At 31.0% G+C, this 72,089-nt stretch overlaps 4 protein-coding genes, 1 long non-coding RNA gene and 2 pseudogenes across 7 annotated transcripts; 1 reads left to right on the top strand and 6 right to left on the bottom strand.

The window, feature by feature from the left end:
• Positions 1-13,914: 13,914 nt before the first annotated feature.
• Positions 13,915-14,961, bottom strand: LOC137816150 (uncharacterized). The gene is made up of 3 exons (XR_011081771.2): positions 14,879-14,961; positions 14,255-14,324; positions 13,915-14,157 (listed from the first exon to the last, which is right to left on the bottom strand). It is a non-coding gene; the product is annotated as an uncharacterized LOC137816150 (long non-coding RNA).
• Positions 14,962-23,943: 8,982 nt separating this feature from the next.
• On the bottom strand, positions 23,944-26,465 carry LOC137813937 (MAEBL domain protein). Its single transcript, XM_068616429.2, has 2 exons — positions 26,140-26,465; positions 23,944-25,174 (listed from the first exon to the last, which is right to left on the bottom strand). The coding sequence occupies exon 2, from the start codon at positions 25,114-25,116 to the stop codon at positions 24,139-24,141; it is 978 nt and encodes a 325-aa protein (XP_068472530.2). The 5' UTR covers positions 25,117-25,174; positions 26,140-26,465; the 3' UTR covers positions 23,944-24,138.
• A 553-nt stretch (positions 26,466-27,018) lies between these two features.
• LOC137815887 (putative glycosyltransferase At5g03795) lies at positions 27,019-34,897 on the bottom strand (annotated as a pseudogene). Its single transcript, XR_016516167.1, has 4 exons — positions 34,432-34,897; positions 32,856-33,477; positions 31,650-31,996; positions 27,019-27,224 (listed from the first exon to the last, which is right to left on the bottom strand). The product of XR_016516167.1 is annotated as a putative glycosyltransferase At5g03795 (transcript).
• Positions 34,898-40,409: 5,512 nt separating this feature from the next.
• LOC137806837 (uncharacterized) lies at positions 40,410-47,936 on the bottom strand. The gene is made up of 11 exons (XM_090301696.1): positions 47,859-47,936; positions 46,714-46,776; positions 42,753-42,854; positions 42,371-42,640; positions 42,046-42,287; positions 41,757-41,963; positions 41,591-41,683; positions 41,418-41,519; positions 41,128-41,337; positions 40,874-41,038; positions 40,410-40,794 (listed from the first exon to the last, which is right to left on the bottom strand). Exons 6-11 carry the CDS (start codon positions 41,826-41,828, stop codon positions 40,762-40,764), a joined length of 675 nt encoding a protein of 224 aa, XP_090157822.1. The 5' UTR covers positions 41,829-41,963; positions 42,046-42,287; positions 42,371-42,640; positions 42,753-42,854; positions 46,714-46,776; positions 47,859-47,936; the 3' UTR covers positions 40,410-40,761.
• Positions 43,447-44,885, bottom strand: LOC150029589 (uncharacterized). 2 transcript variants are annotated; one of them, XM_090301693.1, is made up of 2 exons: positions 43,879-44,885; positions 43,447-43,612 (listed from the first exon to the last, which is right to left on the bottom strand). In XM_090301693.1, exons 1-2 carry the CDS (start codon positions 44,775-44,777, stop codon positions 43,597-43,599), a joined length of 915 nt encoding a protein of 304 aa, XP_090157819.1. In that variant the 5' UTR covers positions 44,778-44,885; the 3' UTR covers positions 43,447-43,596. The 2 variants fall into 2 exon arrangements, with proteins under 2 accessions (XP_090157819.1, XP_090157817.1); XM_090301691.1 differs by having other exon boundaries at positions 43,447-43,788; positions 43,879-44,875.
• Positions 44,978-46,471, bottom strand: LOC137815888 (uncharacterized; annotated as a pseudogene).
• A 6,164-nt stretch (positions 47,937-54,100) lies between the features above and the next one.
• LOC137813934 (uncharacterized) lies at positions 54,101-65,001 on the top strand. The gene is made up of 20 exons (XM_068616425.2): positions 54,101-55,639; positions 56,192-56,395; positions 57,148-57,252; positions 58,026-58,091; positions 58,176-58,340; positions 58,476-58,550; positions 58,660-58,811; positions 59,858-59,993; positions 60,070-60,139; positions 60,233-60,360; positions 60,447-60,503; positions 61,769-61,954; positions 62,050-62,142; positions 62,683-62,768; positions 62,911-62,977; positions 63,062-63,128; positions 63,214-63,350; positions 64,036-64,127; positions 64,260-64,326; positions 64,424-65,001. Exons 1-20 carry the CDS (start codon positions 54,404-54,406, stop codon positions 64,586-64,588), a joined length of 3,354 nt encoding a protein of 1,117 aa, XP_068472526.1. The 5' UTR covers positions 54,101-54,403; the 3' UTR covers positions 64,589-65,001.
• Positions 65,002-72,089: the final 7,088 nt, after the last annotated feature.

The following is a 72,089-nucleotide window of genomic DNA, read 5'->3' as shown; positions in this document are numbered from 1 at the left end:
ATTTACGAAGAAAATGAAGTATGTTCACCAACTTCATGCTAAGTTAATATGCACAAATCTCTCAGACTAATTATTGCAATTAAAAAATTAATTCATTATATTATACCAAGTACTGATATAGTAAAAGTAATAAAAATTGTGTATTTCTTCCAGAAACATATTGTAGGCGAAAATCATATTAAATTATGAAGTCACATTTAGTCATATAAATTAATACTTCTGTACATAAATATTTATTGTCAAGTTATATAATTCTTTATTATATAATATATAGATACGTGTCCCTCTGACTCTGTTTCCTCGTGTCAATTTTATGCTACATAGATTAGTAGTTCATAAATTAATTATAAATAAAATTGAATGCATAAATTTTTGCCTTAACAAATACATTACAATAGAAAAAAATAATTTGAACAAATTTACATTATATAAATAATTATATAATAGTTTGTTCCCATAAGATATTTACGAAGAAAATGAAGTACTGTTCACCAACTTCATGCTAAGTTAATATGCAAAAATCTCTTAGAATAATTATTGCAATTAAAAAATTAATTCATTATATTATACCAATTAAAGTTATAATAAAAGTAATAAAAAAAGTGTGTTTCTTCCATAAACATATTGTAGGGGAAAATCATATTAAATTATGAAGTCACATTTTGTCATATAAATTAATACTTGTGCACATAAATCTTTATTGTCATGTTATATAATTCATAATTATATAATATATAGATTTGGGTCCCCGTGTCCCCGTGTCCCGTGTTCCCGTGTCAGTGTCTATGCTACATAGATTAGTAGTGCAAAAATTAATTATAAATAAAAAGGAATGAATAAATTTTTGTCATAAAAAATACATTACAATAGAAAAAAATAATTTGAAAAAATTTACATTATATAAATAATTATATAATATTATATTCCCATAAGATATTTACGAAGAAAATGAAACATTGTTCACCAACTTCATGCTAAGTTAATATGCAAATATCTCTCAGAATAATTATTGCAATTAAAAAATTAATTCATTATATTATACCAAGTACAGTTATAGCAAAAGTAATAAAAAAAATGTGTGTTTCTTCCAGAAACATATTGTAGGCGAAAATCATATTAAATTATGAAGTCACATTTTGTCATATAAATTAATACTTGTGTACATAAATCTTTATTGTCAATTTCTATAATTCATAATTATTTAATATATAGATCTGTGTCCACGTGTCCCCTTGTCCCCGTGTCCACATGTCCCGTGTCCCCGTGTCATTGTCTATGCTACATAGATTAGTAGTCCACAAATTAATTATAAATAAAAATGAATGAATAAATTTTTGCCTTAACAAATACATTACAATAGAAAAAAATAATTTGAACAAATTTACATTATATAAATAATTATCTAATATTATGTTCCTAGAAAATATTTACGAAAAAAATGAACTACTGTTCACCAAATTTATGCTAAGTTAATACACAAAAATATCTCAGAATAATTATTGCAATTAAAAAATTAATTCATTATATTATATCAATTAAAGTTATAATAAAAGAAATAAAAAATGTCTGTTTCTTCCATAAACATATTGTAGGCAAAAATCATATTAAATTATGAAGTCACATTTCGTCATATAAATTAATACTTGTGCACATAAATATTTATTGTCAATTTATATAATTCATAATTATATAATATAAAGATATGTGTCCCCGTGTCTATGCTACATAAATTAGTAGTGCACAAATTAATAATAAATAAAAAGGAATGAATAAATTTTTGTCATAACAAATATATTACAATAGAAAAAAATAATTTGAACAAATTTACGTTATATAAATAATTATCTAATATTATGTTCCCATAAGATATTTACGTAGAAAAGGAAGTACTGTTCCCCAACTTCATGTTAACTTAATATGCAAAAACCTCTCCAAATAATTATTGCAATTAAAAAATTAATTCATTATATTATACCAAGTAGTGTTATAGTAAAAGTAATAAAATATGTGTATTTATTCCAGATACATATTGTAGGCGAGAATCATATTAAATTAAGAAGTGACATTTAGTCATATAAATTAATACTTGTGCACATAAATCTTTATTGTTAAGTTATATAATTTATAATTATATAATATATAGATCTGTGTCCCGGTCTCCCTGTTTCCACGTGTCCCGTGTCCCCGTGTCAATGCTACATAGATTAGTAGTCCATAAATTAATTATAAATAAAAATGAATGCATAAATTTTTGCCTTAACAAATACATTACAATAGAAAAAAATAATTTGAACAAATTTAAATTATTTAAAGAATTATCTAATATTATGTTCTCATAAGATATTTAGGAAGAAAATGGAGTTCTATTCACTAACTTCATTCTAAATTATTATGCAATAATCTCTCAGAATAATTATTGCAATTAAAAAATTAGTTGATTATATTATACCAATTACAGTTATAATAAAAGTAATAAAAAATGTGTGTTTCTTCCAGAAACATCTTGTAGGGGAAAATGATATTAAATTATGAAGTCACATTTTGTCATATAAATTAATACTTGTGAACATAAATCTTTATTGTCAATTTATATAATTCATAATTATATAATATATAGATTCGTGTCCCAGTGTCCCGTTCCCCCTGTCAATGTCTATGCTACATAGATTAGTAGTCTACAAATTAATTATAAATAAAAAGGAATGAATAAGTTTTTGCCATAACAAATACATTACAATAAAAAAAATAATTTGAACAAATTACATTATATAAATAATTATCTAATATTATGTTCCCATAAGATATTTATGAAGGAAATGAAGTATTGTTCACCAACTTCATGCTAAGTTAGTATGCAAATGTCTCTGATAATAATTATTGCAATTAAAAAATTAATTCATTATATTATACCAAGTACAGTTATAGCAAAAGTAATAAATAATGTGTGTTTCTTCCAGAAACATATTGTAGGCGAAAATCATATTAAATTATGACGTCATATTTTGTCATATAAATTAATACTTGTGCACATAAATCTTTATTGTCAATTTCTAGAATTCATAATTATTTAATATATAGATCTGTGTCCCCGTGTCCCGTGTCCCCGTGTCACTGTCTATTCTACATAGATTAGTAGTCAACAAATTAATTATAAATAAAAAGGAAAGAATAAATTTTTGCCTTAAAAAATACATTACAATAGAAAAAAATAATTTGAACAAATTTACATTATATAAATAATTATGTAATATTATTTCCCATAAGATATTTACGAAGAGAATGAAGTACTGTTCACCAACTTCATGCTAAGTTAATTTGCAAAAATCTCTCAGAATAATTACTGAAATTAAAAAATTAATTATTTATATTATACCAAGTACTGTTATGGTAAAAATAATAAAAAATGTGTATTTCTTCCATAAACATTATAAGCGAAAATGATATTAAATTATGAAGTCACATTTTGTCATATAAATTAATACTTGTGCACATAAATCTTTATTGTCAATTTATATAATTCATAATTATATAATATATAAATCCGTGTCTCTGTGTCCCCGTGTCCTTGGTTCCCCGTGTCCCGTGTCACTGTGTCAGTGTCTATGCTGCATAGATTAGTAGTCCACAAATTAATTATAAATAAAAAGGAATGAATAAATTTTTGCAATAACAAATACATTACCACAGAAGAAAAAATAATTTGAACAAATTTACAATATATAAATAATTATCTGATATTATGTTCCCATAAGATATTTACGAAGAAAATGAAGTACTGTTCACCAACTTCATGCTAAGTTAATATGCAAGAATCTCTCAGAATAATTATTGCAATTAAAAAATTAATTAATTATAATATACCAATTACAATTATAGTAAAAGTAATAAAAAAATGTGTGTTTCTTCCAGAAACATATTGTAGGCGATAATTATATTAAATTATGAAGTCACATTTTGTCATATAAATTAATACTTGTGCACATAATTTTTTTTTGTCAATTTATATAATTCATAATTCTATAATATATAGATCCGTGTCCGTGTGTCCCCGTATCCTCGTGTCCCCATGTTCGTGTGTATGCTACATAGATTAGTAGTCCACAAATTAATTATAAATAAAAAGGAATGAATAAATTTTTGTCATAACAAATACACTACAATAGAAAAAAATAATTTGAACAAATTTACATTATATAAATAATGATCTAATATTATGTTCTCATAAGATATTTACGAAAAATATGAAGTATGTTTCACTGACTTCATGTTAAATTAATATGCAAAGATCTCTCAAAATAATTATTGCAATTAAAAAATTAATTCATTATATTATACCAAGTACAGTTATAATAAAAGTAATAAAAAATGTGTATTTTTTTCCAGAAACATATTGTAGGCGAAAATCATATCAAATTATGAAGTCACATTTTGTCATATAAATTAATATTTGTGCACATAAATCTTTATTGTCAATTTATATAATTCATAATTATTTAATATATAGATCCGTGACCTCGTGTACCTGTGTCCACATGTTCCGTATCCCCGTGTTCCGGTGTCCACGGGCATTTATATAATTCATAATTATTTAATATATAGATCCGTGACCTCGTGTACCTGTGTCCACATGTTCCGTATCCCCGTGTTCCGGTGTCCTCGTGTTCCCGTGTCCGTGGCTATGCTAAATAGATTAGTAGTGCACAAATTAATTATAAATAAAAAGGAATGAAAAAAAAAATTCCGTAACAAAATACATTACAATAGAAAAAAATAATTTTAACAAATTTACATTATATAAATAATTATCTAATAATATGTTCCCATAAGATATTTACGAAGAAAATGAAGTACTCTTCACCAACTTCATGCTAAGTTAATATGCAAAAATCCCTCAGAAAAATTATTACAATTAAAAAATTAATTCATTATATTATACAAAGTACTGTTATGGTAAAAGTAATAAAAAATGTGTATTTCTTCCAGAAACATATTATAGGCGAAAATGATATTAAATTATGAAGTCACATTTTGTCATATAAATTAATACTTGTGCACATAAATCTTTATTGTCAATTAATATAATTCGTAATTATATAATATATAAATTTGTGTCCCTGTGACTCTGTTTCCCCGTGTCAATGTTATGCTACATAGATTAGTAGTTCATAAATTAATTATAAATAAAAATGAATGCATAAATTTTTGCCTTAACAAATACATTACAATAGAAAAAAATAATTTGAACAAATTTACATTATATAAATAATTATCTAATAGTATGTTCCCATAAGATATTTACGAAGAAAATGAAGTACTGTTCACCAACTTCATGCTAAGTTAATATGCAAAAATCTCTAAGAATAATTATTACAATTAAAAAAATAATTCATTATATTATACCAATTAAAGTTATAATAAAAGTAATAAAAAATGTGTGTTTCTTCCAGAAACATGTTGCAGGCGAAAATCATATTAAATTATGAAGTCATATTTTGTCATATAAATTAATACTTGTGCACATAAATCTTTATTGTCATGTTATAAAATTCATAATTATATAATATATAGATTTGTGTTCCCGTGTCCCCGTGTTAGTGTCTATGCTACATAGATTAGTAGTGCAAAAATTAATTATATATAAAAAAGAATGAACAAATTTTTGTCATAAAAAATACATTACAATAGAAAAAAAATAATTTGAACAAATTTACATTATATAAATAATTATATAATATTATATTCCCATAAGATATTTACGAAGAAAATGAAGTATTGTTCACCAACTTCATGCTAAGTTAATATGCAAATATCTCTCATAATAATTATTGCAATTAAAAAATTAATTCATTATATTATACAAAGTACAGTTATAGTAAAAGTAATAAAAAAATGTGTGTTTCTTCCAGAAACATATTGTAGGGGAAAATCATATTAAATTATGAAGTCACATTTTGTCATATAAATTAATACTTCTGCACATAAATCTTTATTGTCAATTTCTATAATTCATAACTATTTAATATATAGATCTGTGTCCCCGTGTCCCCGTGTCACTGTCTATGCTACATAGATTAGTAGTCCACAAATTAATTATAAATAAAAAGGAATGAATAAATTTTTGCCTTAAAAAATACATTACAATAGAAAAAAATAATTTGAACAAATTTACATTATATAAATAATTATCTAATATTATGTTCCCATAAGATATTTACGAAGAAAATGAAGTACTGTTCACCAACTTCATGCTAAGTTAATTTGCAAAAATCTCTCAGAATAATTATTGCAATTAAAAAATTAATTCATTATATTATACCAAGTATTGTTATGGTAAAAGTAATAAAAAATGTGTATTTCTTCCAGAAACATATTATAGGCGAAAATGATATTAAATTATGAAGTCACGTTTTGTCATATAAATTAATACTTGTGCACATAAATCTTTATTGTCAATTTATATAATTCATAATTATATAATATATAAATCTGTGTCCCTGTGACTCTGTTTCCCCGTGCCAATGTTATGCTACATAGATTAGTAGTTCATAAATTAATTATAAATAAAAATGAATGCATAAATTTTTGCCTTAACAAATACATTACAATAGAAAAAAATAATTTGAACAAATTTACATTATATAAATAATTATTTAATAGTATGTTCCCATAAGATATTTACGAAGAAAATGAAGTACTGTTCACCAACTTCATGCTAAGTTAATATGCAAAAATATCTCAGAATAATTATTGCAATTCAAAAAAATAATTCATTATATTATACCAATTAAAGTTATAATAAAAGTAATAAAAAATGTGTGTTTATTCCATAAACATATTGTAGGCGAAAATCATATTAAATTATGAAGTCATATTTTGTCATATAAATTAATACTTGTGCACATAAATTTTTATTGTCATGTTATATAATTCATAATTATATAATATATAAATTTGTGTCCCCATGTCCCCTTGTCCCCGTGTCCCAGTGTCCCGTGTGCCCGTGTCAGTGTCTATGCTACATAGATTAGTAGTGCAAAAATTAATTATAAATAAAAAGGAATGAATAAATTTTTGTCATAAAAAATACATTACAATAGAAAAAAAATAATTTGAACAAATTTAAATTATATAACTAATTATATAATATTATGTTCCCATACGATATTTACGAAGAAAATGAAGTATTGCTCACCAACTTCATGCTAAGTTAATATGCAAATATCTCTCATAATAATTATTGCAATTAAAAAATTAATTCATTATATTATACCAAGTACAGTTATAGCAAAAGTAATAAAAAAATGTGTGTTTCTTCCATAAACATATTGTAGGGGAAAATCATATTACATTATGAAGTCACATTTTGTCATATAAATTAATACTTCTGCACATAAATCTTTATTGTCCATTTCTATAATTCATAATTATTTAATTTATAGATCTGTGTCCTCGTGTCACTGTCTATTCTACATAGATTAGTAGTCCACATATTAATTATAAATAAAAAGGAATGAATAAATTTTTGCCTTAACAAATACATTACAATAGAAAAAAATAATTTGAACAAATTTACATTATATAAATAATTATCTAATATTTTGTTCCCATAAGATATTTACGAAGAAAATGAAGTACTGTTCACCAACTTTATGCTATGTTAATTTGCAAAAATCTCTCAGAAAAATTATTGCAATTAAAAAATTAATTCATTATATTATACCAAGTACTGTTATGGTAAAAGTAATAAAAAATGTGTATTTCTTCCAGAAACATATTATAGGCGAAAATGATATTAAATTATGAAGTCACATTTTGTCATATAAATTAATACTTGTGCACATAAATCTTTATTGTCAATTTATATAATTCATAATTATATAATATATAAATCTTTGTCCCTGTGACTCTGTTTCCCCGTGTCAATGTTATGCTACATAGATTAGTAGTTCATAAATTAATTATAAATAAAAATGAATGCATAAATTTTTGCCTTAACAAATACATTACAATAGAAAAAATTAATTTGAACAAATTTACATTATATAAATAATTATCTAATAGTATGTTCCCATAAGATATTTACGAAGAAAATGAAGTACTGTTGACCAACTTCATGCTAAGTTAATATGCAAAAATCTCTCAGAATAATTATTGCAATTAAAAAAATAATTCATTATATTATACCAATTAAAGTTATAATAAAAGTAATAAAAAATGTGTGTTTCTTCCATAAACATATTGTAGGCGAAAATCATATTAAATTATGAAGTCATATTTTGTCATATAAATTAATACTTGTGCACATAAATTTTTATTGTCATGTTATATAATTCATAATTATATAATATATAGATTTGTGTCCCCATGTCCCCTTGTCCCCGTGTCCCAGTGCCCGTGTGCCCGTGTCAGTGTCTATGCTACATAGATTAGTAGTGCAAAAATTAATTATAAATAAAAAGGAATGAATCAATTTTTGTCATAAAAAATACATTACAATAGAAAAAAAATAATTTGAACAAATTTACATTATATAAATAATTATATAATAATATGTTCCTATAAGGTATTTACGAAGAAAATGAAGTATTGCTCACCAACTTCATGCTAAGTTAATATGCAAATATCTCTCATAATAATTATTGCAATTAAAAAATTAATTCATTATATTATACCAAGTACAGTTATAGCAAAAGTAATAAAAAATGTGTGTTTCTTCCAGAAACATATTGTAGGGGAAAATCATATTACATTATGAAGTCACATTTTGTCATATAAATTAATACTTCTGCACATAAATCTTTATTGTCAATTTCTATAATTCATAATTATTTAATTTATAGATATATGTCCTCGTGTCACTGTCTATGCTACATAGATTAGTAGTCCACAAATTAATTATAAATAAAAAGGAATGAATAAATTTTTGCCTTAACAAATACATTACAATAGAAAAAAATAATTTGAACAAATTTACATTATATAAATAATTATCTAATATTTTGTTCCCATAAGATATTTACGAAGAAAATGAAGTACTGTTCACCAACTTTATGTTAAGTTAATTTGCAAAAATCTCTCAGAATAATTATTGCAATTAAAAAATTAATTCATTATATTATACCAAGTATTGTTATGGTAAAAGTAATAAAAAATGTGTATTTCTTCCAGAAACATATTATAGGCGAAAATGATATTATATTATGAAGTCACATTTTGTCATATAAATTAATACTTGTGCACATAAATCTTTATTGTCAATTTATATAATTCATAATTATATAATATATAAATCTGTGTCCATGTGACTCTGTTTCCCGTGTCAATGTTATGCTACATAGATTAGTAGTTCATAAATTAATTATAAATAAAAATGAATGCATAAATTTTTGCCTTAACAAATACATTACAATAGAAAAAATTAATTTGAACAAATTTACATTATATAAATAATTATCTAATATTATGTTCCCATAAGATATTTACGAAGAAAATGAAGTACTGTTCACCAACTTCATCCTAAGTTAATATGCAAAAATCTCTCAGAATAATTATTGCAATTAAAAAAATAATTCATTATATCATACCAATTAAAGTTATAATAAAAGTAATAAAAAATGTGTGTTTCTTCCAGAAACAAATTGTAGGCGAAAATCATATTAAATTATGAAGTCATATTTTGTCATATAAATTAATACTTGTGCACATAAATCTTTATTGTCATGTTATATAATTCATAATTATATAATATATAGATTTGTGTCGCCATGTCCCCTTGTCCCCGTGTCCCCGTGTCCCGTGTCAGTGTCTATGTTACATAGATTAGTAGTGCAAAAATTAATTATAAATAAAAAGGAATGAATAAATTTTTGTCATAAAAAATACATTACAATAGAAAAAAAATAATTTGAACAAATTTACATTATATAAATAATTATATAATATTATGTTCCCATAAGATATTTACGAAGAAAATGAAGTATTGCTCACCAACTTCATGCTAAGTTAATATTCAAATACCTCTCATAATAATTATTGCAATTAAAAAATTAATTCATTATATTATACCAAGTACAGTTATAGCAAAAGTAATAAAAAAATGTGTGTTTCTTCCAGAAACATATTGTAGGGGAAAATCATATTAAATTATGAAGTCACATAAATTAATACTTCTGCACATAAATCTTTATTGTCAATTTCTATAATTCATAATTATTTAATTTATAGATCTGTGTCCCCGTGTCACTGTCTATGCTACATAGATTAGTAGTCCACAAATTAATTATAAATACAAAGGAATGAATAAATTTTTGCCTTAACAAATACATTTCAATAGTAAAAAATAATTTGAACAAATTTACATTATATAAATAATTATCTAATATTATGTTCCCATAAGATATTTACAAAGAAAATGAAGTACTCTTCACCAACTTTATGCTAAGTTAATACACAAAAATCTCTTATAATAATTATTGCAATTAAAAAATTAATTCATTATATTATACCAATTAAAGTTATAATAAAAGTAATAAAAAATGTGTGTTTCTTCCATAAACATATTGTAGGCAAAAATCATATGAAATTATGAAGTCACATTTTGTCATATAAATTAATACTTGTGCACATAAATATTTATTGTCAATTTATATAATTCATAATTATATAATATATAGATATGTGTCCTGGTGTCCCCGTGGCTATGCTACTTAAATTAGTAGTGCACAAATTAATAATAAATAAAAAGGAATGAATAAATTTTTGTCATAAGAAATACATTACAATAGAAAAAAAATAATTTGAACAAATTTACATTATATAAATAATGATCTAATATTATGTTCCCATAATATATTTACGAAGAGAATGAAGTACTGTTCCCCAACTTCATGCTAACTTAATATGCAAAAATCTCTCCGAATAATTATTGCAATTAAAAAATTAATTCATTATATTATACCAGGTAGTGTTATAGTAAAAGAAATAGAAAATGTGTATTTCTTCCAATACATATTGTAGGCGAGAATCATATTAAATTAAGAAGTCACATTTAGTCATATAAATTAATACTCGTGCACATAAATCTTTATTGTTAAGTTATATAATTCATAATTATATAATATATATATCCGTGTCCCTGTCTCCCCATGTCCCGTGTCCCCGTGTCAATTTCTATGCTACATAGATTAGTAGTCCATAAATTAATTATAAATAAAAATGAATGCATAAATTTTTGCCATAACAAATACATCACAATAGAAAAAAATAATTTGAACAAATTTAAATTATATAAAGAATTATCTAATATTATGTTCTTATAAGATATTTATGAAGAAAATGAAGTTCTATTCACAAACTTCATGCTAAGTTAATATGCAAAAATCTCTCAGAATAATTATTGAAATTAAAAAATTAGTTGATTATATTATACCAATTACAGTTATAATAAAAGTAATAAAAATGTTTGTTTCTTCCACAAACATATTGTAGGGGAAAATGATATTAAATTATGAAGTCACATTTTGTCATATAAATTAATACTTGTGCACATAAATCTTTATTGTCAATTTGTATAATTCATAATTATATAATATATAGATTTGTGTCCCAGTGTCCCGTTTCCCCGTGTCAATGTCTATGATACATAGATTAGTAGTCTACAAATTAATTATAAATAAAAAGAAATGAATAAGTTTTTGCTATAACAAATACATTACAATAAAAAAAAATTTTGAACAAATTACATTATATAAATAATTATCTAATATTATGTTGCCATAAGATATTTACGAAGAAAATAAAGTATTGTTCACCTACTTCATGCTAAGTTAATATATACAATACATGCACATAAAATGATACACAGAGATAAATAATTAAAGTATAACAAACTTACAAAATTTGTTTAGAAAATTAGTAACAATAAACAGTTATGTGTAAACAGTTATAATAATTATTATTATTTTGATATTTAGAATAATGAAAAAAAATTATTTATTTAAGTAGGACATTAAATAATTTAGGATTTTTATGTGTTTAAAATTCTTAAATTATTTAAAAATATTATTATTATAAAATTTTATCGAAGTATGACATTGAGTAATTTAAAATTTGTGTTTATTTATATTTTTAAATAATTTAAGAATTTTATGTATTATAAATTTTTATTTAAGTATGACATTCAATAATTAGAATTTGTATTTATTTCTAATTTTCAATAATTTATGTATTTTATTTATTGCAAATTTTTTATTTAAGTACTACATTTATTAATTTAAGATTTGTATTTGTTTATAATTTTAAATAATTTAGGATTTTTTTTATTTCCATTAAATTAAGTATGACATTTTTTATTTCCATTTAGGATTTTGAATAATTTAGGAATTTAATTTATTTAAAATATTAAATCATTTAGATTTTGTATTTATTTAGGATTTTAAAAACATTATAAATGTTATTTATTATTTAGGATTTGTATTCATTTAGAAATTTGAAAAACATAAAAATTTAATTAATTTAGATTTTCATTTAAGAATGACATTAAATAATTTAGAAATTTTATTGATTTTCAGTTTTTATTTAAGAATGAGATTAAATGATTTAGGAATTGTATTATTTTGAATTTTTATTTAAGAATGACATTAAATATTTTTTAGACTTATATTTATTTGATTTTGAAAAACCTATAAATTTCCTTTATTTTATTTTTTTATTTAAGTTGGAAATAAAATAATTTAATATTTTTTTATTATTGAGTATTTTGAAAACTTATAAATGTTTTATTTATTTGAGATATGTATTTATTTAGAATTTTGAATAATCTAGTAACTTTATTGATTTTCGATTTTTATTTAAGAATGACATTAAAATTGAGTGAATTTATATTTATTTAGGATGTTAAAAAACTTATAAATTTTATATTTTTATTTAAGTAGAAAATAAATAATAGGACCAGAAATAGTAAGAAAACATAATGAAAGTATTGTCAGAAAGGTAATTATTGTTGTTGAAATTTTAAAATTTTAAAATCTGAAAAATTAAATATTTGAAGATTAATAATAATAATAATAATAATAATAATAATAATAATAATAATAATAATAATAATAATAATAATCTTGGAATTGGAAATAAGTGTGCAGCAGAAGAAGTCAGAAAAAGAAGATATGAATCAGAAAAGTAATTAATGATCTTGGAATTGTAAAATTTGATAATATGAAATATTAAATATTTTTAAATTATTATTTTTAATAATAATCTTGGAATTGGAAATAAGTGTGCAGCAGAAGAAGTCAGAAAAAGAAGATATGAATCAAAAAGGTAATTAATGATATTGGAATTGTAAAATTTGAAAATATTTTAAGATTAATAATAATAATAATAATAATCTTGGAATTGGAAATAAGTGTGCAGCATAATAAGTCAGAAAAAAGAAGATATGAGTCAGAAAGGTAATTAATGATCTTGGAATTGTAAATTTTGAATATTAAATACATTAAAGTTTTGAATTTGAATTTTGAATTTGAATTTGAAATTTGAAATTTGAATTTTGAATTTGAATTTGAATTTTGAATTTTGAAGAATAATATAATGCGAATAATCTTAACGTTAAAGTTTTTCGGAGGAATACATTAATGCGAATAATAAAATTAAATACATTAAATATAATTAAATACATTAAATTGAAGAATAACTTTTTATGAAGTTTAACTTATTTATGCCAACACATTATTATAAACAAATAACACACATTTCATGTCTCTTTTCAAAGTAAACTATAAAGTAACATATTGAAATAAAAAATACAAAATAACATTCCATAATAATATTTAATATGAAATTACAAAATTTGACCATGTATCTAAACAAAACTTGATAACTAAAATAAAGTAAACAATTAATTTTCTCCGGTGGACATTACAACAATTTGCAAATTACATAACTCTATAATAGTAATGAAATCTCTATAATCAGAACATTGTCTTTGGAAAATTAAATTCAGAAGAATACAATCTTGAATTTTCCCAGCACTTACAACACCATCATATGAATCCCACTATGAAAGATCAATTTGTGGTCTTCACAAAGTGCATGGATCTGACAAAATTTCCTCCATCCTAACAAAATTTTGCCGCACATCTTTGAGAGGAAGTCAAAACCCTAAGTAGCCCAAAAATAACTTCATTAACGATTTTATCAGAAAAAAAAAATGAACAATGAAAACAACTCTGAGAAAAGAGGAAAGAAAAGATTTCACCTTGATGCTTGAAGGTACTATTGATATGAACGAAAATTCATTCCACTTCCACTACACGAAGCTGCACAAACTGAAATATAGATGAAAAAAAGGTGTAAAAAATTTGCCAAAGAAAGTTTAACAACAAAAAGGAGATCTCTTTGAGTGGAAGTCCAAATCCTAAGTAAAAAAAAACTCCATTAACGATTTTATCAGCAAAGAAACAAAGAGGTGGTAAAAGAGATGAAAAGAATAAGCAAAAACATGAAAATAATGAAACTTTGATAAGAAAAACCAAAAAAAAATATCATTTTTATGCTATGAAACGTAACAACAAAACCCAGGATCAACAATGTGAAGAACAAAGAAGCAAGAAACGGTAAAAGAGATGAACATAATCAACAGAAACATGAAAATAATGAAACTTTGATAAGAAAAACCAAAAAAAAATATCATTTTTATGTTATGAAACGTAACAACAAAACACAGGATCAACAATGTCAAGAACAAAGAAGCAAAGAAACAGTAAAAGAAATGAAAAGAATCAGCAGAGACATTGAAAAAAAAAACGAAACTTTGATAAACAAAACCCAAAAAAATATCTCTTTGAGTGGAAGTCCAAACCATGAGGACAGACAAACTTACCCTGGAAAAGATTTTACCTTGGTGCTTGAACATACAATGGATATGAACGAAAATCCATTTCACTTCCATTACTGGTTGCGGAAGAAACTGAAATGAAATGTAGATGAAAAAAAGAAACTGAAATGAAATGTAGATGAAAAAAAGAAACTGAAATGAAATGTAGATGAAAAAAAAAACAGCAGAAACATGAAAAGAACGAAACTTTGATAAGAAAAACCCAAAAAGAATAAATAATAACCTGGAGAAATAGGAGAGAACCACAGGAAACCCAGAGAAGAACCGTGCAGGAAACCCAAAAAGAAGAAATAGTAACCTAGAGAAATAGGAGAGAACCGTAGGAAACCCAGAGAAGAACCGTGCAGGAAACCCAACCTAGAGAAGAAAAAAATCATCAGAAACATGAAAAGAATGAAACTTTGATAAGAAAAACCCAAAAAGAAGAAATAATAACCTGGAGAAATAGGAGAGAACTGTAGGAAACCCAGAGAAGAACCGTGCAGGAAATCCAGAGAGAAAAAAATCATCAGAAACATGAAAAGAACGAAACTTTGATAAGAAAAACCCAAAAAGAAGAAATAATAACCCGGAGAAATAGGAGAGAACCACAGGAAACCCAGAGAAGATCCGTGCAGGAAACCCAAAGAAAAAAATCATCAGAAACATGAAAAGAATGAAACTTTGATAAGAAAAACCCAAAAAGAAGAAATAATAACATGGAGAAATAGGAGAGAACTGTAGGAAACCCGGAGAAGAACCGTGCAGGAAATCCAGAGAGAAAAAAATCATCAGAAACATGAAAAGAACGAAACTTTGATAAGAAAAACCCAAAAAGAAGAAATAATAACCTGGAGAAATAGGAGAGAACCACAGGAAACCCAGAGAAGAACCGTGCAGGAAACTCAAAGAAAAAAATCATCAGAAACATGAAAAGAATGAAACTTTGATAAGAAAAACCCAAAAAGAAGAAATAATAACATGGAGAAATAGGAGAGAACCACGGGAAATCCAGAGAAGAACTGTGCAAGAAACCAGAGAAGAGATACCGGGGAAGTTGAAAAATAGGAGAGAGAAGGAAACAAAGAGAAGAACGGTGCAGAGAACCAGATAAGAGAGATCGGGGAAGTTGAGTAATAGGAGAGAGAAACGCTGAAAGTGTGTATAAAGAAAGGGAGTATTTAAAGAAATGGGGTTTTCACACGTGTAAGTCATATAGAGTGCCACTTGTCACTCCCAGAATGAGTTTCAGCTTGCTATTTTTAGTTAAAATTTGAATTTTTTTCTTTTTGAATTTTTTTTAAAACTTACCCTGGAAGTGCCTTCTATTTGTTATATTTATAGATGTCATGCAATGGTGTCTTAAACTTGTAATGGACATTGGGCTAAACAAGAGACCACCCGTGGTTTCTTGGGATGATTTAAAAGAATGCATGCACGCTAGATTTGTGCCTCCATGTTATAGGAAAGACCTTTTGTTGAAACTCCAAAGGTTTTCATCAAGGCACGCTTAGTATAGATGCTTATTTTAAGGAACTTGAAACGCTTTAACTAATATAAACATGCATGAAAGTGAGGAGTCCAAAATGGCTCGCTTTGTAAGTGATCTTAAAAGGGAAATCCAAGATGTGGTAGAATTGCATGAATATTCTTCTTTAGAAAATTTGGTTCACCTTGCCATCAAGGTAGAATCCCAACTTTCAAAGAAAAACTCTTTTAAAAATTCTCATAATGATGCCTTTTACCATACATCCTGGACAAATAAACAAAAATTATACTTCAACTTTTCCCTCCAATTTTAAAAAGGAGTCCACTTACAAACCAAAAGATTCAAAACCCTCACCTTCAACTCCTATATCACCTACCAAGACCTTAAGTAAAAAATGTTTTAAATGTTTAGGTTTTGGTCATATAGTTGCAAATTGTCCAACAAAGAGAACCATGATGGTTAAGGAGGGTCAAGTAGTTTGTGAACATAGTGATAACTCATCTAGATCTAACTCCCCTTCCCCTTCAAAAACCCTTAGTGAATATGAGTATGAAATACCTTGTGAAGGTGACTTATTGATGATAAGGCGAATGTTGGGCACAATTCCAAAACCTTTGGATGATACCCAAAGAGAAAATATTTTTCACACCCGTTGTCTTATCACCAACAAGTTATGTTCCTTGATTATTGATGGGGTAGTTGTACTAATGTGGCTAGTACAAGAGTTGTGGAGAAGTTAGCCTTACCCACTATCTCTCATACCAAGCCCTATAAATTACAATGGCTTAGTGCCGAAGGTGAAATCATGGTTAACAAACAAGTCCACATAAACTTTTCAATAGGAAAGTATAAAGATGAGGTTTTATGTGATGTTGTGCCCATGGAAGCAACTCATGTTCTTTTAGGAAGGCCTTGGCAATATGATAGACATGTTTTACATGATGGCCTATCCAACACAATGTCTTTTTCCTTCCAAGGGCGCAAGGTTACCTTAAAACTCCTTTCTCTCTACGAGGTTCATGAGGACCAAATAAAAATGAAAACTAAAAGAGATAATGAGAAAGCAAAAGAAAGAAATGATAAATCGAGTCACAATACTTTATCAACTAAATCACTAATGTTGACTCGTGTTATGCCTTAAGTTGAACCTCCAAGGTATTCTTCTTCTTTGTCTTTTTCATTACCCAAAGTTCCTACTGCCACACCATATTGGATAAAGAATGTTAAGGATGATTTTACATACCTCCTAATGGTTTTCACCTTTTAAGAGGATTTTTTCCAAAGAATATCATCATTCCCAAACAATTTTTTCCAACATCGTTTGTTTATAGGACATATTTTTATGAACACCCAACATTTCAAAATGCTAAGTCAAGTTTGCCTATCTCTTCTTGCATTCTCTTATCTAATTGCAATCTGACTTTGTCTTATGCAGGAGTACTAAATTTGTGGTCGAATTTTCTCCAACTTGGACCAAGGATGCTACACTTGAAGGGTCATCTCAAAAAGAAAATAAAGACCTCATTAATAGGAGAAATGGACAAAACCCAAAGCATTCGAAGTTCTTCTTATTAGTCTTCTCAAAAGATGAGGTCCAAGCCAATTAATATCTTTTGTAATATTTTTAGAATAGTTTCAAGATAGAACATTAAAAGGGAAGTAGTAGGAAAAGTCACTTTTCTAGAATAAGGAAGTGACTTGAAAAGGGGTGGCATTTACCTTATCTTTTCATATGCCTATATAAAGAGGAGCCTTGCTTTTGTAAACACAAGTTGAATATTGAAATTGAAAGTGAAGTTACTCTCTTGAATTTAAGTGGTTTCTTTGTAAGACTTGCTCTCCTTCTCTTTGTCTTATCTTGTGGGTCTTGGGAATCCTCAAGTAGCGGCACTCTCACTCATCTTGGAGCCTTCCACCATCCAAGTGGCGTGATCACTCCCATTGTCTTCATCCTCATAATTTTCTTCAACTCTTCATCTTTTTCATTCATACCCATTCTATATCAAAAACTCTAAAACATGTTTTTTTTCTTTTTCTTGATTTTCAATCGGTCAAATGTTGCTATTGAATGTTTCTAATCAATAGTTTGTCATTGGTTCTTATTTTAATCGGTTGGAATTACTTGTTGATGTTCTATTCGGTTCATGTTCTTGAAATGGGTTTCCCATGGGTTTCTTGATTTGTGTTCTTGAATTGCTTGTAGAATCTTGATCCAATCCTGAAAGTGTCTATTAATGCTTCATCTCTTAATCAACTCACATCAGTTAGTGATCTACCTTCTCAAGTCAAAAAGCTTTTAAAAGAATTTGGTGATGTATTCCCTACGAAAGGACCCATTGGACTTCCACCTTTTAGGGGTATAAAACACAAAATAGATTTAGTTTCGAGGGTTAGTCTACCAAATACACTGGCTCATAGAACTAATCCTGATGAGACTAAGGAGATAGAATCACAAGTTCAGGAATTGTTGGAGAAGGGCTAGGTTCAAAAGAGTTTAAATCCTTATGTTGTACTTGTTTTGTTGGTGCCTAAAAAAGATAGCAAGTGGAGAATGTGTTGTGATTGTAGAGCCATCAATAACATCACCATCAAATATAGGCATCCAATTCCTAGACTTTATGATATGCTTGATGAATTGCATGGGTCCACTATATTTTCCAAAATTGATCATAAAAGAGGATATCACCAAATAAGAATCAAAGAGGGTGGTGAATGGAAAACTGCTTTTAAGACCAAATTTGGAATATGAGTGGTTAGTGATGCCTTTTGGACTCATTAATGCACCTAGCACTTTCATGAGGCTTATGAATCATGTCCTTAGAGATTGCATAGGTAAATATGTAGTAGTTTATTTTGATGATATATTAGTATATAGTCAAAGCCTAGAGTCCCATCTAAGTCACCTTAGGAAGGTTCTTTTAGTCCTTAGGAAAAATAATTTGTTTGCTAATGTAGATAAATGCACTTTTTGTGCAGATAGTGTAGTGTTTTTAGGTCTAATAGTCAATAAAAATGGGATACATGTTCCTAACTTCTCAAGTCTAACTTCACCACTCAATGAGTTAATGAAGAAAGAAAATCCATTTTGTTGGACGAAGAAGCAGGAACAAACATTTCAAAGGTTGAAAGCTCAACTCACCAATGTGTTCTAGCTTTACTAAACTTTTCAAAAACTTTTGAGCTAGAGTGTGATTCATCGATAGTAGGAATAGGTGTTGTGTTGTTGCAAGGTGGGCACCCAATTGCTTACTTCAGTGAAAATTTTCATGGTGCAATCCTCAATTACCCCACCTATGAAAAAGAGTTGTATGCACTTGTTAGGGGCCTATAGACTTGGGAACACTATCTAGTCTCAAAAGAATTTGTCATACATAATGATCATGAATCTTTAAAATATTTGAAGGGTCAACACAAGTTAAACAAAAGACATGCAAAGTGGATGGAATTTCTTGAGCAATTTCCATATGTTATCAAATACAAGAAGGGAAATACAAATATTGTGGTGGATGCTCTATCAAGGAGACATGCCCTCTTTTCTAAACTTGGAGCTCAAATTCTTGGATTTGAAAACATACCTGAACTTTATAAAGAAGATCAGGATTTTGCACCCACTTTTGCTAAGTGCCAACATAGAGCAGAAGGAGGTTTTTATGTTTCTGAGGGGCACTTATTTAAAGAATGAAAACTTTTCACACCTCAAGGAACACATAGAAAACTCCTTATAAAAGAATCACATGAAGGATGACTCATAGGCCATTTTGAAGTAGATAAAACTCTTGAACTTTTAAAAGGAAAATTCTTTTGGCCACATGTGAGGAGAGAAGTTCAAAGACATTGTCGTAGATGCATTTCATGTTTAAAATCTAAATCTAAGACAATGCTTCATGGACTTTACACTTTTTTACCTTTTGCAAGTGCTCCTTGGGAAGATATAAGCGTGGATTTCATATTATGACTTCCTAGGACCCAAAGAGGCTTTGATTCCATCTTTGTGGTAGTGGATAGGTTTAGCAAGATCGCTCATTTTATACCTTGCCATAAAGTGGATGATGCTAATAACATCTCTAGACTCTTCTTTAGAGAAGTGGTAAGACTACGTGGTTTGCCTAGGACAATAGGGTCGGATAGAGATCCTAAATTTGTTGGCCATTTCTGGAGAACTCTCTAGGAAAGGCTAAGAACTAAGTTGAATTTTTCAACTTTTTGTCATTCTCAAACGGATGGACAAACTGAAGTTGTAAATAGGACTCTATCTACTATGTTTAGGTCAATCATGAAGGGAAACCACAAATCTTAGTATGAGTACCTTCCTCATATTGAGTTTTCATATAATAGAGTAGTTCATAAAACTACAAATATTTCTCCATTTGAGGTTGTGTATGGATTTAATCCTCTTACTCCTTTGGATTTGTTACCTCTACCTAATCTAAAAGAATTTATGCATAAGGAAGTAATAACAAAAGCCGAATTTGTAAAGAAAATGCATGAGAGGATTAAAAAACAAATATAAAAACAAACAGAGAAATACATGAAACATAGCAATAAGGGTAAGAGAGAGATGGTTTTTGAAGAGGGAGATTGGGTTTGGCTTCACCTTAGAAAAGATAGATTCCCTAATCAGAGGAAGTCTAAACTTAGTCTCCGAGGTGATGGTCCCTTCCAAGTTCTTAAAAGAATCAATAATAATGCATATCAAATTGACCTGCCTGAAGAATATGGAGTACATACTACCTTCAATGTTATGGATCTAACACCTTTTGCAGGTAGTGAAGATGAAGAGGTAGAAGCATGTGATTTGAGGACAAATCCTCTTCAAGAGGGAGGGGATGATGGAAGAAGGTTAAGCTCAGGCCCAATCACTAGGTCCATGGCAAGGAAGATACAAGAAGACTGGAACTATGCTACTGATAGCAGAGATACTCTCTTATACATGTTCAAAAATGTCATAACCTAGTGTAGAATTTTAGAGTAGAATTTATTTTCTGCCAAAAGTAAAATATAAATTTTACTTGTAATTTTTCTTAATTATAATTAGGGTTGAATGAGGCACCTTAAAAACCAGCTTAGGTTAAATTAGGGTTATTGAAGACTCCTAATTTAACCTAGGTCGGTCACACACCTAAAAAGAGTCACATGAAGCACACCTTGGTCGTGCTTGTGACACCAAAATAGGGGCCAATTTCAAACCTATTGCTTTTGAATTTTCCCACCCATTCTTTTGTACAATGGTCAGACCTCATCACTATATATTGAGGTGCTTGGCTCATGAATTTCTAAGATCGATATATGAGTGAATTGTTGCCCAAGCTTGCAAGTTTCCTCACTCCCTTGTCTTGACTCTCTAGGATAGACACCAACCAATCACTTTCCCTACCTCTCTTGCACCTTCAAGGAAACTGTAGCTTCATTGAAGTCATCCTTGTCTGCTTCATCCATTTGCTTCTGCCATTCATCTTAAAATTCCAAGGAAATCAATCGGTCATGAAGGCAACACCATCGGTTTTCATTTGTGAGCTCAAGATTTTCATTAAAAACTTCATCTAAAGGTTTGGATTTTTTATTTTTTTAAACATTTTGAAAACTCTTTTTATTTTTAAATGTTTTATAACCATAAAAGTATTTAATATTGTTTCATAATAAGCTTGTGTAGCATAAGGAATACCATCAAAACTTATATTTTCATCAAAAATAAGTTGTATGAAATGTTTGTCATTAAACCTATGTGAGATTCTTCTTTTTAGTGTCTTGATTGAGAATAATCAAGGTCTTCTCACATGTACATAAAAATTTTCTGTTGTAAATTTGAGAGTAATATTGCATTACATTTTCCTTAAAATAAAGCAAATCAGTTGTGAACCCATTGTCTGGTCTATCGAAAGTTGAAGAAAGTTTATTCACTTTCGTTACTGCAGTTGTGAACCCATTGTCTGGTCTTTCGGTTGTTGGAGAACGCTGATCCGCTTACGTTGTTGCAGTTGTGAATGTTGCTTGGTCTTGCGAAAACTTGAGAACGTTGTTGAAGAAAATGTCAAATTGGTTGTGAAGATGCAAGAGCAAATTGATTTCTATTGTGGAGATGCAACAAATTTTCTGGTTCCTCTCCCTATATAAAGAGAGGTTCCATCCACTTCACTCACACATCTTCTTTGTCTCTTCATCTTCTGCATCTCACACTCACACTTCCTCTCACCTTCTCATCTTCCTCTCTTTCTCTCTCTTCGTTTATTCTTTTCTTTAATTAGAAATGTTTTTTTGGGTTTATTGGATTCTTACTCTTTTAAGAGTAACTTGCTAGTTCTGATCCTCGAAAATTTTTCAGAAGTTCCTATTGTATCTTTGAGAACTTGCGCGATACACCACACATAATTTCTTACAGACAGTGATCACTCACGTTTCAGGAAATCAATTTTGTTCGTGTTTTAAAGCCTTGTTTACAATATTTTCTTCTTGTAAAAATTCTTTGTGATGTCTTATTTTGTTTTTAGGGACATTCTTAATCTAGTTTCTTATCGTCATAGCATGCCACCTCTTACTTATGATCTGTATTCCTTTTCGTATTAGAAAGGAGTTATTAATTGTATGAGTCTGAATCATCTTGTGGATTGTCTACTACCTCAAGCGCCTTTGGGGTGGTCTTCTTTGGCTTCTAGACGTTGAAAGCGATGGGCTTTGCTTTACTCTTTAAATATCTCAATACAACACTTTTGTGAACTTTCAGAATTTCAATCAGATCTTCTCAAGATTCTCTGAAGCACGAAGAGTTTTTTCTTGAACTCTACGTTGAAGGAGAAGCGTGCGTAGAATCTTGTCGACAACATCATATTTCTCGATGAATCTTCCTAGTAATCGTGTCTCATTAGTAATTACTTGGAATCTGCATATCATAACTTGGATGCTCTCCTTTTCCTCCATACTGAAAAGCTCATATTAGCTGTTTAGAAGGCACGGTTTGTTGTTGTATTTTCTTTCAACCTTCATATGTCATAGCTACAGTATACAACATTTGGTTAATTAACACATTTTAGAGGATGTATACTTATAGTAATCATAGTCTTCTCCTTTTATTAAACATAGGTAGTAGATAAGAGCTTTCGCATTTTTGTCTATTACTCCATTAGGCTCTTTTCCCCTCATACACCCTTATATTTTGTTTCGCCTAATTTCCTCACATCCCCTCTTTTTACCCTTCCTTTCATACACATTAATTATGGGTCTACCAAATACTTTGAGATTTTCACAATATATAATTATATAAGCTCCACCATTTTTAACATTCACCTTAATTCTCATGTTTTACTCTTAATTTGTTTTCTTATGTTTCTCGCCTTTTGTATCGAGTCCCCCTTTTCTTCTTTTGTCATAAAATTCTTCCTACTTTTTAGCTGATTGTTCTGCAGTGTAAATTATAGTTTGGCATGCTAATATATTGTTCTTAATTTTCATGAACTGTACCGGTATGAATTTTTTCCTCAACTTATTTGTTTGTCTGTGTTATTAATGCTATATAGCGTTGGTTGCAGAATCTGGGGAATGGATACGTATTAAACGGAAACCCAATTATCATCCAGTTTGGTCGAAATCCTGCATCATGAAATGTATTTTTGTATTCTCTTGGGAACTATTCTCCCACAATAAGATGTGCAGTACACAAACGTATCATTTCTCACTCAAATGAAACAAATGAAAGGACAACAACTTTATTCCACAAAACAACTTTAAAACAGCAAACAAAGTTTGTATATTATGCAGTATAGTATAAGTGTGTCCTCCAAAGCTCCTAAACCTCTTCCTTGTTCTTCACTATATCAGCAGCCTTAGCTTCGGCTTCTTTTATCTGCCTTTCTATATCAGCTTTCTTTTCAAGGAGCGGTTCTAATTTTCCGTTAATTTTTTCAAGTTTTTGCTTCAGAGAGCTAAGATCATTGGGTTTGTCCTTTCCAGTAAGTTTTTTCTTCTCCTTCTCCTTCTTGTCTTTGTCTTCTTTTTTCTTCTTCTCTTTCACTTCCTTCCCACCGTCTTTTTCTTTGTCTTCCTTTTCACCTTCCTTTGTGATTTCTTCTATATCAATATCCCTTACAGAAACTTCAACCTTGCCATCATCTTTCCCACCCTCCTTCTTTTCCTTTTTGTGATCCTTGTCTTTCTCCTTCTTCTCCTTCTTATCCTTTTTCTTCTTTTTCTGATTTTCTTCTTCATCCTCAACTTCATCATCTTTTCCCTTTTCCTTTGATGCGTCTGTTTCTTCATCCTTGTTCTTCTTTTCCTTTTTCTTCTCCTTCTCTTTCTTTTTCTTCTTCTCTTCATCGTCATTTCCTTCGTTTTCTTTGTCCTTCTTTTCCTTTTTCTTCTTCTCCTTGTTCTTCTTTTCACCATCCTCCCCATCATCTTTTCCATCCTTATCATTTTCTACATCAATTTTGTCATCCTTTTCCTTCTTCTTTTCCTTCTTCTCTTCATCATCTTCTTTCCCCTTTTCCTTTTTCTTCTTATCTTTTTCCTTTTTCTCTTCACCATCCTTCCCTTTAGCTTTCAAATCTTTGCCTTTCTTTTCTCCTTCTTCGTCTTCCTTTTCTCCCTTTTTTTCCTTCGCTTTCTTTGATTTATCTTCATCTTTATGTTTTTTCTCTTCCTTAGATTTTGTATGCTCTTTATCAACCGATTTATTCTTCAGTTCCAGTTCTACCTTAATCTTCTGTTCATCTACATCAACCGGCTTGTCATCCTTGATATTGATGGCATCATGAGAGATTTCCATATCTATATTATCTTCACGCAGTGATGATGAAAAAACCTCAACTAGATCTGACAAGTCCCTGAAACATGCACATGTGACAGTAAAGTCAAGCCATTAATTTAAACAAATTGCTTGATACGATTACTTGCAAGACATTAGTTCAACTCCAACATACTGCTTTAACAAAATACACCTTCCTCATAAACAATGACAGAACACACAGCCCAAGCTAGGCAAACGGAAATCAACCATGTCCATATCCATACAGAATTCTCAACTAGGCTAACCAAACCAAGTGCGAAATAGAATTATGACATATATATAAAACAGATACAAATGAATTTCACTATTCTTATAAATGGAATTATAAAACGCACTAAACTCGGTAAAACCATTAAACAAATTGAACTAATTTGACTGAAACCACAAAATCAAGCAAAACACTTCCAATCAGTTTGCATTTTGTTTTTTCTTCAATTTGGTTATGTAAGCAGAAGCATACGACAATAACATAACAAACAAAACAAACTACATTAAGGGGGGAAAAAAGCAGAAGCCGGATCACTAAACTTATATACAAGATCCGAGAATATAAAAAACAGATTCAACCAAATAATTAGCAAACAAAAACTGATAACCACCCTCTCCAAGTCTCACCAGAGCGCGCAAAAGATTCCAAACCAGGGACGCATAAATATTACATTTACACATGCTAATCTGCTTAATTAAACATGCAAACCTCTGCTGTACAAACTCCAATATTATGTCTAATCACAAACATCCAAATCCGAATCAATTCCTCCTTGCCTCTTCATCGGAAACATTTTATAGTTTTTACATCTTACTAGATGAAAACAATAAAAACAAACTTACGAACGAAATCTGGGCGTGAAAAAAGAATCAACAAGATCTATCAACATTCGATTCCCGTTAACGATGCATAATTCAAATACAGCTAATTCAATTTTCCACGATGGATGGCACAGATTATGATCTGAATCGACAAAGTAAGAGGAATAGATGTACAGGTAATAGTAAACACACCTGTTGTGAAAGCTTGGGTCGGGAGAAACTGAAGAGCAGCTTCTGGAACGATGGTGACTTAGTAGAGGCCTTCGTTTGATGTATTTATAGTATTTTCCGGATCCATTCGGTGCGACATTGAATGACGTGTCGGTTGCACAGGCATTGACGCGTACACAAAGAGATACAGTTGAAGAAGCCGTTTTTCATTTCTTCAAAACAAAACCCTTTCTCTTCCCACACTTTGACGGTGCCTTTTTTTTCTCTTCTTCCCGTGTTCCAGACGCGCAATTTTCCATTGGATAAGGATTATATTTTTATACAACAATTTTATTTTATTCTTTTATTCAGTACAAATAATTAAATCCTATTCCAACTTAATTGTCTCTCATTATAATTAAACTTTATCTTCATATTTAAATCAAATTAAATGTTATAAAAGAATACTTTAATTTATATAATTTAGTGGCTGCATAAAAAAAATTTACTCCTTATGGTAATTGCTATACGTGACCGAAGCTATCTCTTAATCTTGGTAAACACTAAAGTAAAAAAAAAAGGTATCAGACACTTGTGTCTTGTAAGATTGTCCTTGTGCTGCTGCTGTGTCTCTTAGATTTTCAAAAACACAAGGAACGGATTCAGAAAAGGAGAGAATGAATGACTTTGATATGGATTCCTCTAACTCCAACTTTACTCTTTTACCAAGCAAAGTACGACCCCTTAATTCTTGAATGATGCTATTATACCTTCACAATAACTTGCATAAATCTGAGTTTAATTTACGTGTACTAAGTACAATAATTTTATACAAACTTTCAGTGAGATTTCACCATGATAAATTCCTGTTGAATGTTTGTATAAAAATATTGTACACTGAAATTGTATCTAAATTAAACTCTAAGAATTTTCCGACCAAATTTTTATAGAACTTCGTCTAAGCCATAATTCATACATAACCATGTAAAACGGATCAAAGTCTTGCGGAGGTGAATGCCATTGGAAGTGTTTCCTGACCTTCAAAACATTGTTTTGTAACCATCAGTTGTTAGTGTTACGGATTGCAGTTATTTGCATGATATATATACCTTTATAGTAGCTTTGTACTCGATTGATATATTTTTCAAAAATAATTCTTTAGTTTTCTTCTCTCTCATGGCCCACTACTCACATTAGCATGGTATCCAGAGCTTCTTATGTTTTTTCTTCTTTTTTCTTTTCTAATGTCGTCTTCTACCTCCACTCAGGGCACGTCCCCCGACTCCATGTCGCCCTCTGCTCTCATTCTACATCACTTCACCACACCAATTTCTCTCAAACTTTTAGATGATAATTTCCTATTATGGAAGCAACAGGTACTTGCAATTACTGTTGGTCTTCTGTTAACCGCATATCTTGATGGTTCTGCACTACTCTCACGCTCTCTTGTTGCTGCAGATGGATCTCCTTCTTCCTCCAATTCTGCGTATTCCTTCTACAAGTAATAAGATAGTATCATCATTGTCTGGTTGTTAGCTTCTATGATCGTGCCCTTCTTGATAAAAATGGTAGGTCTTCAATTATCATCTCAAATTTGGTTTACCCTAAATACGTATTTTCCCTCCAACACTCGTGCCCAGATTAAGAAATACAAGTTACGCCTCAAGACTTCCAAGAATGATCGGACTATAAGTGCTTATCTTTTAGAAATAAAGAAAATTGTTGATTCACTAGCAGCCATTGTCACGGTTGAAGATCACATAGAGGCTATTCTTGATGGCCTTTCTGAGGACTATGACCCTTTTGTGGCTTCTACAATGTCCAGATCTAAACTAGACACTATCAATGAAATAAAGACTCTTTTGTTAACACAAGAAGAACGGCTCGACAAACATCGTCTTCTTGATCCTCTAACATCTCCTGTTTCGGCTATTGTTGCCTCCTAGAATCCAGTAAATTCCAGAACTGCCAAATCTAAGACCAAGTTTTCCAATTATCGTGGCCACCGTGGCTCCTCTCGTTCCAATTCCTTGCATGGGGCTCGCTCCTTTAGTTTTCGACCTCCACCTATAAACTTTTGGCACTCTGTTTCAACATCCTCACGCCCCACTTGTCAAATCTACAAGAAACTTGGCATTCCGCTGAGCACTGCTGGCAATGGTACAATCCACATCCTTCCAATCAGGCTTACGCCAATTTCAGTCATTTGTCTTTCAAAGACAATGAGTCTCACGCTTCTTCTCTGTTGGGTGTTCCTTCTTCTGTAGAAGATCCTCTATGGTACCCAGACAGTGGTGCCACACATCATATTACCAACAACTCCTCTACCTACACTATCAAGAACCCCTATGATGGCATTGACACCGTGAAAATGAGTAATGGAATAGATTTGAAAATTTATGTTATTGGCTCTGCTAATCTTCGTTCTTCTACTTCCAATCATGATCTTGTTTTAACTAACCTTCTTCATGTTCCTGACATCACTGAGAACCTTATCAGTGTTTCGAAATTTTGTCATGATAATAACGTCATTTTTTAGTTTCATTCTAATGCATGTTATGTTGTTCATCAGGTCACGAAAAAATTTCTTCTTCAAGGCATTCTTAAGGATGGATTGTATATTTTTCCTGCATTAAAATTTGTTCCTAATTGTTCTGTAAATACAATATCCTTTACTGCTGACAAAATCACTGTAAACACTTGGCATGAACGCTTTGGCCACTGCAGTTTTAAAGTTCTTAAATAAATTCTTTCTCAATGTAATATATGTGCTTGCAATGATGTTCATTTTTGCTCTACCTGTGTTCGTGGGAAATGTCATCAGTTACCTTTTCATCCGTCTTTAAATACTTACACTAAACCTCTTGAATTGATTTACACTGATGTATGGGGGCCCTCTCCTGTCATGGCTTCTAGTGGTGCGTGTTATTACGTTTCCTTTTTAGATGCCTACACTAAATTCACTTGGATCTATGTCATGCATAAAATATCTCAAGTAATCAATATTTTTAAAACTTTTAAAACGTTGGTTGAAACTCAAATGAGTCATAAAATTTGTGCTCTGCAAACTGATAATGCGTGTGAATACCTCTCTCTAACCCCTTTTCTCCATCAACATGGTATACACCATAGTCTCATTTGTCCTTACACTCATGAGCAAAACGGTTCTGTTGAGCACAAGCATCGCCACATTGTTGATATGGGGCTCACATTGCTTGTTATTGCGTCTCTCCCTCTTCGTTTATGGGCTGAAGCTTTCATTGCCTTTGTTCACATTATAAATGTTCTCCCCACACAAGTTTTAAGTGGTAATAATCCTTATCATCTCTTGTTTCAACGACAACCAGATTATAACAAATTTAAAAATTTTGGTTGTGCTTGTTATCCTAGCCTAAGACCCTATAATAAACTTAAATTTTCTTTTCGTTCTTCCTGCTATTTGTTTTTGGGATATAGTATTCAACATGCAGGTTATATTTGTCTTACTCCTAAAGGCAGAACCATCATCTCGCAGCATGTGATATTCAACGAATCTGTGTTTCCCTACAATGATCACATCAACAGGTTTGAAATTGACTCTGTTGATCAAGGATGATCTTGAGCTTTGATGTTTCCAAATCCATGGTGTTTTGATGGAAGGTTGGAGTTGTTGCTTGTGTGGGTGGGTTCTAGGTAGATTAAAGTGTAATCCACTCCTTGTTTGAATTTAGAACTGATTTGAATCAAAACCTTTTTTGAAAAAGAGTGTTTTTCAAACAAGTGGAAAAACATGTTGTTTTGTCGTTTCAACTGGTTGTTTGACACTTAGTGGTTTCTGAAAAGGGTTTGAAGTTGTTTGACTTGGTTGACTTTGCTGTCAAACCAATTCAATTGGTTGTTTCGAGAATTCAACCGATTTTTTTAAAAAATCCATAACAGAATTCTGTTATGCTTTGTAAATCAACTTTTAATGTTTTCTAACTGTTTTGGCTCCTACTTTAAATGTGTTTAACAAACCTTTAGAGTATATAAAGTTTGTTTTACGCTCCTAAAGATTAGGGAAACAGTTTAGACATTTTGAGATTGAGAAAACAGATTTGAGTTTTCAAGATTTGCATCAAGCTTTTGGTTTTTCACAAAGGAGTAAATATGATTGTTATAATATTTTCTTTTTGGATATTGATTAGGTGTAATCATTTCTCTATCTCTTGTATTTCTGGAATTGTTGTGTAAGTGCAGAATCAGAGGGTGTTCTGATTTCTGTGGTGTTGTATGCCAAAGAAAGTGTGTCTTGAGGTGTTCAAGGTCACTTCTTTGGTTTGTGGTGTTATAATCTGGATTTTGATTGCATAGTAGATATACCCAGTGGTTTCTAGGGACTGGATGTAGCTATTGGGATAAGAGTGAACCAGTATAAATTGTTTGTGTGTTTTTCTCTTGCCCTGAACTCATTTACATTATGCTTTTAAGTTGTTTTAAGCTTTGCTGATAAAAACAACTGATTGAATCGCATAAACAACCGGTTGTTTTTTTTAATATCAACTTAAACAGTTTTGTGTGTTTAATTCCCTAATTCCTTTCTCTGTAATTCTGCTTTGGCATTCATTATACATTCAAAGTTTGCGAAAATATTTCATAAACAATTCATCCCCCTCTTGTTTAAGATCATATATTCTAACAGACTCTGCTTCTTCTTAGGTTTCTTCTAAACCTCTTCCCTCTATAACTGTTATGCAACCATGCTCTCTGTTGTGGGTGCGTTGCAGTATCTTCTTGTCATTCAACCAGAGTTATCATACTCTGTCAATAAAGTTGCTTAGTTCATGCATGACCCTCATGTTCATCACTGGCAAGCTGTTAAACGCATCCTTCGATATCTTGCGGGTACCCTTGATCATGGCATCACGCTTCATCCTCATTCCTCCTCATCTATTCTAGCTTTCTCAGACGCTGATTGGGCTATTGATGTCGATGACCAAAAATCCACAAGTAGCTATTGTGTCTACCTTGGTTCAAATCTCGTTTCATGGTCCACTCACAAGCAAAAAATTGTGTCTTGTAGTAGCACGGAGGCTGAGTATCGTGACATAGCTGCTGTTATGACTGAAATTCTTTGACTTCAATCCCTTCTTTGTGAGTTACACATTCTGACTTCTACTCCGCAGATTTACTCCGACAACCTTGGTGCAGTTCTCCTTAGTGCTAATCCCATTATGCACTCTAAATCAAAACACTTTGAACTTGATTTACATTTTGTTAGAGACCATATCCAACAACATGTTAAACTCCTCCACATCCCTGCTCGCTATCAAGTTGCAGATCCCTTTACAAAACCCATCTCTGGCTCTCGGTTTCCCTAGCTCAGAACTAAACTCACTGTGACTAATAAGTCACCATGAGTTTATAGGGGGTGTTAGGGATTCTGTTGTAACGTCCTCCCTTGCAGTTATCAGTTATTTGCATGGGCTCTGTATATATATACCTTTATAGTGGCTTTGTACCCGACTGAGATATTTTTCAATAATAATTCTTTAGTTTTCTTCTCTCTCTCATGGCCCACTACTCACATTAACAGTTAGGAGTGATGATATCGTTGAGGATCTTTTTCAGTAAGGGGATATCTAAGGTAAAGACAACAACTGAAAAGCTCTTCTAGTTTAACACATCAGCGAAGGGAAGGCCATAGTAGTTGGCAATGATCACGGGAATACAACCATAATATAGAGAGTCTCCAATATGAGTTGTGTTCAATTCAAAGCCCTTAACATGAAGGAAAAACTTGTTTCCTAACAATTCATCTGCATATGGTGTGTTAAGCCTTCCATGGTGCACAAAGATTTCTGAATCATTTTTCCATGTCTCAACAAGCTTTACACGTACTGAGGAATTAACTCCTCCGGCAAAGAAAGCTAGCTTTTTCCTGTGATTCAAAAACAAAAAACAGTAAAATGAGTGTACTTGATATACTGAATAAATCATTGTTGTGATGCTGCTTCAGTTATAGATCACCCTGCTTCATATGCTAATATAAAATAGAACAGAGATGAACAAAAAAACAAAAGGAAGACAAATGATATGAAAATGAATATCTATAATATTATTATGTTAAGATCAAAACAAATAGTCTGAATATATACCAGCAGTACACTCATTCTAAGTCCAACTAAAGAGAGAAATAATCAATCAAATAAATACTAGAATCATAACCGACAAAACAAAACAAAGGTTATTCACCTTTATAAAGATAAACAACTAATAATTATAAAAGTCACAATTAATATTAGGATCCTTCTATAACTTCGATATCCATATCCTTTAATATATGCAACCAGGTCACTAACTAAACGAATCCATTTATAATTTTCAACTTACTTGTCACTTTAATATCTATGGTTAAGCCAACACTTACAAGAATTTCTTGGCTTATTTGACTAACTTCATCCTAACCACCTATTGGAAAAAGTAAATAAGAACGTAAAATAAATGGAGTTTCTCCCATTAACTTACAATGCACTTTACTTTAGAAGAATATTTTCCATTTAACTTCTACAAAATATAAAGCAAGTATACCGATTTTGGTTTATGAAAGAAGAATCTCAATTCATTTTACCTTTACCTTCTCCTATAAGTGTTATGGAAAAGTTTCTCCAAATAAAACTTATGATTTTAGTTCACTAACTATTTGGTTGACAAGATAACGATTCTGATAGATTTAGAACTTCCATTTTAGAGCATGCATGATTCTGAATAATCATTAGCAGAGAAAGAAGTACTGCTACCTCTTTGATGAATCAAGGTTAGGGGGATTCCCTTTTCTTGGCCAAATTTGTGGTAGACATGTATCCTTATGAGCAATATACCCAGTAAGGAAATAACTAGATGAGCATACAACTTGAATGGCATTGTATTTCACATCAGGCGCTTTGTCCATGGCAGACCTTCCAATTGAATGACAAGCAACATAAAAGTGATCAGCACCACCTGTGCGGTTCCAATATGGATACTTATGACTGATGTTCTGAATGTAGTCTCTAATGAAGTCTTGTATACCTCCCACGCCAACTCTTCTATCATGCCGCAATCTTGCTATGGAAAAGGGCAGAAAGAAAATATCTGCTTCTGTTGGTTCAATTGTAATGAAATGGCTCTTCGTAAGTATCTTTTTCAAATAACTTTCTCTGGCATAATTGCCACCAGGTTAAGATTCCACAGGCAAAAGCACGTTTGCAAAAAGATCATCTTCCCTGTGAGGATAAACATATATCTTAAAGCTCCTATTCATTTCTATATAGTCTTCCAGAAATATCTCTCTATCATGGAAAACGTCGTTGTTATTCTCAAATTTTCCTGAACCATAAAAAAAAAAAATTCCCCTGATACTGGAGTTAAGACAGTAAGTTCATACACACTGTAGACTCATCAGCCTACCTACTGAACCCAATAACATCGAAGTATTTTTTATAATGAAGCACCTAAAGTTAATCAATGTAGTAGCCCCTTGTTAAAAAGAGGATACAACTTTAACCCTTTAAATTCTCTTACTTACATCTCTTAATATAAACAGCATCGTTATACGGAAGATGTTGACATAAACTTAGCTACTAATCATTAAATCCTGACTATAGAGTAAAACAGAACCCAGAAAGTGAGTAAAATCCCCAACAAAACAGGTGCAGGTACAAGTTTATTTGAATCAAGGGTTCTGTATTTTACAATAAAATTCTTCATAGGGTTGCATTAATATGAGTCATTTTCTACAATAAGAAGGTTGCGTACTTGACATATTCATATACTTAACATTTATTTTTCTGAAATTCAGAATTCAGTTATCTTTAGCAAATTAGTAATATACTTTTGAAATCTTCCATATTAGAATTACACATGTCCATATGTTACAGGACAGGACTTTTTAGCTAGTTACTGTTTTTCTGTTTTTATGTTGGTAGTTGAACAGTTAGTAGTTAGCTATAAATAAGGATGGTTGTGATCTGAGTTGTAATTTTGGTCAGACTCATTTTGTAACTTCTGTATCTTTCTCCTAATTCAATACATTCGGAATCCATTCATTCTTTGGTATTCCCTGTTCTTCTAATTCAGTTCTCTGTTCTCCTAGAATTGTCTACATCACCGTATCCCCGATTTCAGGTAGCATATAAAATCTACATAACCTTCTCTTGTTGACTAACAATAATAAACGTAACCAGCATCTGCATACACAATATAGAATACCCAATATCAAGCCAAAGTCAAAACAAATCCAGGTTCCCACAGCCTAGGACAGGTGTCTACAGGTCCTACTAACATTCTCAACTTTCCCTCGCACTAAAATAAACAAATGAATCATTCAACTGAGACTATTCATTCGACAATAAGAAAGCCACACACAAAAACTCTTCCCAGAAGCATATAAACCGAAAAGAAAGGTAAAAAAACGAAGCTTTTGTGTACCCTTTGGGCTGAATTGCTGTGGCAGGGGCAGACCCCGTTGGCTTTGTGGTCTGAGCCCATACCCCAGTTGGAAAGACTGAGACTTGGTGGACTCATAATCATTGTTGTGGAAGATAGGGTCGAAATGGGGTGTGGTGGAAATAGAAGGGGTAGTGGAAAAGGGAGAGGGAGGTTTGAAAAGAGAAGTGGAATGGTGGTTGTTATGGGAGAAGAGGTTGGAGGTGGAGTAAATGTAGAAGAGAATGAAAAGAGAGGTGAAGAGTGCTAAGGTTGTGGGGGATGAAGAAGAAGTCCTTGAAAGAGCCTGCAACACGGCGTTGAGAGCAGTGGTAGAGGAAGGAAGAACGAACCATGGCATGTAGAGAGAGAGAGAGAGAGAGAGAGAGAGAGAGAGAGTGGAAGGAATAGACAGAGACAAATAATTGAAGTAAGAACACAAACGTTTGATTTAATAATGCTTTGTGATTAAATAGTTTTCTCTGCATGAATCATCATCTTAGATCACAATCCATTAATGAAAACACCAAAATATGGAGAGTCTTGAGTACAAGAGCCTGAGTCTTGAAAATTAATTATTTGAGCATTCAATTGTCTCACAAATTTTATTCTAATGTTGCAAATCATGTGATAGAATCTTTCATACCACAATATTATAAATGAACTACTACATTTTCAGGTGTAAAAATAAATGAACTACTAAATTTGTTAGTTGTAAAAAATAAACTTTTATAATTATATTCTAACAACTTTACTCAACATGCATCTTTAATTTTTCAATATAATATCTAAATTATCTTCCTTATAAATTTGTTTAACAAATTTATAAATTCATTTTCCAAAGTAATAATGTAATTAAAACAATTAGTCGCATTTTTTTTTAAGAATTCATATAAAAAAAAATGGTTAAGGTATGATGAGTTTTGATATGATAAGAGACAAGTTTTATTTTAGAAATCATATCCAAAATATTTATTTTGGTGTATCTAACAATTTATACATGTCTCATATTTAATATAAAACACAAAGTTATAAGTGTTTAAATTAAGTTTTTAAATGTTGGATAAAAGGTTAGATGCATATTAAGATCAGATAAAGTTATCTAACAAAATGTGTACAAAAGATATTATGTGCATTGAAGTTTTAGAAAAATATGTGAGATAACTTTAAACATGTACTAAAAGTGATATATTATGATGAAAGAATGTTAACCAAGAATGTACTCAAAGAGTAATTTTGACACAACATACAAATCATTAAAGTTTATATGTTCAATATAGCGTTGTTAGAAGAACAAATAAGTAATACATAAAATTATGGTCTTTTATACAACACTTTGAGTAAAATAACAAAAAGTGTTAATATAAAGTCAAACATGATTCTAAGAAGGCATTAATACAATGACAATTCACAACGCACAAGCTACAAATAATCCAATTTAGGATGTTTATTGATGTGATCCTAAAATCAAAGTTTTCAAGAAAAAGAGATTTTTAAGAAGATTCCTCAAAAAGGCAAGTCAAAGAGTATAAAAGTGTAAATAGTATAGAAGAAAGTCTTTCAAATGAAAAAATACTTTGAAAATAGGTATTAGACTAGTTTGTTTGGATATTAGAATATGGTTAACCTAAGTTAGAATAGTTAACCTTAGGTGCTTATATGTAAAATTGAGTCTCACGTCTCCATTTAGAGTAAATATAACATAGCTCATAGTTCTATAAAAGGAAATCACACTGTATTGTAAAAACACATATTTTAGACTAAAATTCATTTGAGCTTTTGAAAGTCTTGAAGTTCTTTTAGTGAGAGTGTTGTTTACTTAATCAACTTGTTTTAAGTAGCATCACATTTCTCTTACCTTCTTGGAGCCTCCAAGAAGTATGTCAAGAGTCTGCCAAGGGTTTTAGCCAACTTCCATGGTTGTGTACATTCGAAGAAGTAATGACCCTATCCCTTTCCATTCATCATATGTGCATACTTTCAAAATGTTTCCATTTCATGCTTTCTTTCTTTGTGAGTACTTACTAACATTTCATCCATTGCATCTACACCACCTCAAGTTTACAAATAACCAATAAAAAACCTAAAGAGATACTTATGGCCTCACCCTGCTCACGCCACCTTTCACCTAAGTTTTCTTCTAGAAAACCAAGAAACCTTCCATTGAACCATCACCACATAACTCTCGACAATTTAGTCTTTTACTACCCAAACCATATCCAAAATTCACAAAACCAAGTTTTATCTCTTCCTTAGACAATTCGCAACAAAACCTTGAAAAGAGTTCTCCAAAAAGATCAAGAAAAACCACAAAGAATCACCACCTACATCATCCTTAGCTCTCGCAAACTTTCCTTCTTATTCTTCTAAGATTCACCACAAAACTCATCCTAACCTTTCCAAGAACCTTCCTAAGCCAACCTATATTTATCCCCTATCCATCTTACGGTTAGTTGAGACTTAACCAAGTCCAAGGGAATCTAGAAAGCATCCAAGAAACTCTTTCTTGGAAGTTTGAATTGTCTTTGCTTTGAAACTTCAAAGAAAGGTCCTCCCTTTTCAAGAAACATCCAACTAGGTTTCTATCATTTATAAAAGAATTTTTTGCCATGCAAATAATGTTAGTGAGCAAGTGAACATCTACATCTTATTAAAATGTTGCATGCAAAATATTTTCACAAGCTTCTAAGTGCCATAATTCAGTGAGAATTTATGAAAAAAGTTAGGCACTTATCGATTTTAATTGTTAATAAAGTTATAGTTCAACCTTAAATTTAGGAATTTGAATCTTATAACATATTTTGGATTATGAAATGAATAAGAACTATTTATTCTCGATTTTGTGCAAATTTCAGGAATTTAAAGAAAGATGGAGACAAAGGGTTAAAGGAGGAATATAAAAGTTAGAGGTGAGGAGAAAAGACAAAGTTGGGGCATCCGAGACTCACTTAGAGCTCAACCAAGCTTCAAACGCGGTGAAGGACTTGCTCAGGTGAACCAATCTCGCTCAAGCGAGATCACTCTAGAGGCAAACTTGTTCTTTGGACCAAACTTGCCTAAAACTCGCTCAGACTCGCCCAAGCGAGATCACTCCAGAGGCAAATTTGCTCTTTGGACCTAACTTGCCAAGGCCTCGTCCAAGACTTGCCCAGGCTCTCTTAAGTGATTTTGTTCCAATGAGGTTGGTTTTTATTTTCTTGAAACTTGCTTGAGTAAGCACTATCTCGCTTGAATGGGATATCATTTAACCTACGTTCAATTAGGTTAAATAAAGGCGTGAGGTAGAGGAAAAGAGGGAGAAGAGAGGAAAATTATAGATAGGAAACCCTAAAGGTGATAACCCTCAAGGAGAAACACTCTGAATCTTCTTTTCTTGCTTTCAATGCTTGTAATGGCCACCATGAGTGGTTAAGTCTTCCCTTTGGGATTGAGAGTAATTTGTTCAAACTCTTATGTATTGAAGTGATATTTATTTATAATATTTTGTTCTTGATTGATATTGGTATTATTATTTTATTCTCAAAGCTTGAATCTTTATTCATGATTTTGATCCTTATATTTGACTGAAAAGTACTTATGAGTATCTGACCTATATGATAATGCTTGACATATTCAAATGCTAAGAATATATTTTTATAACATATGTTCTTAATGATAAGAATATTTTTATAAATATGTGAGGAATCAATATTTAGGAGACAATCTTAATAATTTGATATGCGAGGAATCGATATAATTAATTTTTATACGTGCATCAATATCAATCAAGTTAGAATGTTTGATGTTTTTTATCCATTAAAATAAGACGGGTGAAAAGGATTATTCTAGTCTCAATTTTCTTAATTGAATTATCTTAATCATTTACTTTGTTTTCATTTAAATTCTCATGTAGATTTATGATATCAATGACCTTTCAATCAAACTTTCACACATCTTTTGATATTTAGTGAATATTGTACATTGAGATTTTAAAAGAATGATTCCTTGTGGGTTTGATATTCGTTCTTAAGGACAATTTATTATTTATGATTTGGTATACTTGTCGAAATAAGTCATCACTAATTATTTTATATAGTAGTGTGTTTGATAGGTGACTAAAGTATACTTGATTTGTAAATCGTTCATTTTGTGAAAGTTAAACTGTAGTAAGGAGTAATCTCTTGCATATCCTATCATAGGTAGTTTTCATTGTGTTGTCTTAAACAAGTTTTGTGTACAATGATGAGTAGTCTTATTTCTTAGTTAAGAATAACATTGTAAACTCGTGCTCAATCTTAAAAATTAATAGATAATCAAGAGTGACTTTATGTATTTATTGGACAACGATAATATTTTTAATCAAGATTAATTAATATAACTCATTGTTGTTAACAAATAAGAACTCGATGTAATTTAGATTGATGTAGACCAATATAAACTAACATGTTCATTATTAGCGAGTCAACTAATATTGGTCATCATTTAAACCTTTTTATTATACTACTAACTTTTTTTGAAAACTATCAAAAACATAAAAGTTTCCCAAAGTGTTTGTAGCTCTATTAAACCATCTCTTTCTAAAACTCACTTTTTCTCTTAAAAATATTTGTAATAGAAAAATTGTTTTGAAATTTTATCAATTATCTTTTATAATAAAAAAATATATTTTATAAATTTCGTTATAAAACTTGTAAGAGAAAGTATTTTTCTATTAATAAGTATTACGCAAAGAAAAAGGAATATGATGATTTTTCTTTAAAGGTTTATTTAAAATGTTGATTATTTCTTTCTCTAGTTTAAAAATTTCTTTTTACAATTTTGAATGTCTCTTTTAGAGAATAACTCTTTTCTCTAGTTTCCCAAATTAAAAAGAAAATTCTTTGATCGTATTTATAATGCATCAAGCTAATGAAATAGAATCAACACTACAAGAAAAAATGGTTTTAACGAGGATTTATTTTTACATTATCTAGGGTTAAAACCTCCATTAAGTCATTTACCCAGGGTTGTAGTTTCCCCCGCTAAACCATCTTTGGGGAATGTGTTCCCCAGGGTTTTTTTAAACCTCAGGAAAAACCTTTCAAAATACCATGGGTTTCAAAATCTCCGTAAAATACCATGGGTTTCAAAACCTCCGTAAAATACCATGGGTTTCAAAACCTCTGTAAAATACCATGGGTTTCAAAACCTCCGTAAAATACCATGGGTTTCAAAACCTCCGTAAAATACCATGGGTTTCAAAACCTCCGTAAAATACCATGGGTTTCAAAACCTCCGTAAAATACAATAGGTTTCAAAACCCCCGTAAAATACCATGGGTTTCAAAACGTCCATAAAATGTTTTAGAACCTCCTTAAAAAATACCATAGGTTTCAAAATTATGAAATTTGTTTTTTTTATTCATTTACCTGGACAAAGAATCTTTAACAATTTAAACTAGCTTTGCTGAAAAAAAAAAAAAAAGAGGTTACACATATGGTGGGACTACCCAAGTTAGCTAGCTGGCTCAGCACAATAGATCTTAGCCTTTTATGCACATCCAAAGTAAATAAATCTCAACTTTGTATCAATTTAATGACTTATAACCATGACATATCATGTACATAACCAACACATCTGACAGTACCTATGGAAAATGTGGTCATAAATCTATAACCATTTGAAATTGATGAAATTTCTTGACCGGTTAGGATTTGGACTCAAACTTAATCAAAATCAAGGTGCACGGCATGAAGAATATTAACCATATAGAACGCTCCAAATCTAATGTTTGGAGAAAAAAAATGTGGCTTAAAGACAACATTAATAAAGTAGTTTTTCATCACACCACACAAACATTAATTAGTTTTTCATCCATTCTTAATCATTTTCATACACTACTCAAAAGAAAGATCCAAAAACCTTGTCAAAACTAGCCAACACAAAAACAAGGAAAACACCTAAACATAACACTACCAAGCTTTCAAATCCAACAAAAAAAACTAAAAAAGACTATAAATCAACATCAAACACATCAACGGATCAAGACACCAATTAAAAAAAAAACAAGTTAAAGCAAAATAAGAAGTAACCCAGCAAAATTTTCATTTTTTTCCACAAAATTTAAACTCATTAATACCAGTTTAAACTCATTAATGAACAAGATAAAACCAATATATGACTGCAGAATCGGTTTCGATCACGTTCTAATCCCACATGAATTCTTTATTTGTTGAATGAGTGTGTTTGGTGCATTATTATTATGGTTTTGGTTTTGCCTTCCTAATTTTTTGGCACACTTCCTTGATCAGACACCTACAATATAAACATATATCACAATTAGAAATGTAAATCTGAAAAATAAAACAAGTTATTTGAATTTTTTAAACATTACCGATGAACGATTGAACATAGTCAACTCAGGAGGCAATTGACCTTGATAACTTTGAAAGAAAAAATTCATCATTATCTCAAATCTTTTTTCATGTTCTTCATATCTTTTTTCACGTTCTTCATATCTTTTATTTTGTTCATCCAATTGTGACTTTAATGCAATAACCTATATTAAAACACAATTTATCATGAAAAAGAGTGAGAAAACCATACACATTAAAAAATTGCTACATAAGAAAATGCATGTTCAAAAACCTGATTCTCCAATTCTCTATAAGTAGTTGAAGACATCCCAGTGCGAGAATTTCTAGTATATCCAAACACATGAGAAGGGCAAGGTCCCAATCCCATCCCTCGAACACGACCACAATGTTCTTCACTTCCAAAGGCATGAGCTAGTGAATCATCAATTGATATATCATGTGAGAGGGAAGATGTATTTGACTCATATGCTTTAATCTTTTCCTACAAATAATGAAAAAAGTTATAAATGAAGCTCACATCCAATTTGGTTGAGTTTTCATCTTTACAAAAATGATACTTACCCCAATCTCTCTTGCCCCATCATTCACAAATTCTCCGTTAGCATGTTTATGTGTTGTTACCCATACTTCTCCCCTACTAACTTTGCGACCAAGCTCTTTCTCCTATAAAATGTAATAAAAGTATATGAATCATGATATATGATATAATAAAAATTATAGGAGAATCAAGTTACCATCTCATCTTTCTTCCGTGCAATGCTCTTGGATCCACCAGTATGAGGAACTGTTTGCTTCTTTCTATTATCCTTGTTCTTTTTGGCAATTTCCTAAGCATACATGTAGTAAAAGAACTAAATATAAATAAATCAACACTTTAAAGAATAAAGTAGTTTTTATTACCTTTGTCCTTGAATTTAAACGGTAGTCAACAAAAGAAGCCCAATGGTCTTTATTCATTACTTCTGGACACATTGCAATAATTTCATCTCTATTGTGTGTTCCATCATTTCTTTGTTGCCATAGTTGTTGCCTATACTCAGTCCACTTTGTGTTAAGTGATTTGAAGATATATCTTACATGAGCATCAGATTCAACTTCAAACTTGGCCTTCAAAATTATTACACAAGTAAATTTAAGATAATTTCAATATAATATCAATTAAAACACAGAAAAATCTAAAAATAATTACTTGAATGGTTTTCTTAAGTATATCTTCTTTGTAATCTTTGGGAATCTTCCTTCAACTTTGATAGCTAATAGGAAATGCATTAACATTTCTTGCAACATGACCTAAAAACCTATTCAACAATGCTCCACTGTCATCAACTGGTTGGTTCTCGTTATTCCAGTTAACAAGAATCCTCTCACCAACAGATAAAAACCAGACATCATTTGCTGTTAATTGTTTCCTAACCTTTTTGCCTTCACTATCTGTCAAAATTATTGTTAGTTTAAGAGGACGGACATAAAAAACAAATACAATGTGAGTTTGCAATGTATTGATTCAAGCTTACCAATGACATCAACAAGCCATGATCTTTTACGTGATACATGCTTTGATTGTTCAGTTTGCATCTCAATACCCACATTTTCTTCCCTTTCTTCATCAGATTGTAACCTTGGTGTAGGTTCAGATGTAGATTCATGGACAGATTCATTTGTATTATCAAATTGAAATTCAGGTGCAGAATTGTTCTTAGTAATAGAAATCAACCTATGAGGTGCATGTGGGGGAGGAGGCTTCTTCTTATTATTCTCTATAGGATGAGAATTCACATGAGGTGCTGCATAATAATTAAATGAATACATGTGAAAAATAATATATTTTTAAAGAGAATGCCAAATTAAAATATAAGTACAAACATCTCACTAAATGGAAGTTGTGTATGAACTTACTTGAGTTATTAAGGGCTGCAAGTTGGTCAAAAGTGTTATTGAGAGTATCATGTTATGTTGCTCTAGTCTTCTTGATGGACAATTTCTTCATCTTCAGGTATTCTTGAAATAATAACATTAATACAAGTCAAAATAGAAATTCAATAAATCATAATATAATGCATGTATAAACAATAATGTATAAGTAATAAGGATGATAATTTAAACAAAAATAATATACAAGTGTTCAATTAAAAATAGGACCTTGCTAACGATATACTCCCTTCTCCATTGACAAATAAAGTTTCAAAATTGTTTTGTACAAATGCTTCACATTCATGAAAAGTGACATCATTATCTTCTCCCATGTCATATAAGTCTCGTGGCTTTAGATGCACAGGAATGCTCCAATCTTTAGCTAATTCATCCACTACATAATAAACCATTTGTGCTTCTTTAGCTTGGATGTATGGTTCATCATCATCATTATCACCAATGTGTATCAAACGTGCAAAGTTTACTAGTGTAAATCCAAGATCATCTGTCATAATCCCTCTAGAAGTAGTTGTATTAGCCCACATACATTTGAACAAAGTAACAGAAAATCGACCATTATAGTTTATCTCAATTATGTCTACCAATTTTCCATAATAAGGCACACCCCCAAATTGCATTTGATTGTCGATGCTACTTGCATAACTCCTTGTCCCAAAAGTACCAAATATCCCACTGTTTTGTGTTTTAAGTCCTTCATCTCTCTCCAATGTACGGAACTTGAAGCCATTTACATTGTAAGCATTGTAACGTTTTGCACAATCAATTGGCCCCATAGCTAAGAACTTTAAATCATCTGAGTGAGGTCCATTCAACTCATTTCTAATCTAAAAAAGAGGAAAATATGATCAAAACAATTCTATATATTCAATATAATCAAAAGTCAACAATATAAATTATGCATACACGACGAGAAAACCATTCTGCAAATTCTCTATGAACCCTCTTATCTATCACAGAGGATGACCGTGTACGACTTCTTAATTGTCTTCGTATAATGTCTCTAAATTCTCTAAATTAAATAAATAATAATTACATGGTTAGTGTTCAATTGCAGATGAATCATAATAAGTTATAAAGTCAAAGTACTTACTGAAGGAAAGGGTCAACTTGGGCACAATTAGTCAATATATGACGATGTGCTTGTAACTTTTCCTTTGCTGATAAAGAGAAGTAAGTAAAAGACCCAATTGGTTTTCCAACAGGTGGAAACAAAGTGCTTGCACTAGATGATATAGTGTCTGGTTCATCATCAACACGCCTTATTCGATTAAATACAGTCTCAATTTCATTTAAATATCTTGAACAAAAGGTTAAAGACTCTTCAGCCATGTAGCCTTTAGCTATTGAGCCTTCTGGTTGTGCCTTGTTACGCACATAAGATTTCAACTTTCCTAAATATCTCTCAATGGGATACATCCATCTATACTGGACAGGTCCTCCAAGCTTGGCATCTTCCACCAAATGCACAATCAAATGAACCATGACTTTAAAAAATGCAGGAGGAAATAATATCTCCATGTGACATAATGTGAGAACAACTCTATTTTGCAGTTGGTTAAGTTCATCCACTTTTAAAACTTTACTGCATAAGTTTCTAAAAAATGAACACAAATCAATCAAAACATAGCACACTTCCTTAGGGAGTGTCTTTCTCATTGCTAAAGGTAGAAGTTGCTCCATCAAAACATGTGAATCATGACTTTTCAATCCTCCAAGCTTACATTGTTTGACATCAACACATCTACTAATGTTACTTGAGTAGCCATCTGGAACAGTGATGTTCTTTAGTGTTGTCAGAAATGTATGCTTATTTTCTTTTGTCAATGTATATATAGCAGGAAGATATTTATTATTTTCATCAGGCCAAAGATCAGGTCTGACACCCCAATCTTTTAAGTCCTTTCGTGCCTTTAGGTTATCTTTTGATTTTTTTCCTTGGTTCAATAATGTATACACCACATTATCACATACATTTTTTTCAATGTGCATAACATCTAGATTATGGTGCAATAAATTGTTTACCCAATAAGGAAGTTCAAAAAATATACTTTTTTTTCGCCATTGTAGAGGGCCATCAATAGCTTGGTGATCTCTGCGTTGTCTTTTCCCCAGTTCCTCAACTTCTGGTTCTTTCCCAAATATGATATTGACATTCTCAACTTGTCTTAAGACATCTGTTCCTGATATTGTCAAAGGAGGATTTCTATTTTCCACACTTCCATCAAAATGAATGCGGCTAATCTGAATTTGTGTCTTGCATTTAACCAACGTCGATGATTCATGAAACAAAATTTACCCTGAATCTTCTTAGGAGTAGTGTCAAAATTACACCTAAGGCAAGCCAACCCAGTATGTGTATTCCACCCAGATAAGGTTCCAAGACCAGGAAAATCACTAATGGTCCACAATATAGCTGCATGCATATTAAACACTTCATTGCTATATGAATCAAAAGTTTTAAGTCCATTGTTCCATAGCTCTTTTAATTCTTCAATTAATGGCCTTAAGTATACATCAATATCATTTCCTGGTGCTCTTTTACCGGGAATGATCATGGAAAGAATGAATGAACTCTGCTTCATACACATCCAAGGAGGAAGATTGTAGGGTATGAGTACAATAGGCCAAGTACTATGACTTGTACTCAAATCACCGAATGGATTGAATCCATCAGCAGCCAAACCAAGTCTAACATTTCGAGCATCTGAAGCAAATTGAGGATTCATTAGATCAAAGTTCTTCCATGCTTCAGAATCCCTCGGATGCCTTAGTATGCCTTCATTTGTACTTCCTGATGCATGCCATTGCATATGCTCGGCTATTTTAGAAGACATAAACATTCGTTGTAAGCGTGGCTTCAATGGAAAATATCTTAAAACTTTAGCAGGAACTTTCTTTTGCTTTTTCATAGTACCATCAATAGTCTTGTTCTTCTTTCTTCTTTTCCATCTAGATTCATTACATTTCTTACAGACTTCTTTGTCTTTGTCTTCTCCGTAGTACAACATGCAATCATTTGGGCAAGCATCAATTTTGGTGTAATGAAGGCCAAGCTTATTAATGATTTTCTTAGCTTCATAGAAGGAACATGGAATTTTAGCATAATCAAAGGCATCTGCTAACAACTCCAATATCATTGACATTGTTTTGTCAGTCATTCTACATAGACATTTGATGTGGTACAATTTGAGCAAGAAAGAAAGTTTAGAATACTTGCCACATCCTTCATACAAACTTTGTTGCCCATCATGCATAAACTTCAGATACTCAGCAATTTCATCAGGCATCATTTCGCTTGATCTAGGACGCATATCCTCATCATCCTCCACGTTATCATCATAGAAAAAATTTCCGAATGCGTCATTAACCATGACACGTATGGGATCATTACCAGAAACTTTATGCTCATTTGATTGGAAAACTGGAGGTGTTTCAGTCGTATTTTGTACAAAACTTGTCTCGCCATGTAGAAGCCAAAATGTATAACCTTTTGGAAAAGGATGAAGAATCAAGTGCTCATGTGTTGCTTCTCGAGTTTGCCATTTTTTAAGATTGCATTTCGGACATGGGCAAATTATCTTACCCTCAACGCTCTTATTAGCAAATGCAAAGTCCAAAAATCTATTCAATCCATCCATGTACTAACATGTATTTCGAGGCATGTTAATCCAAGACTTATCCATATCTAAATGGAATTGTTTGATAAAAATAAAGCAAACCTAGCATGAAAGTTTAAAAAACAAACATGTGTCAACAAGAGTATTAAAATGCGTAAAAGAATAGAAGTGAAATAAGTGTATAAAGTAAAATGCAACAAGAGTGAATAAGATAGAGTAATTAATCACTATACTTTTCAGATACATTAAGAAAATAACAAAATAAAAAAGAATATGATTGAAAATGTATAATGATTGAACTGATATACCTGATCCAGGTGTGGTATGAATGTCGTTTAGCAAAGAAAAGAATATGGCACCGAATTTTGGTCCTGAAACAATGACATAGTAAAAGATTAAAGAAGCTTAGGAGAAATATCTAAAACATTAATAAGACAATCTGAATCCAGTGGAAAGAAAGGGAGATTAAGGCAATGCTGGTTGGGATATGGCGGCTTTACATGTGGCAGGTTGTGGATGTTACAGTGATTGTGCACATGGTGGGTCACACCATGCTTTGTGACCATCTACTGTTTCTTAGTCATACACCTAATATTGTTTCTTAGTCATACACCTAATATAATGAAGCTAACAAGTGGGGTCAAACATAAACCTTTGGAGCCATATGGTCTGGTCCATGCCACACATCGAGACACATCTATTTCCATTAGTGTATCATGATGACGATATTTTCTCTAATTTTTTATGAAGGTCTATATCATAGAAAGACTTTTGTTTATTTGGTTGGAAAAAATGAGAAAATAAAAAAATAATATGCTAAAATTAGATTATTTTAATGTAACAATAATAAGTGAATAGATGAAAAATTCTAATGTGTTCGATTCGAAATGCTAAGACTTATAATTCTCAAAGATTAAGATAAGATTTCTCCTGTGTCCAAGGCCAGATTTGACACAAAATTCAAAATTTACTCTGAAAACTAAAATTTAATGGTCTGAACCCAGTCACACAACATCAATTGGAGGTGCAAGCACTCAAAGCAAGAGGGAGAAAAAAAACTAATAATGGATTGAACTTTAAACATCCAAGTTCAGATAGAGCTATAACTTCATCATTTTCTACATGTCTAACCCAATTATATACTCTGAGGTGAACCAAATCAGAATTTAGAAGTAACATGTATGTTGTCACGTGGAACAGAGTAAAGACCAATGTATGTTTAAAGAAATACAAAATAAATGGAATTTTTAATAGAGCAGATAATAACAAATACAATATCAAATCTAAAAGAAAATCGGTGACAGTAGGCTAAAGCAGACAATTCATATTATTTCTATTATACCCTTCACAAAAATTAAAACAATCAAAATGAAAATCTCATTTCCATGACTACATTCCGGCATAATTTTACACTGAAAAACAAGAAAAAGAAAAGCATCACCTGAATTCATACCTAGTAAATCTCACATTGCTGAAACGAAACAGTGCTTCAAATCCTCCCAAAAAGTTCAATACTATGGCGAAAGCGCAAGACCATTCAGCGATGAACCACTCCTGGTTAAAATTTACAACATTCAACACATTATGGAAAATATGAACCCTGGACTCCAGACAACACGCAGCAATTAAGAGATCTATCTGAAACCCAAAAAATAACCAAATTTCATCCAAAATCCAGAGCCCAACATGCTTGATGTTAAATGAAGAAGTGCTGAAAAGCAAGTGACAGAAATCTCAAGCCTTAGAAACCACTAGTGGATGATGCAGTTTCGGATCTGGGTCCAGAAATCGATGGTGATGACGGTGGTGTTGCTTTCGCCGGAGGAAGAAAAAACAAATTACCGTGGTGAAGCAGCAGAAGCAGGTCCGTGGTGGAGCAGCAGAAGCAGATCCGATGGAGGAGGAGAAACTGTCCGTCGTGGATGAGAAACAGGTCCGGTGGAGGAGAAGCTCAATAGTGAGGAAAAGAAGTATCGTGGAAGATGGAAGAGGAGAATGAGGTTTTTAGTCAAAAGTTGAAAAAGTGAGTATTTTTCCTGAGGTTTGAAAATACATTTTTGGAAAAGTTAAAAAAAAATAAATTCTTTTTTTATTAAAAATATTTATATAAAATAAATAAAAAATAATTAATTTTAATTAAATAAATATTTAAAATTAAGAATATTTTGAAAAAAATTTATATGTTTAAACTTACACTTTCAAAAACTTTAAAAATTTAGTTATCATATATATTAAAATTATTTTTTAAATTATTTTTTTTTTAAAAATTAATTATATTTATTTATTGAAATTTGAGAAAATTTAAAATATTTTATTGATGTTTTACAATAAACATTTCAAACTTAATGAAAATTAAAAAAATTCTATTATTTTGATGATATTTTAGAATAAATTAATGGAACTTAACAAAGGTTAAAAAACCTCAACTATTTTGCAGAGGTTTTAAAGTAAACCTTTGAAAATTAACTAAGGTTAAAAAACCTCCGTTATTTTGCGGAGGTTTTGAAATAAACCTATGGAAATTAATGAAGGTTAAAAAAACCTCAGTTATTTTGCGGAGATTTTAAAATAAACCTTTGGAAATTAATGAAGGTTAAAAAAACCTCCGTCATTTTGCCAAGGTTTTATAATAAACCTTTGGAATTTAAATAAGGTTAAAAAACCTCCGTTATTTTGTTGAGGTTTTAGAAAAAAACCTCCATTAATTAAATCAATTCCTAAGGTTATGTTAACCTCCGCTAAATAACCTCCACTAAAACCTTTTTTTCTTGTAGTGCAAAGTCACTAACTTCTTTTAGTATCAGGTTGATTTTTCATCACCATTATCATCATTTTTTTATATTATTTTTATAAAAAAAATCTCTTTAATATTAGTATCTTCAAGAGTGAGTCATAGTATATCCCAAATTTTATTAACAGTTTTATAATTTGAGGTTATAGAAAATTCATTAAAAGTTAGAGCAAGAATAAGAATAATAATAAGAGTAAGTTTTAAGTCAAGTTCAACATCTATGAGAATAGAAATTCCATCATCCCCGTAAGACAAATAAATGTATTAAAAAAAATCTCTCAAATTTATATCTTTCACCATTAGGAGTTGAAGCATGATGAATAAAGTCACCCTTTAAAAAATGTTTTTAGATGTCATTATTCATTTGAAGTAATCAAGTTTGATCTAAGAGTCAAACTTCAATATCATTTGTTAGTGTAGTAATATCAATAACTTAAGAGGAGGAAGTGAGTTTAGTTATAAAATCGTTTTTACTCTCTAAACTTTAATAGTGAAGAATGAATTCCCAAAAAGGTTATTAAAAAAAAATCATTGACATTTTATATTGGTTTGGTTAACCTCACCTACATTCAATCATCAAGCCACACACTAATATGACCAAAATGAGAAAAGAGGATGGAGAAAAGCTTAGCCAAGGCACCACTCAATATTGATCCTTTAAACTCTAAAAGTCCACCCTTTATTTTTATTTTTTGAAGTTTAATTTAAGTTTAACTCACAACAAAGATCCAAACCTTATTATTATTTGTTTTTATTCTAGTTGAAAATAAATTGGACTTTATTTTATATTTACACTACGGTCTAAATTGGTGTTGTTCTTGTTAGAAAGATAGTTGATTCAAGAGGGCTGGTAAATTGAATTTTTCATAAATTTTTAATAAAATTGGTTTAGAATAAAGTTCTATAAAATTCAACCCATTAAAGTATTTGCAGATGATGATCAATTAACCAATTAAAATTTTAATTGAATTATAAAAACTCTCAAAATCAATAAGTTGAATTTTATTGTCAAAATAACAATCAGTTAAATTTTCAATAACCCACTAATCAAAGCAAGATTACAATATATAGAATTGAAATGAGAGATAACAACAAGAATGACACAACAATTTTTATATTGGTTCACTCTTCCTAAAGAGCTATATCTAGTTTCCAAATCATGCTAGTTGAGATTTCACTAAATCCAAGTGTCTTGTAAACTAAAACAATAAAGAAAATACCTCTTAAACCCTACAAGAGTGTTTTCCAGTCACACAATACAAAACATGGTGTAGAAAATAGACACCTTACCTAATTTCTCACAAAAATACATGAGAGTTTCAACAATAAAAAGAATACACATGAGTTTTACAACAAAAACTTCTAGGTTATGAAGAAACTCAAAAAGAAAACTTTGTTTTAATCTATTGATTTTACTAGAAGAGAAAACAATGAACTAAATCAAGTTTTCAATATATTAAAACTCCATCTTTTGAAAATCAAGTTTTCAATATATTAAAACTCCATCTTTTGAAAACTAATGAGTTTCAAGTTTATGAGAACAATTTATAATTGATAGAAAAACTGAACTTTTGAAAATCTTAAGTGATTTTAACCCATTGATTCAATAAATCAACTAGTTAAAATATTCACTTCAATCTTAAAAATTTCGGCTAATAACATTTTAATAAATTAAAAAAATAACAATTCAATCCATCAAAATTCTCTTAACATTATCAATAAGTTCTAAATAGTTTAAAAACAACTTTTGAAGTTTTCTTAGATCAATTAAGTTTGGAAAGAAATGCATATGAACCAATTACATTGAAATCCAATCTATACACGAGTTAAGACAATCATAATCTTTATTCTTCATGATGTGAGCATCTTCAATCTGCATGAGAGTATAAAAACATCAAATATATCTAAGGCACAATCTTCAATTTCTAGAGTTCATATATATATATATAAACATTGATTTATTAATTAAAGCTTAATCCTAGAATATATATAATTATCACATTTAACTTATTTTATACACTTATATTAAGACATCTAAAAGTGCAGGTTCTTGCATTTAACTATGGCGAGTACATTATTGTTATTAAAACATGTACATATACACATATAAATATATAAACAAAATATAGTTTGATTTAATAATACTTTAAAACCTATCAACAAAAAGGAAAAAATTACATGAAATGAACTATCTAAGATTTTTTCTTGGCTAATAAACAAAATCCGAACACAAAAAAATTAATTACATTGTATCAAACCATATAAAAAATAGAAAAATAGTTATTATAAAAATAATCATGATCATTATATTATATCAAAACTTTGAAACAATCATCATATAAAAAATCACCTGATGATGTCATTTTAGCATCTAAGTACTTAATATCTTTAGCATAATAGATGAATCGTGACTTAAAAAAAAATCATCAAAAGGATTTCAATTGACATTTATGGTAACAAATAAAATGAGGAAATATAAGAAAAAAATATGAAAGAAAAATCAAATAAAAAAATTTATTATGAGAAAATACTAGTAATAATAACAGCTCTAACATTGGTAACATAAGTTAAAGCCAACCCAAAACATTCTAGAAATTTAGAAATAATTAAAGTCAAACTAAAGCTTTTATAGTGTTGGTATTAAGGAGTTAGGAGATATACAAAGAACTCAACCTCAAATGTAAAATGTTGAATTAGATGTTACTATAAATAAGAATGACCAATATATCTCATGAGAAGAGGCTACTTACTTGTTTCCTTTTTTTCCTTTTTCTTTTTCTTCTTCAACATATTTTAAATGTCAAATTCATAATTATTACTTTTAATATAATAATAAATATATCTCTAACTCATTTATTTGCACCTCCCCTCATCTTTTATTTATTTTCAATCTACGTTGATTATGTCATTCCCCATCCTTTGTATATATTTTCAACTCCATATTTTGCATCTTATGTTTTTTCTTGGTTTTTAGTCTAAATTAGTGATTTTAATCCATATCATCATTTTTATCTTTGTTGGTATTAAATTTTAAGGTAATGTGAATTGAAGTTAAGATACTAATATACCACTTTCGACCTAAATACGACATTCCACAATGCAATACTTGGATAAAACTTGTTAAATTTTTTCAACATATCTTTGTCCTCCTCAATACCATACATATATGATTACAACAAAATTTGATGTACTCAATTTTATTTTTTAGGTAGAACGGTCATATTCGAGTTGTCGATTGGCGATGTTAAGATTTTGTGTAGAATGATCATATCCGAGATGTCGATTAACAATCTTTTTTTATATTATACATTATTATAAAATGTATAAAAAAAAAAGTATAATCAAAATAAATATTATATCTCCTTATCAAAATATTATCACTTTCGAATAAAAACAAATATTTATAAAGTTAAGAGTAATTAGAAATAATTAATTTACTTGAAAATATAAAATCAATGGTCAACGAATCATAAGATAGGTGTTTTTGAGCTCATAGGAAATTGTAGTCAGCACTTTGGTCTAAACTCAAAAGTTTAAATAATCTTAAACCAACATCATCATCCTTTTATTCATTATGTTATGACTAATATATTTATAAGTCCTAATTAGTTATTAATTATCTTCTAACTCTTAACTAACATCATTTAATTTTTAAAATTCTCCTAAGTAATTTCAAGTACTACAAAAAAATATAACACTCACTAGTTATCTTTAATATATTTTATATTCTAAATATTAATTAATATTATTTAATCATTAAAATTCTCCTCAACTGAACAAGTATCACACAAAAAGATTTTTTTTAATCGTTTTTATTTTTATTAAGATTCTTATATTAATGATTAACATACTCTATAATAGATCTTTTAAATAAATTATATTCATATATAACTACATATATTAATAAGAAAGTATTTACACATATTTACATTTATATATAGGATGAATTTGAAAATTTAACATAGTTCTATCCGGTGATTTCTATAGGACTTTTTGAATACCGATTACTGTATTTCACTTATAATATCAATGGGTACACGACCAATTTGGTCATTAAATATACGAGGTAATATTAATTTAGTTGTTAAAATAAAAAAATTAATTAGTTGTTAAAATAAAAAATTAATTTAGTTCCTAAATATACAAAATATTCAATTTATTTTAATAGTATAATTTAATAATAAAATAGTTTACAATTCAGTATTAAATTGGTTCTTAAAAATATATTTTAATAACAAAATAACATCACAAACTTATTTATAAGATTTTTTTTTCACATATTCGAATATTAAAATAAATATTTTGTACTAAATTAAGATCGCCTCATATATTTAACAACCAAATCAATCATTTATATAAAATTGGCATCCAAAGGACTAAAAACACCAATTTAGTTTTATAGGATCAATAGTTCAATTTTAGTTTAAAAATATTTGTATTACACGAAAAAACAAATACGCCAAAAGATACGTTGACGAGAAGAAACATTAAATAGCAAATTTTATTCTTTATAAGATTAATAAGTCGTAATAGGAAAGGTAGCAAGATTTCAATACTTCCCTTTTGGTGTTTGAAAATTGAATGCAAAATTCCAATAAATATTAATAAAAAATATCCTTGTAGAGAAATTTTAAAAATAAGAAACTTTTGAAGGAGAAGGAAGTATATTGGTTGTATCACAAGGAGATAAATAATAAAATAATAATAATAGTAATAATGATATAGTTATGATGATTAAGATAAAAAAGATTGATTTAAAATATATGATATAGATGATAAAAAGATGAATACTGAAAATAGGTAAATAATGAATAGAATGATTTTATACGAGATAATAGATAAATGAAAAATATATGTTATTATTGAAGTTGAAAAGTATATAATAGGGTGTAAAGAAGAATGTAGGTTAGGAAGAAAGGGGTGAAAGGATAAACCGCAATTGAAGTGTAAAAAACCGTAGGAGAAGAAACCTGAGAGAAGCGCATATCCAAAGGCAACCCGCCATTTAAAATCCCTGGCTCAAACATATCACAAACACAAAACACAAACCCTTGCCGTTCCACCTTTGTTTTTGGTCTTCCCTCGCTTTCTTCACTCGTGTTCTCTCTACACACCACACCACACTTGCACACTTGCACACTTGCTGAATTTGTGAAACCTTGAATTCCTCTCTTGTTGAATTCTTAATCTCTACAACACAGAGAGAGATGGCGAACGATCCCAGACAGAACGAAGCCCAAGTGGCGTTAATTCTGGGTCCGGATTCAACTCATCTGGAATCCCTAATTTCACAGTTAATGTGTACCTCCAACGAGCAGCGCTCTCAGGCGGAGTCTCTCTTCAACCTCTGCAAGCAGGCCCGTCCGGAATCCCTCCTCCTCGCCCTGGCCCACCTCCTCCACACCGCCCCCAACCCGGAGACCCGCACCATGTCCGCTATCCTCCTCCGCCGCCACCTCACGCGCCACCACGACTCCTTCCTCTGGCCTCTCCTCTCCCCCGCCGCCCGCTCCTCCCTCCACTCCCTTCTCCTCTCCTCCCTCCAACAAGAGCCCGTCAAATCCATTGCCAAGAAGCTCTGCGACACCGTCTCCGAGCTCGCCGCCGCAATTCTCCCCGAAGACCCCGCCGCCTGGCCCAACCTCCTCCCCCTCCTCTTCCAGTGGGTCACCTCCCCCGAACCCAGGCTTCAGGAAGTCGCGCTCCTCATATTCGCCCAATTAGCACACTACATCGGTCAAACCCTACTCCCTCAATTGTCCACTCTCCACTCCGTCTTCCTCCGCTGCCTCCACTCCTCCACCCCATCCGACGTCCGTATCGCCTCCCTCGCCGCCTCCATCAACTTCATCCAGTGCCTCACCAGTTCCGCTGACCGCGACCGCTTCCAGGACCTCCTCCCTCTCATGATGCAGACGCTCACCGAGGCACTGAACTCCGGCCAGGAGGCCGTTGCGCAAGAGGCGCTCGAGCTTCTTATCGAGCTCGCCGGTACCGAGCCGAGGTTCCTCCGCCGCCAGATTGTCGACGTCGTGGGCGCCATGCTGCAGGTCGCGGAAGCTGAGGCCTTGGAGGAAGGGACGCGGCACTTGGCGATTGAGTTTGTTGTCACTCTTGCCGAGGCCAGGGAACGCGCCCCTGGGATGATGAGGAAGTTGCCGCAGTTTGTGAGGAAGCTTTTTGGCGTGTTGCTGAATTTGTTGCTGGATATTGAGGATGCTCCTGCGTGGCACGCTGCAGTGGACGAGGAAGAGGATGCGGGTGAGACCAGTAACTATGGGTTTGGACAGGAGTGTTTGGATAGGCTTTCGATTTCTCTTGGCGGGAACACCATTGTGCCTGTTGCTTCTGAGTTGTTGCCCACTTACTTGTCTGCTCCTGAGTGGGAAAAACACCATGCTGCACTCATTGCGCTTGCGCAGATTGCGGAGGGTTGTTCGAAGGTATCTCCACATGCTTTTGGTTTTTTTTGCTGTTACCAGGTCCTTGTGATTGTGTTTTTGGTGTTTTCTTACTTTTATGTCTGGACCTGTGTTTTTTATGCTGTGTGATGAATATTCATAGATATCAGTAGAAAAGATTCCTTAATGTGGGCGCTTGTCTCTTAAATTGTGATATTAGATGGTGTATGTAGGTGAGGATAGAAGGTAATGTGCTTGCTCTGCTGGCCGTTCATAATTGATCTTTTTATTTATTAGGTCTGGTGCAACTATGTTTGTTCTCATGCTTTTATGTTGTGCTTTTGTGTTTAAACTTTTGTGTATACTAGTATTTGATGATTCGTGTAGGTATGCGATTCAACACTTTTTTCTTTGTTATTATTATAAGACTTCCTTTTGATGGGAATCTGAAATGCAGCATATGATACTTTGAACATGTTATGAGGTATTCTGTAAATGCCTTTGTTTTTTATGCATTGTGTGTATGAATGTTCAATATTAGCTGAAAAAAATATATTTTCTGTGTAACTAAGATTGTGATATTTGATGGTGCAGGTGATGATAAAGAATCTCGAACAGGTATTGTCGATGATTTTAAATTCATTTTGTCATCCCCATCCTCGAGTGCGATGGGCAGCTATAAATGCAATTGGGCAGTTGTCCACGGATTTGGGGCCAGATTTGCAGGTTAAATTTCATCACTTAGTGCTGCCGGCTTTGGCTGGTGCTATGGATGATTTTCAAAATCCAAGAGTGCAGGTTTGTTATTGTGCTTTTTGTCTGGATTAGATAAATTGTTCGCAGTTGTAATAAATCAAGTGATGCTCTCCTTTCTCTATTTTTTTTTCTTAAAATGTACTTTTGTTTTGTGCCGCCATTGCATATTCTCATTCATATTATGCTATAAGATGGACTCAACAAAATAGCTTTACTGTATGCTATTTTGTGTTCTTTCTTTTGTCCTCGAATATGTATATATCCTGCTGGAGATAATATGCATTTCTGTCCACCAATGAAATGGTCGATTTTGGTTTTGCATGACCAAAGCAATCTCATGTAGTTGTCATCTTGTGTTACCTCAGGTATTTTATTGCTTATAGGTTCCGGTCATCACATATAAGTGCAAAATTAGTAATTACTGTCATTAGTATGCTCAGTTATCTCAAGGCTTTCTGCAGAGGCTTTTCACAATCTTAACGACCATTTACATTTAAGAAAGTTAAATGGCCAGGGTGAATTTTCTGGGTTATGCAGTTTTAACATCTTCAGTTTTCTGTCATTATTATTTATCATCAGTTGCATATGGCTCATATGAGTAGCTACTTTGAAATATCACAGTTCTTCTACCCCAAAAGTTTCTTCATAGTTAATGGGTCTGCCGTTTACTGCCACTATTTTCAACATGTCTGTGTAAATATGAATCTTAAGTTTCTTGATATTTGATAATTTGTTTAATTTAGATTCTGAAATTCATTAATCTTATCCATCACTTTTTTATTTGTATGTTGCAGGCACATGCTGCTTCTGCTGTGCTAAATTTCACTGAGAATTGTACCCCTGATATTCTAACGCCTTACTTAGAAGGGATTGTGAGCAAACTTTTGGTACTCTTGCAGGTATTGACTTATTTTGATATCTAGCTAGCAAAAAAATTGTACATTATTTGGATTTAGATAACATCATCTATGATGTTTTCCTTGTTTGGACTTCGTGGTTTGAAACAGATACCACACTATGGATTCTCCTTGGTTTCTTTTTTTGTAGTCTTTGCTATGGACTTGGATATTATGGGATGTCTAAGCCTTATATTGGGTAGTACGAGATTCTTGGTGGAGTATTAAGTGTTTGGTTTTTGCCTGAGCTTTTAATAATGGGTTCCCCCAAGTACCTGGGTGCTTACCAATTGGTATCATAGTTAGGTTATTGCTGTCTTGGAAAGGACTACCCACTGAAGATTCTAACAACGAGAAAGTTGAGTGAATTGTCACCAAGAGAGGAAAGTGTCATAGAGTGTGAGCTATTGGAACATCAGCTTTTAGGGTTGGGTGTTGTATTGGGAATTGGATAGTAAGGAGTGTCTAAGTCTCTCATATGCTCGATGAAGTATTTGTCCTAGTGCAATTTTAGTATAGTTTTTTAACTGGAGTGATTTGTTGCTTTTATCTTTTCCTAAAATTGAGCTAAACCAATCTTGCACTTAAGTTTGTTTATTATTTTGTTCCTTAATTGTATGTATCTTACAGATATTTTTTTTGACCCATTGTGTGAAGTGCTTTATAATAAATAATAAATAATAAATATTTCACATGCATGTTTGATAGTTGATGCCTTTGGGATTGTTGGTTTACAAATATATGATCATCTTTTCTTTCAATTGCCTGGGTTCTAGAATGGCAAGCAAATGGTTCAAGAAGGGGCTTTGACAGCTTTGGCATCAGTTGCAGATTCTTCACAGGTGCTTTATGTAGCCAATATTCTCCATTGCAATAACAATGCTTTTAAGTTTTATATTTAATACATAAGAATGTTGTGATAACAGGAGCAATTTCAGAAGTATTATGATGCTGTGATGCCATACTTAAAAGCTATTCTTGTTAATGCAAATGATAAATCTAATCGAATGCTTCGAGCCAAAGCTATGGAGTGCATTAGTTTGGTAGGGATGGCTGTTGGAAAGGAGAAGTTCAGGGATGATGCCAAACAGGTGAATTTTAACTTAGTCCAGATATGTCTCTTTTAAATTCATATTATTGGTGAAAGCAGTAATTTATATATTATTTCCTTGAATCATTGTTCACTTTCAGTGTGCTAATATATAGTTTCGTTCTTCCTTTACAAGGTCATGGATGTCTTGATGTCACTGCAACAGTCTCAACTGGATCCTGATGATCCAACTGCTAGTTACATGTTACAAGTACGGTCTTTTTTCCAGTTGTTTCCATTAACTTAGCTATAATTTGTTCTTATCTTCTAGTTAAAATTCTTATAAATCTCTAGTTTTCACTTGGCTTCCATGTGTTCAGGCATGGGCACGGCTTTGCAAGTGCCTTGGGCAGGATTTTCTCCCATATATGGGTTTTGTGATGCCTCCTTTGATCCAGTCTGCACAACTTAAACCTGATGTGACCATTACATCTGCAGATTCTGATACTGAATTTGATGAAGATGATGACAGGTGCCCTTTCAGTTCTTGTTCATAAACTATGGATACCTTCTTTTAGCCTGTGTTCTGTGAACTGATGGGTGGTGGGTTCTTAGGGTTTCATGATTTAGTATTCTCATTTCTCCTCTTGTGGACCTTGGTCCTCAATTTTGGGTCCAATATCTTTAACTTATAATATGTGGACATACAGTATAATACAATAAACCAAATGATAATAATATATAAAATATATTTAATAATTTAAATAATTACATATAATATAGTAAACTAAATAAAACATATAATATAATATAATAAACTAATTGTACTAATAAAAACTAAATTAATCATATCATATAATATAATTAGCTAAATAAAATAAATAAATGATATATTAATAATAGGAAATATACACAATATATAAAACAAATACAAAATAATATAGACATTACAAACACACACACACACACATATATATATATACACACACACACATTTCATAAAAATATTAGAATAATGGTCATTCTGCTATCCATTGCCCCACTATCTCACTTTTAGGGTTGGCCGCTCCACTCTGCTCCCCGGGAATGACATCTATGGTTTTAGCATGATGTGATATACAATTTATTCTTCATTTCATTTCCTAGGTCCCATTCCCTGTATTCGAGCTTCTACATCAGTCTTCATTTTGAAGACATTTTTTTCTATTTAAGATAAACCCTAAACCCTATTTAATACAATTTTTTCTATTTCCTATGATATTCTTTTATTGATTTCCATTTGTATGGAAAGATCATTTCCACTTCCATGTATTAGACCTTTATGCTTGGACATGCATTTTTTGTTAAAGAATTTCCAGGGTTCCAAGGAGATGTCTACATCCCTAATTTGTTGAACACGAGGATGTCTCATGGTATCAGGCTTAAATTTTAATTAAAAGTTTCCCTGCAATATATGACCTCTCATTCTTGAATGTAAGGGAGAAGGGAATAAGCAGAGAAGGGAGATATAGTTTATACTGATGGATATATATTGATTTTGTTTTTAAATACTTTTGTATTTTGCTGCTGTTCTTGTAGCATTGAAACAATTACACTTGGGGATAAAAGGATAGGCATTAAGACTAGTGTCTTGGAGGAGAAGGCTACTGCTTGTAATATGCTATGTTGCTATGCTGACGAGTTGAAGGAAGGATTTTTTCCTTGGATTGACCAGGTTGGCTTTGTTTCATATTTTTTTGGCATTTTCGTGTCCTGGATATTTTATTGGCTAATTTTGTGAAATCATCTAGGTTGCTTTCACATTGGTTCCTCTTCTTAAATTTTACTTCCATGAAGAAGTCAGGAAGGCAGCAGTTTCAGGTATTTTCTTAAATTCAACATTTTTTATTTTATATCCTCCAGTACCCTTAATGATTTTTTTTAAATGTCACTTGGCTGTTTTTTTTTATGTAGCCATGCCAGAACTGTTAACCTCAGCGAAATCAGCTGTAGAGAAGGGACAATCACAGGGTCGTGATGAGACTTACATAAAGCAGTTATCTGATTATATAATACCAAATTTGGTGGAGGCTTTACACAAGGTTAAAATCCTGCCTATCTATTATGGTAAATTGGTATCCCAACTGCAGTTTTTTGTGTGCTTATAAATATATATTTTGTCTTCCAGGAGCCAGAAGTAGAAATTTGTTCAAGCATGTTGGACGCATTGAATGAATGCATACAGGTTTGTAACATCCCTCTATCATGATGGAAGATTTGTAGTCATCTTTAGGAATTTAACAGCTCTGATGTATACAATCTTATTTACCGTCTATCAAATAATATTAGAGTGAAGTTGGTGATACCCAAAATAGTTTACGGGAGAGACAATTCTGTCCATGATGTGTGTTCTGGCTCTCAAGTAACATTATGCCTTGAAAAAATGTTACATCTTTAATCTATAATCCTCTATAACATTAATAAAGGGGATTTTCCTTTTTAACTATTTTTTTTGTGTACACACAGGTTCTTACCATATTACCCTTTAGGTTTTTTTTTTTAAAACTCAAATAACTACCTACAATAAAAAAAACCACCTAAAGAAACTACCTACAATAAAATTATAAAGTGATTTTTTATAATTTTTTTTTTTGAATTTTTTTTATAATTTAATAATGTTTTTCTTAAATAGAATTATTATAATAATTTTTTATTACCATAAGAAAAAAGTGAACACATGTGTGCAGCACATGTGTTTCCACTAGTAGAATAGAATTTGTATATTACAAGATATATAGGCATGGATTGAAAAATTTGGGAACTTTCTTTCTGACTTTCTACAATAGAAAGAGAATAGCATTAGTGGCATGACTACTTTTTCAGCTATTCTTACTCATTGTACGCAGTGCCTATAAACTTTGTAAAATACAGTTTATTTCTTTTCAAATTAAAAGTAATCCATTAGCATAAGTCACACATCCTAAGAAAATACCAACTATTGAGTTTTTAACTAATGACAAGACATAATTTGAACTCAAAATAGGAAAGCAAGGCTTAGCCTATACCTGGTGAGCCAGATGGGGAGGGGGCAAGTAGAACCACCATGTGAATCTAACAAACAAAGGTGTGGATGAAGTGGAATGATGGAGGGGATGAACACCAATGCAGGAAAATAAGGAAGTGTGCCAAAGAGGAATTTTTCAACTGTAGAATGACACGATTTGAACTATACTTGTTTTGTTTTTTAATATTGTCCAATTGTTTATTACTTGTTTGTCACTGTTTATTCTATCTGTAGTCTGGAAATGGGATGGATTTGTAAGAGGAGACTGCAATCAAATCATTATGTTGCCATATAATTCTGCATCTGTGTTGATATTTGTTTCTGTATGTCATGGTTGGACATGGATTTGAGTGCTATTTTGTGCTGTTCTAAAGTCTCAATGATTTTGTTTATTGTCTCTAAGCTCTTTTTTAGAACTAAAGTTGGATAGGATTTGTTTCTCTCAGGTCTCTGGACCACATCTAGATGAAAAGCAAGTGCGGAGTATTGTTGACGAGATTAAACAAGTTCTTACAGCCAGTTCAACAAGAAAACATGAAAGAGCAGAGAGGGCCAAAGAAGAGGACTTTGATGCTGAAGAAAGAGAGCTACTCAAGGAAGAAAATGAGCAAGAAGAGGATCTTTTTGATCAAGTATGTTCAGTAATATATTTTTGTGATCTAAATCATTTAATTAAATGCTTTTGTATGTGCTGTCCTAACACTTATTTTGAATCATTATGTTCTAGGTTGGTGATTGCTTGGGAACTTTGATAAAAACATTCAGGACATCCTTCTTGCCTTTCTTTGATGAGCTATCCTCATACATAACACCTATGTTTGTAAGTTTCTTTTGGTTCCTCTAATAATGTATCTTTCGTGCTAGCATTTTAAATTTCTGATGTTCTTGCTTAAAAGTTGTCTTGTATTCTCTTTCCTCTCGTAGCATTTCCTTTAGTTTATTGTCAAATATTTTTCCATAAGGCAATTAATTTGAATGAAAAAAAAATCTTGTCTAGCTATTATTACTCTTTCCTAAGATGATATTCATTTTCCTATTTGTTATGCATACCCTTGTTTATAGGGGAAAAATGCCATTTAGTTTGCGAAACAATTGGATGTGAACTAACTTAACTTATCATGGCAATGCAACCTCCTTAACTGCTTTTGTATGAAATTTGGGTTGCTAATGTTCTGGTCCCCATTCCATTCCACATGTAAAATAACTTTGATTATGTCAATTACTAATTTACTTTCGAACTACCTGCTAATTTTTGTGAATGTGCACATTTTTAAATTTGTACAAATTACGAGCTTAGAAATGTTTGCCATTCTCTTTTCTGATCCAATTCCACCCCTTCACTATTGATAATCAATATCAGGGTAAAGATAAAACCTCAGAGGAAAGGAGAATTGCCATTTGTATATTTGATGATGTTGCTGAGCACTGTCGTGAAACTGCCCTCAAGTAAGTACTGCCTCCTTGTGTGTGTCCCCCCGTCTTTTGTTCTTGTGTGGATTTTCTGCATTTTCCTGCATAAAATTATCTTACTCCCTTTACTCTGAATGATTTTGTTGTATATTTTTAAACGCTTCTTTATGTTGCACAGATATTACGATTCTTTCCTTCCATTCTTACTAGAAGCTTGCAATGATGAATATCCAGATGTCCGACAGGTTAACTACCCCTTCTTGGTTTACTGTATATTAATGTTGCTTGTCCAGTTTTAGAATGCTAAAAATAATTAAATGTCTTTGCAGGCTGCTGTTTATGGTGTTGGTGTTTGTGCTGAGTTTGGCGGATCTGTTTTCAAACCCCTTGTTGGAGGTTAGTTGCCCACTACCATTTGATTGTTTTGCTGTGGCCAGCTGTATATATATTTTTTGAATTTTTTTATTGTGCTCTACTGCAGAGGCACTCTCGAGGTTAGATGCTGTGATAAGGCATCCAAATGCACAACTTTCTGATAACGTAATGGCATATGACAATGCTGTTTCAGCTCTTGGAAAAATATGCCAGTTTCACCGTGATAGCATAAATGCGACACAGGTATATACATTTTGGTGCTCCATGTCTCTGCTGTCTTTTAGAATTCTGTTGTTTACCCTAATGTCATTTGGAAAATTGTAAATTGGTATATAGTCATGTTGCCTGGGCTAGTATTATATGATAATGGTGATTTTTTTTAACATTGGAGTAATGGCCAAGTCTTTTGGCTTACGTTCATCCGAATTAACCCTGATAAAGGGAGTCTTTCAGTTTTTGGTGAAATAACACTGGATTCCTTGGGTACCTTTTTTCTAGTAGTGCTGGAAAAACTGTGGTTTCTGGATAGACACAGACAAACCTAACAATATGTTTACGGTGTTTAATTGAAGTACCTGAACCAAAGGGTTAAGGTATTTAATTTTGCATACGGTTCAAAATTGTTGAGACTTGGTGACGACTTTGCCCAAGTCATTCACATCAGGAAAACTCTGCCTCAGTATCAGTAATTGATACTTTTCTGCAGAGGACTTGGACACAATTATGGAAAAAAATTCTTATCATAATTTGTTATGATAATTTATTTGGTGGATTCTCTGAACTTTATAGGCTGAAAACCCTATTTTTAGGATAACATGGGTATTGTCACGACACTCATTTTGTATCTGAGTAAATTGATAGTTTAGACCAAAGCCTATCTGCTTGTGTGTTTTGTTTCTAACTCCAACCTTTTATTGCTTTGTATCAGGTTGTTCCTGCCTGGCTGAGTTGCTTGCCTATAAAAGGTGATTTAATTGAGGCTAAGGTTGTGCACGACCAACTTTGTTCAATGGTTGAAAGGTGGAATTCTAATCGAAAACATATTTTTATTGATTTCTATTAACCTATATATGCTGCCTTTTTTTCTTGTTGTTTGTTGACTTTGGTATTAGTTATATTTATATATTGATACACTCTTCCATTGAATTTCAGATCAGATAGAGAACTTATAGGTCCCAACAATCAATATCTTCCCAAAATTGTCGCAGTTTTCGCTGAGGTATTTTCAACGCCAGTTCTTTTTGTTAGTGCTGTTAGATTCTGGACCCTCCCATTCTAAAATGTTTTTTGTGCTTTGTGCATTAACTATGGTGCAGATTTTATGTGCGGGAAATGATCTGGCAACTGAACAAACTGTGAGTCGGATGATTAATCTATTGAGGCAGCTACAACAGACTTTGCCACCTTCAACCCTTGCTTCAACCTGGTCTTCCTTGCAGCCTCAGCAGCAGCTTGCACTTCAGTCCATCCTCTCATCCTAGTTATTTTAGATTGTCACCTTCAGAAGTTGCACCTCTGTTGTCATGTGATGTCATTGTTGCTTTTTCAGAAGCTGCATTGTCAGGTCAAGTTCATTCCTTTAGCAAGACAGGACTTGTGAGGTATGGGGTTGTCGCAGAGGCAGAGCAGTGTTGCGTTGGTTGGATGGGAAACAGTTTTGGTGTGGAATGTGTATACTATGTTACAGTCGGAAGGAATTCTGAAATGAACAGGGACTCCATCCTGTCTGGATCATGGGGACGGGGCTTGACCCTGAGTCATGCATCGCAAAGATCGCATAGCATTCTTTTGTTTATTTTTAGTTGTAACAGTTTTGATGGGTCGTTTGTTTCTTTGGAAGGTCGGAAACAGTTTGTCATGTTTAATTTATTTGTATATCTGCATGCTTTTTTTCCTTTTGCGTTACCCCTCACCTGCTAATATTCTGATACAAAAAAGGAGTAACAAAATATAACTTTTAGGTTGTTTGGATTCTCAGAAAAAGTTGTTACAAAGTAATCTTCATTCGTTCGCTTCTATAAAGTAATGAGAAGAAAAAAGAAGTATATATAGACTTCATTCGTAATTAGCAAAGTGAAAGAAGTGAAGGCTAAACTTTGTTTATGAGAACAACGCAATCTTTATCTAACTTCAAGAATAAAATTGGCGAAGAGCAGTTCACAGTTGTTATTGATTTATCTTCTTTAGTTTATTGGATCATTCGATGGAATGGAGTCTTATCCGTTTTTTTTGTTAATTAAATCATTAGTTTTCGATTTCAGTATTGAAAACTGATCAAATATAAATTAAACAATATTTCGTACACAAGCAGGATGGATTTTCCATTTTTGCTTTTGAAAACGAAGAAATCCTGTCTATTTTTATAAATGAGTTCATCGTATTACACAAAGCATCTAATTTTCTATATATTCATGAAATTAGCATCCATACTATGAGAATATTATATTTCAGTGCGGATAGACACTTATAACATAATTTCTTCCAATTGAGATTTGAATTGAATCTCGAATGAGATTGTTATGACACAAATTAATTTTACTCGTAACCACTATATCATAATTTGTTGAAAAAATATTTATTTTAATTTATTATATTAATTGCTTATTGAGAAAATTGTATCTACATGTCTGAAATTATGCCAAACAACATTCGATTTCTTCTAAGTTTTAAAAAAATATTTATTTTCTTCTTTTTTAATAAATGATATGTCTATTTTTAATAAGTAATACCTACCTGTTTTTGTTTTATTTAAAAATAACATACTAATTAAAACAAACAAAAAAACTTATGAGAATTTATAAAAAATAAATATTTTTTAGAAGCAAAAAAATAAATTCTTTAATTGTAGAAAAATTCTACACTTTAAGGTCTATTCAATCCTCAATATCTGTAAAATTTCGTTGAGTCAATGATATTGCAATATTGAAAATAAGGCTAGTTTCTCACCTAGTTTGTCTGTTGCAATGTAAGATCTTGGGCTCTTTGGCCATGTCCTTTTCTTGAATGTTACTTTTTGCACTTCCATACATTCATATGTCATCCTTATTTCTTGCATTTTCATATGTTTTTTTTTCTTGTGTCATCTCATATTAAATATGAAAATATTTTTTTTGTGTGTCACTTCATATACAAATATTTTTTAATTCAAAATTATTTTTAAAATTTATAAATTTCAAAGTAATTTTAAAAAATATATATTTTAGATTACATTCTTTGAAAGTTAATCTTCAATTCGCTTTCAATGTAATTCAGAATATATTTTTAAAAAGTGGTATTTTTTTTTCTATTCTCTTTTTCCTTCCATGTTTTTCTAGCTTTTTCCTCCCTTCTCCTTTTATCTCAATTTCTATATAACTTTGGTGATTTTCTTATTCTTTTTCTAGCTATTACTTGGAATATAAATAGTTGTTCGGTAAAGGAAGTTATTTTTAATTATATGATTTACTAATTTATGTATAATTGTTGTTGTTGAATGGGTGATATGTGGTTAGACATTCAATTCAATGAGTTTGGATTGATTTTGAATTTTATAACAGTTTGGAAGAGTTAAATGGAGTATTATTTGTTAAATTAGGAAAATTTTGTTTACCGTGTCCAAAATTGTGTTTCGACCATGTTTAAAAATATGTTTTCAACTTCCTACGATAGTTGATTTGATTAAAAATTATTTTGATTTCATTTTGAGCCTTTTGTAGAATTTGATGTCTCTGCATATCTTGCTTACTAAGAAGTGGACTTTAAGTTTAACGCAACCTCATAAAATCGGTTAATAAGGTGAGATTTACACTCACTTATATATTATGAAATATCTTAGTTTCTAGTCGATGTGAGATTTTCAACACACTCCCTCACGCCGAGGTTACCAACTTGTGCACGAGACTCTATATTATGAGTGATCTAATAACAGTCCGATAGTGGATGACGTGATAAGTCTAACAAACAATTGCTAGAATAAAGCTCAAAATGACTCTGATGCCATACTAAGAAGTGAAGTCTAACTCAACCTCATAAAATGGGCTTATAAAGTGAGGTTTGCACCCACTTATATACTATGAAATATTTTAATCTCTAGTTGATGTGGAATTCCAACATTGCTTGAATGTTAAGTTGATGTTTGAATGATTGATGATTATTTAAAGGATCTTGAACTCACAAGGAACAATTGAATTATCAAGTATAAGATTCACTAAATAGAAAACAAAATAATAAAGTTCGTTGGGAGTTTGTTATGATTGCAAGAATTATAAAGAAAACAAGTTAAAGTTTGTTGGTTCAATTGGAAAAATTGGGATTGAATTCATCTTTCTTTATCAAAAGCATAATAATATTCTATTCTTTGATTGATGTTGATGCCCATATAAAATTCATTTATATCGATTTCTTGCATATAAAATTATTGAAAGAGTCTCCTAAATATCGATATTTCGCATATTTATAAAAAACTATTTATCATTACAATTAAATATTGATAGCAATTAACAATTCAAATCTATTCCTAATATTCAAATATGTTAAGCATGATCATTTGGGTAAAAAAGTTAGAGATATTTTTCAGTCAAATCTAAGGATCTAAATCATGATAAACAAACATTACAAATAAAATGAAAATAAAATCATCAATTAAGAACAAAATATTATATTTAAATATCACGTAAATACACAAGAGTTTGAACATATTACTCCAAATTCCAAAGGATAGAGTTAGTCACTCACGTTGGTCATTACAAGCATGAAAAGCAAGAAAAAAAGATCTAGGATGTTTCTCCTTTACAGTTGCCTCCTCTAGGGTTTTCTATCACCTCATATTCTCCTAATTGATGTCTAGGGTTGTGGCTCACGCCTCATATTTAACATAGTTGAACTTAGGCCAAGTGACTTCTCACTTGGGCATGATTGGGCTTGATTGAGCGAGTTAGACGAAAACAATCCCAACATCTCTGGAGTGATCTCGCCTAGGCGTGACTGAGCTCACTAGGGTGAGATATTCTAGGAGGCTTCTAGCTTATGCGAGTTTGGAGCGTGTTCTATCTTTCCATTTTTATCTTGTACATTCTCCTTTTGCTCTTTCATCTCCATTTTTCCTAGAATCCTGGAATTTACAAAAATTTGAGAATAAATCGTTCTTCTTCATATTATAATCACAAAATATGTAAAAAAAGTTTAAATTTATAAAGTAAGGGTTATATTATAGTTATTTTATCAATCAATATTTATAAGTGCCTATATTTTAACATGAAATATTACTAAAATATGACACTTCTTAACTCTCCCAACTTAGAATCTTGCTTGACCTCAAGCAAAGTAAATGAATATAACTAAATCATATTTGAATTTAAATATCAAAAGAACTTTATTCACTAAGAAACATATTAAATTAGAAACTTATATGCTTCCAAATTCAAATATTGCAAAATATAGATACAATCAACTTCTAGGGTCAAATTAAAACAATAAAATGACAATTCATTAAGGAATTTCTTCTCATATGCTCAAATGTATGTGTTTCTCTCTATTTTCACTTAATCATAATGAATCACAATTGCTTTTCATATCACCTTCATATCACAAGCATATTAGAAGCATGAATCTGAAGGTCTTTAACAAGGTTATAATGAGGGTGGGCTTCCAAAAAGTATTGGTTTTTTAGATAACAAAATGCACATTATAAAGAAGGAGAACATACACACAATCCAATTGTAGTACATGTGTTATCTATTCACAATTTTCTTTTGACTTCAAGTTTTTCCTCATTTTCTTTCTACTTATTCATGATTTCAACATGAATTTTTCAACACATTTTTTCATCAATAGGAATAAATTCTTCTTATTTAAAACTTTCAACAATTAGAACCAACCATTCAAATTATATATATATATATATATATATATATATATATATTGCATATATGTTCTCCTTTCCTTAATATGTCAGTAGGTAGGAAAATACATCATTAAAGGTTTAAGGTGCAATAATAACAGAAATTCTTGGTTCAAAGGGGATATAAAAAATATTGAATTCTAATAAGATAAAGGTTGGCTATTTGGCCTTGGGCTCCTAATTAAAACAATTGTCTCATCATCTTCATGCTCTTTTATGATGTAACAAAATAAAAAATTAAGCAACCACAATTGTCAATTCATCACTAAAACTCTCAAAACTATTTAAGGTTCACACACTCACTTAGTTTAATTAGTTTCATTCCTTATTGTTTTGTCATATTTTGTTCTAATCAATCATCCTTTTAAATTTTCATGTATCATAATTTCAACTACATTTCAATAGAGATTCAATCGTATTTTCTTTTTCAACCGGTGTCTAATTCATTTCACTATTTAATTTAAACACGAAGTCCTTTTTTCCACAATTCAATTTTAATATTGCAGTTCTTTTTCATTTAAGAAAAAATAAAGCTAGAAAATCAATTAAATTAAAATTGAAAATAATTAAATAATATAATTCAAGCCATTTAAATAAAATAACAAAATAAGCAAAGAAAATTATTCAAGAATAACAATACAAGCCATTTAAAATAAAATAACAAAATAAGCAAATAAAAAGAAATAAACTAATAAAACAAAATTTAAATAACTGAAAAGAAAAGAAAACTATAAAAATAAAACTATACTTTTTCTCAATTCTCTCTTCTTATGAAGTCATCCAGCTTTGTATTAAAGTCTTCATCTACAACTGTAAATGACACTACTTCATTGATGAATTTCCCCCCCCGAATAATAGAACTTGTCCCTAGGCTAAGCGACATAAACTTCAAAGTGATCTGGAGGCATATAGGGGTTGGGTTGTCGTAGAGGGAAATTTTAATATGTATCTTAATGCAATTGCATTATCCTTGTATGATTTGCACTCTTCTACATCTGTATATGCTCCCATGTGGCTCTTTGCTCCTGTTGCATTTGTTCCAGTCTTATCCTCCCTGAAAGATGATGATGAATAAAGGTGATGGATTGGTGAATGATGAATAGAAACATCACCATCTTGTGGAGCTTGTTCCTCTATATAAGTACAATTATTCACAATAAATTTCAGATCAATTAAAGGTCAAATTTTTGTTGATGGTTTTATCTCAACCCCATGAGTTGTACAAAGAGCAATTATTAAAGCAGGAAATCCCAAAGAACCCTTTGCCTTCTGATTATTCTGGTTAACTTCTAGTCTAACAAATTTATATATTTCATGACAACTAATCTTAGTAACATCAACAAAATAATCCTCTTTTAAGAGGCAATAAAGAAGATGACACCTTAGAATATCTAGGTCTAACACATGACCAACGAGCACCATGTTAGCTGACATGAATACCATCCAAACTTGAGATGAGGTCTTCATGTGTTCCTTAAAACTCTCCATGGTTTTCCAGCTAGGCTTATTTGATAGGAGTGATTGGCTAGAAAAATTTCCCTAGCCGCTTCTTCATCATTAAAGACATATGTTTTAGCTCTTAGCTAGTGATAAGTACAATCATCGTCACCTCTCAGTTGCAAAGGATCTCCAAAAAAGGCACTGATAGGGTCTCTATCAAAGGGCACACATCTTCCTCTCACTCTTGATCTCATTTCTTGATTTCCTTCCCCTCCTGTCCAAACAATGACATAGAATTCATGGACTACCTCAGGACCATACTTGCTTAAGGGCTCTACTAGCCTCATCCAATTCCTTCTCTACAACCCATTTAAAAATAAATCATACTGCTCGGGTTACATCCATACTCTTCTCTCTGTAATGAAGGCCCCATTTTTTATTTCCTCATAACTTCTTTGTTTTTCTTTGTTCCCAAACTTGTTTTGTGATAGTGGTTTAGGGGACTCCATTCTCACCCTTTTCCCTTTAGCAGTTTGATCTGCAGTGCTTTTTTGTCCATCCCATTTGCTGCAACATTATAGTTAGATACACCAATCTTCAAATACATTAAATTCTAATTTAAGAATCATAAGAATATGTATACAAAAAATCGAACTAATTCACATGTTTCGCAATATAATGTTCAAAGAAGCATTTTATCAAACACTTCATGTGCATCTCCAAAATTGAGATTAATGTGTGATTAGGACCTAACTAACCATCCGAAATTAGAAGCAAGTTTCCATAATCATCTACCTGATGCTATTCAATCAAATTTTTATCCCAAATTCAAGATAATCATTATAACCCTAAAACCCCAAAACCCCCCAAAATTGCTATCACTAACATTAATCAATGGTTTGAAAGAGGAATTAAGGCATATAATATGTTAGAAAAGATGGCTTTAAACTAGAGGGGGGGTGAATTGTTTAAAGAGGGTTTTCACAAACTTTTCAAAACTAGAATGAATTTATCTCAGGAACCAATTGATTCAGCAATTAAGTTAGCCAAAACAGCAAGCAAAAGCTATAGTACAAGAAAAACAATCGGTTGTTTATACCTGCAAATAACAAATAAACTGAATTTAAAGAGTTAGAGATAGAGAGATTGTACACAGTTGTTTATATTGGTTCACTCCAAACCAGAAAAAAAATCGGTTGTTTCGTAGAAACAATCGGTTGTTTATACCTGCAAACAACAAATAAACTGAATTTAAAGAGTTAGAGATGGAGAGATTGCACACAGTTGTTTATACTGGTTCACTCCAAACCAGAGCTACATCCAGTCTTCTCAGAAACCCTGAGGATATCCACTAAGCAATCACCACTTGATCACTTACACCACAACCAAGAGAATGACCTTGAACACCTAGAGAAACACACTCTCCTTGGCCAACACTAAGATTGCTGATCTTGAACACCTCAAGAACACACAACCAATCTCAGCAAACACAGAAAATGAATTGTTCAACAGAGTACAAGGATTATACTTGTTACAGAAGATAATCTGAAATCAGTACAAGCAGAATCCTATTCCAACACTTTGATCAATCACAAACTCTTAGCAATCTCAACACTTTGAAAAAACAAAATTCTCTTGAAAAACTTTGTCAAAGATTCTTAATT

This window comes from Phaseolus vulgaris, chromosome 1, assembly GCF_051622355.1.
Source record: "Phaseolus vulgaris cultivar YP4 chromosome 1, ASM5162235v1, whole genome shotgun sequence".
NCBI lineage: Eukaryota > Viridiplantae > Streptophyta > Magnoliopsida > Fabales > Fabaceae > Phaseolus > Phaseolus vulgaris.
The sequence above is the reverse complement of the archived record's forward strand: the minus strand, read 5'-3'. Positions and strand labels throughout refer to the sequence as shown.

Coding starts and splice junctions, on each gene's coding strand:
- LOC137813937 (XM_068616429.2), bottom strand. CDS start 25,116: ATGGAAATCTCTCATGATGCCATCAATATCAAGGATGACAAGCCGGTT.
- LOC150029589 (XM_090301691.1), bottom strand. CDS start 44,777: ATGCACATTGAAAAAAATGTATGTGATAATGTGGTGTATACATTATTG. Junction 43,789..43,878: donor CAAGTTGACCCTTTCCTTCA/GTAAGTACTTTG, acceptor TAGAGAATTTAG/AGACATTATACGAAGACAAT.
- LOC137813934 (XM_068616425.2), top strand. CDS start 54,404: ATGGCGAACGATCCCAGACAGAACGAAGCCCAAGTGGCGTTAATTCTG. Junction 63,129..63,213: donor TTTCAAACCCCTTGTTGGAG/GTTAGTTGCCCA, acceptor GCTCTACTGCAG/AGGCACTCTCGAGGTTAGAT. Junction 63,351..64,035: donor ATAGCATAAATGCGACACAG/GTATATACATTT, acceptor GCTTTGTATCAG/GTTGTTCCTGCCTGGCTGAG.
- LOC137806837 (XM_090301696.1), bottom strand. CDS start 41,828: ATGTGTCCAGAAGTAATGAATAAAGACCATTGGGCTTCTTTTGTTGAC. Junction 41,684..41,756: donor GTTTAAATTCAAGGACAAAG/GTAATAAAAACT, acceptor ATGTATGCTTAG/GAAATTGCCAAAAAGAACAA. Junction 41,520..41,590: donor CACGGAAGAAAGATGAGATG/GTAACTTGATTC, acceptor TACATTTTATAG/GAGAAAGAGCTTGGTCGCAA.